Here is a 53,922-nt window from a genome sequence, read left to right as displayed (position 1 = left end):
TTTATAGGTTTTAGGATACTATTTACCTATTCTCTACTACTCTATGACTGCCACAGTTGGGCAAGAGAGGTTGGAAGGCATATATGCAGAGTTTTGAGGACCCGGGTATACTTTTGAAGGCCTTGGGACAAAAGAAGATTTGAAGATTTGGCGTTTGAAGCCAAGAAATGAAGAAAAGAAAACTCGTTTCATCCAATAGGGGGACTTGAGCCCGATCGGACGACCGCATTTGACAAAAATAATTTTTGTTGCGGGACCGATCTGGCGCTCCTTGCCTAGTCGTAATTCGTTGAAGTAGCCCGATCGGGAGAGTAAACCTGATGCCATTTGGCGTTGGTTCTTTCTGCTGCACAAAGGAATCTAAGACGAAAATGATTTGCCAGATCCTATCGGGAGGGTTTGGCCCGATCGGGCGTCGACCCCGGCTTTCCCATCTTTTCTAGGGTTAGTATAAATAGGTAAAGTAGAATATTGCAGGATACGTTTTATTTTCCTAGTTTTCTCTTTAGTTTCAAGAATCCTATTATTTACTTTTCTTTTTCAACCAGGATTTTGTATTTGGATTATTTGCAAGTTCTGAATAAAGTTCTTCCTTTTAGACTTTGATTTGGTAATTCTTTTTATTGTTTTCTTAAATCTTGTTAGATTTATTTAAATAGTTATTTAAAATACTTCCAAGTATGAATCTTTATCTTGAATTTGTTATTGCTTTCATAGCTATGAGTGAGTAGTTACCTTTCTAGGGTTGTGGGGATCTATTAATAGGGGTTGATAGATTAGTTAAATTGCGTTTTATTTCAATTGCTTCCTATGATTGAATTGTTCATGCTAGATTCATAAATTAGGGCTGATTTGTATTTCTACTATCACAATAGTGAATCTGCTTCAAGGGGAGAGATACCCCATAGGCTTTTAATCATTAGGCAAAGTAACCCTTGACCATGCGAGAGCGGCTATGTAATCTTTACGGAGGCAATGTTCTAGAGAAATTGCATGGGCCTTAGATAGAATGACTTATTAGGTAGTTGTTATTCGTATATGATTTCTTGAACTGTATGCGTAGTGATCCATGATAGTAGTTCTTTATTAATTGATTTATTCCCTAATATTTAATTCTGTTAGTAGTTTAAGTTAGATCTTAAAAATCCAAAATGTTGATAATTAGTATAGTAAAATAGTTCAGTGTAACTAGTAACGCCATCTCCATGCGGATTCGATCCTACTTCCCTTACTAGATTGGTAGAGAGACCTGTAGGTTTATTTTTTTGTAGTACACGACTGATCTGTCAAATTTTGGCATCGTTGCCGGGGAGACGACAATTATGTAGTTATCGTCTAAATTATCCTATTGCACTGACCACATTCCGAGGAACTTTAGGTTCTTAGAATATATAATGTCTGCTACAATTCATTGTTTTATGAGCAGGAAGGATAAATCTACGAAGTTATTCTTTGATCTAGAGATGAAAAGACTGCCCGTAAGAATAAGAAACATACTCAGCAGGAAAAGTTGTATGTGGAATCAGTTACTCCGCAGACACCTACTCCAAACCCTACACCACACTCACCTAAAAAATCACCACCAAAAAAATCCCCTACATCAACCCCACTTCCAAACTCATCAGCCTCCTGAGTCGTTAACTTCTCCAAAGGTACCTCATCGGGAAGCACAGGGCTCATTAACCTCCTCGAGTTGAGAACATCTCCTAAAGACAGTTACCCCACTACTAGAATAATTGCTTATTGCTGCGCCTGAATCGCTACGGTTTTACCCATATGCAGCAATAAATCACGTAAAAAAAAGTAAAATCGAAAATTAACCTATTGCTACGGCTCTGGGCGAAAACTGCAACAATAGATGTCAACGAGAAATTTTCAAAATTATTTAACCAAATATATTGTTGAAAAAACCGCAGCAATATAAACCAAACCTTAATAAATCTAACATAAGGCGTGCTCCCTCACTCCTGCGCTTCTCTCACTCATAAAATCCAAACCCTAAACCAAACCTTACTCTCACTTCTCACTCACTCCTGCGCCTCCCTCACTCTCACTCTTGCGCCTCCCTCATGCGATCTCTCTCTTCTCTCCTCTCTCCTCAATCATTGCTCTCTCCTCTCTCATCAATCGTTGCTCTCTCACTCATGCGCCTCCCTCACGCGATCTCTCTCCTCTCTCCTCTTCGTCAGCCGTTCTATCATTATCATAAGCTCAAAGATTTCATGAAGACTCAAAGATTTCTTCATTTTGTCATTATCATGAGCTTGAAGATTTCAGATCGAAGACTTGAAGATCGAAGACTCGAAGACTCCTTTCATTTTTTTAATCTTCTCGTTCTTTTTTTCATTTCGATCTTTTCAGATTTGTGTATTTTTTCATTTTTTTGATTATTTCAAATCGATTTTTTCAGATTTCCGCTTGTTGTCTAACCATTTCCTACAGATCTCGGCCGTGGCTCGTCGTTCGACCACCCGAAGCCTAGCCTCATCCCGCCGCCGCTCGTGGTCTCGCCCTTTTGCCGTCGCCTTTTGTTGAATCTCCCACAGAAAAAGTCGCCCTTCGCTGTCGAAGCCTCAGTATCACAACATTCAGTTTTCAGTTCTCGTTGTCGTTCCAGTTCTACTCGTCGTCGCCGGTGTTCTCCGTCGTCTGTTGTTCGTCGTTGCCCATTGTTCGTCGTCGACAATTCGTTGTCGTTTCAGTTGTCGTTCCAGTTTTCAGCATATTGTTATTTTTGTTTTATTTTTGTAATTATTGTTATTTTTTGTAATTGTTGTTGTTATAATATTTTTGTAATTATTTGTGCACGAAATTACTACTTATGAGTTATATGATTTTGGTTTTTTATACTCTGTCTTAGATTTTTTTCGCTGTTTTTTTGTTACTAGAATTTTGGTTTTTTATACTCTGCCTTAAGAATATTGTAATAATATATTTCAATTAGTAGTGTTTCATTTTCTTTAAGCCTTTTTGTCTTTCAAATTTGATGGCAAAATGTAAATTTTTTTTTTACCTGTACCAGTACCTATTATTGCTGCGGTTTTTCCAAGAAACCGCAACAATATGCCTATTTTTTTATTATTAAATACAGCATATTTTTGCGATTTTCCCTAGAAATCGCAGCAATATGCTTTATAAAACAATATGTTCAAATATTGCCGTGGTTTAAAACTGGAGCAATATATTAATAACCTATTATTGCTGCCCCCTTAAGTGTTGCGCGGCCAAAACCGTTGTAATAGGCCACTTAATGACCGCAACAATAAGCATTTATTCTACTAGTGCCCTCTCATTCTCTCAACCTCACCAGAAGGCTCAACACTTAGCTAATATAGCTAAGTACATCCTACATATCCAACTCGGGGAATTAGACACCTCATTAGCCCCCCCCCCCCGAGTCGGGAAGACAGTGACCATATCGGTCTCATTAGATAACTCACCATTGAGCAACATTAATCAGGTACCACCCACCAACTTTCCAAAAAGATAGGGGGCATCCCCTTCCCCTCTTGTGAATGTGAGGTGATCATTCAGGCAATAGCCGAAACGGGAAGATACTTCGACTTGGGAAAATAGGTGGCTCATTAGCCCCCTGAGTTAGGAGACTATGTAACCCTCTCAATCTCACCAGGGAGCTCGTCATTTAGCGAAATTTGGCTAAGTTTTCTCCATACACCCATCTTAGGATTATAGGTGAGGTCATGCGCTCTTCAAGCCCCCACATTCATAACCCTCGGGCACTCGAGAACTTATTCTTCCCAACTTGAGAAAGGAAGAAGACCGACTTGGGAAAACACAACTCGATCCCCCTCCTAGCCAATCTATTCCCTAACTTGGCTTAGTAGCCACACATGTATACCCCTTGGGAAATATGGGGCTTCTCCCCAACTCGAGGATTGAGTATGTTCCCAACTGGAGAATTTTATCTAGGTTCCCCCATGAGGCTCACCTAGCTCGGCATCGGAGAGCAAAACATTTGGGGCTCCCGCCATCAGGGCACCTAGATGTAAGGCGCAGTCTTGAACCCTCCCCCCCTCCCGGGACAGACATGGTAGTCCATACCAAGATACTTTCTCCGATTCCGCTAGACGATCGTTTCGGGAAGGAATGAGTCTTCCCTATCCGTTCATCCAGCATGGGGCTAATTCCTTGAACCCATCAGTTGGTCCAATAAATAACTAGATGGAGGTATTATGATGTTCGTCAGTTCCCCGAGTCAAGAACTTCTGTAATGGCATCCACTTTATCACGGAGGAGCTTCCCGACCGACTTTGCGAAAAAATGGCTAAGTATCCTTTGCGGTTACTCAGGATCCAAGTGCCATTGTCCAAACAAATCAACCTCCTTGGCTTAACATTTAGTTAATTAGCCCCCCCGAGTCGAGAATATCTCCCACGGTACCTTCTCGGCCATGCCAAGACTACCCTATCACTTAGCAAAAATAGCTAAGTGCAAACAAATGAACCTCCTCGGCCTAGCATGGGGATCATTACCCCCCCCCCCAAGTCGACCATATCTCCCACGATACCTTCTCGACCATGCCAGGAGTGACCTGTCACTTAGCAAAAATAGCTAAGTGCAAACAAATCAACCTCCTTGGCCTAGCATGGGGCTCATTATCCCACCGAGTCGAGCACATCTCCCACGGTACCTTCTCGACCATGCCAGGAGTACCCTATCACTTAGCAAAAATAGTTAAGTGCAAACAAATCAACCTCCTCGGCCTAGCATGAGGCTCATTAGACCCCCCGAGTCGAGCACGTCTCTCGCGGTACCTCCTCGATCATGTCAGGAGTACCCTATCACTTAGAAAAAATAGATAAGTGCAAACAAATGAACCTCCTCGGGAAATATGAAACTCACTAGCCCGTCCGAGTCTAGAAACTTCTTAATTAGTACCTCCTCGGTCATAAGAGGAGCGTCCTACTTACATGGTAAAAAAATGGCTTAAGTATTGACAATTGGACCTACTCGGCATCCAAGTAGCGTCATGAGACCTCCTTGTGAACCATGAGGCTCAGTAGCTCCCCTAGTATCGAGAATTGGGCCTACTCAAGATCTGAGTTGCGTCGTGAGACCTCTTAGGGAAACATGGGGCTCACAACCCCCCCCCCTCCCGAGTCGAGAAACTCGTTCATTGGCACCACCTCGGTCATAAGAGGAGTGTCCTAGTAACTTATCTGGAAAATGATTTAAGTATCAGTAATTGGACCTACTCGGCATCCGAGTAGTGTCGTGAAACCTTCTCCTGAAACATGGGGCTCATTATTCCCACCGAGTTGAAAAACTCCTTCATTGGCACCTCCTTGGTTATAAGAGTAGCGCCCTAGTAACTTAGCCGAAAAACAATTAAGTATCGTCAAGTGGACCTACTTGGCATCCGAGTGGCGTCATGAGACCTTCTCGGGAAACATGGGGATCACTAACCCCCCCCCCCCCCCCCCCCACCCCCCGAGTCGATAAACTCGTTCATTGATACCTCCTTGGTCATAAGAGGAGTGTCCTACTAACTTAGCTGGAAAATGGCTATATCAGTAGTTGGACCTACCCGAGATCCGAGTAGCGTCGTGAGATCTCCTTGGAGAACATGGGGCTCACTAGCCGAGTCGATAAACTCGTTCATTGGCACCTCCTTGGTTATAAAAGAAGTGTTCTACTAACTTAGACAAAAAACGGCTAAGTATAAACAATTGGACCTACTCGGCATTTGAGTAGCGTAGTGAGCCCTAGTCGAGGAACAGGGGTGAGCCCCCCGAGTCGAAAATTTATTCATTAGCACCTTCTCGGTCATAAGAGAAGTGTCATAGTAACTTAGACGAAAAACGGCTAAGTATAGTTTTTTGGCACCCAACTGGACTCGAGAAATGATCGAGTCCCTCGGTTTAGGAACCAAATCGAGCAAAAAACCCATCGACATGACTCCCTCGGTCAGTAAAAGGAAATATAGGCTAGGCCATGCGGTGCAAGGCGGACGTCGACCCACAATTCGGTCAAGGAGGCCCTCGGGTGTGACCCTTTCGGTGAAGGAAGCCCTAGGGTGCGACCATCTCGGTCAAGGACCCCCTTGGTAATGACCCTCTCGGTCCATGAACTCATCACCACCTCATGCACTCGGGAATCAACCCTTGGTCGATAACTTTTAGTCTCGATTGGGGAATCATCACTCGGCCAATTGCGCTGAGCACACAAGGAATGTGTCGGACGCACTTTGGTGATATGTGCCGGACGCACTCGGGCGATATGTGTCGGACGCACTCGGGGGTGCCTGGAACGAACTCTCGTGACCCGCGCACTTTGTTGTAGGGAATTTAAGTCTCGGCTCGGGACGATCAGCCGCACCGAGCGCACAATATATGTCGTAGTATGGGCTCGTGAATCAACCATCGGCCAAGCAATAATCGGCCAGTGTAGAAGGGGTACCTCTATTTTTCCCGAGGGCATGACCCCACCTCATCCAAAGAATCAACTCTTCCAGCTCAAAAGGGCACCCTCCTCATTTGGGGTTCTATCGTCTCAATAAACTAAGTCCCCCTCGGTCATCAATATACCCTCCTCAGCTCGGGAATGGATCACTCGTCTAAGAACCAACCGAGGATATAGGGGATGAAGCGGTTATGCGCTGCTCGCAAATCGGGTGCGCTGGACACGCTAGAATTGCGTCTGCGGGCAAATGCCGCGCCTCGCGCATTAATCTCGAGTCACTCACATTCGGTCTGTTCTTACCCACTCGGTATTTGGAGTACCCTGCTCGGGATTTTCCTATAATACTACCTCCGTATTCTTTTAGTTGCAATATTTGCTTTTGTGACACTATTCATCAAACAATTTTGTTAAACTATCTCGTATCATTGTATAAGAAAAAACATAGCCAAGTAGGGTCTTATTAGATTCGTCTCAATGCGAAGATTCCAAATACCAAATTTTTATAATTTTTACTCACACCCAATAAGAGATATTGACGTTCAAAGAAGTGTCTCGGCAAACTAAAAGAATAAAAAGGCAGTATGAAAAAAGTCATTCTCGGGATTTTGCAAGCCAAACTTGGGTGTTTGTAGTTATCCTCGGGATTTTTTAAGGCGCTCCAAATTTATTGAAAAAATTCGGGGGCGTTGCCCCCTATCCCCCCCACTAGGGCGTTTCACGCTTGGACCCCGACTTGCTGACCGAGCAACAAGGCCCCCGTGCTTGGTTAATCCTATCGCCAGAAGATTGATTCCACTACAATTCGGCATAAGAGTTCGTGAGTCCCGCTCAACATCGGCAAAAAGTGCAATTACTTTCTTCCGCCAATGTACCTAATATTATGGTTTTATATAGAGTTTTCTCCCCTATTTATGTGCTAAAAGTTATGGTTATGGTGCTTTTAGGAGCCATGTGGTACTAACTCTCTCCATCTAGTTGTGGTTTGCTGTTTTGTATTGGATTGTAGGTTTTAGGGAGCCATTACCTACTTTATATGATTGCACACTGGATTACAGAGGTTGGACGCTGAGTTTCTAGATCCCGAGGATGCTTTCCGGGACTTTGAGCAAAGGAAGAACAAGAAACGAGCTTAAGCTGAACGACCTGACAGGATCGGGCGGACCAGCCCGATCGGGCGAAAAAACAGTCCATGTTTCTGCTGCGGGCCCGATCGGGCGTCGGACGCCCAGTCTAATTCGGTCTTCGGCCCGATCGGGCGACCTGGCCTGACATCGGGCGCTCATGCCAGCTGCTGTACCTACCATATTATCAGACCGCCCGATGTCATCGGGCGGGTCAGCCCGATCACATCGGGCGTCTGGGAATTTTGGCTTTTTTCCTCCGCTTTGGAGCCTGATGTCATCGGGCATCTTTGGCCCGATCGGGTGACTGACGAGACGCGGGTTTTTAATGAATGCGGGCCCTTTTTTCGAGACTTTTGGCTATTGTTTTAGGGATTGTATAAATAGGAAAAATCAGAATTATTAGTCTCCTCCTTGGTTTTTATTATTAGTTTTCTCTAGAGAGTTTTTCAAGAACCTTAATTTAGTGCTTTGTGATTTCAATTCAAGATCAAACCTTTTGCTTATTCATAGTTCAATATAATTGGTAATCTTTCTTCATTATTTCTTTGTATTTCTTCCATTCTTAATTAGATTATTTTCTTAGTTATTTGCTATGTTTCAAAGTATGAGTTTTTATATGATTCTTGTTATTGTTTTCATGATTATGAGTGAGTAATTCTATATCTAGAATTGTGGAGATATATGTATGCAATGAGGGATTGATAGATTAGTTTGATTATCTTGTATTTCAACTATTTCCTTTGATTGATTCTTCATGCTAGGATTATAAGTTAGGCTGATTTATTTTCTATTGTTGCAAACTGAATCTACTTCGAGAGGAGAGATACCGTATAGGTTTTAATTATTAGGCAAAGTGACCCTTGACTATGCGAGAGCGGCTGGGTGATCTTTGAGGGAGGTAATGTTCGAGAGAAATTACATGTGCCCTAGACAGTTGACTTACTAGGTGGTTATTATTTATCCCTGATTTCCCGAATTGTATGCATAGTGATCCATAATTCTAGTACTTTATTAATATATTTACACCTTCATATTTAATTCGCTATCTGTTTAGTTTAGTAACACAACCATTCATCTGATTTCGTTAGTGTAATATTAGAGTTCAGATACGATATATAACTTCTCCCTGTGGATTCGATCCTGACTTCCCTGACTACTAGTTAGTGGACCTTAGGTTATTTTTGATTAGGTGATACGACTTTAGCCTATCAAATTTTGGCGCCTTGCCGGGGAGACGGTTTATTTTATTTTGTCTGAATTATAGTATTAAACTAACCTCTACTCTGAAGAACACCTGTTCTTTGGAGCATCTCACGTTTGTTTTAGTGTTTTTGGTGTATGAGCAGGAAATTGAAATCCAAATCTCATCCCGTTCGATCCGGAGATTGAAAAGACCGCTCGTAGACTCAGAAAGAAAACTAAACAAGCTAAGCTGTCTGCAGGGACACCCTCCCAAAAGACACCTTCTCCACCATCTTCCCCACACCAAGAAACCCCACCTCACCTATTACTCTCAACATGGGTGAGAATGTTACTCGAACCTTCAGAGACTATGCACAACCATCTCCTGATAACGTGCCTACTGGGTACGGATGCCCACTATTGCTGCTACAAATTTTGAGATCAAGTCTCATGTTCTGAATATGGTTCAGAACAATCAGTTCGCTGGGTTACCATCTGAAGACCCAAATCAGCACTGCAGAGTTTTTACAGTGTTGTGCTACTCAGAAGCAAGCTGGTGTTACTCCTGATGAGATGAAACTCCTCCTATTTGGTTTCTCTCTGCGCAATAAAGCTTTGTTCTGGTATAATAAGCTGCCTTCCACCACCACCTGGCCAGAACTTTCCAAGATTTTCTTATCAAAGTGGTACCCTTACCAGAAAACTGCAGATATGAGACATGCTATAGTTACTTTCACCCAAGATCCTGGTGAATCTCTATATGAAGCTTGGGAGCGGTTCAAGGATCTGCAGCGTCTATGTCCTCATCATGGGTTGGACCAGTGGTACTTGTGTCAGATTTTCTACACTAGAGTTGATGCAGTACACGACGGTAATTGATGGAGCATCGGTGGGTTCTTCATGGATAAAGCAATTGAGGAAGGGTATGAACTTTTGGAGAAGCTAGCATCTAATCAAGCATCTACTATTCGTTCCTCTTTGAAAAAGGGAGGTAAACATGATGTTGAAGCCATTTCCTTACTGTCTGGGCAACTAGCTGCTCTAACTCAGAAGATTGATTCCCTGAAGTTAGGTAATGATTCCTCCCACATGAGTGTTAATGCGATGGCTAGTGCTTCTAACTATAATGTGCATATATGTGATGCTTGTGGAATATCTGGGCACAACTCTCAAGAGTGTCCTGCGCTGGGAAATAACTGTGAGGCGTCAATGCTTTCCAGTCACAACCTAGGAACCAGTTCAACCCATATTCCAACACCTAATCCTGGGTTGACACCATCCAAACCTCTCATATAGGAGTACTAATGTGTTGAACCCTCAACCTCAACAACCATATCCCCTCAACAACAGGGTCAACAATACCAACCTCCACAACAAGCTCCACCTGGTTTTCAGAGAAATCAAGCACCTTCACAGCCTGCCCCAACTGCTGACCCAGCCATGACAGAGTTGAAGAATATGATGTTCCCGATGCAGAAAGGGTTCAATGTTTTCAAGCTGACACAAAAGCTCAACTGGAAAATTTGGGCACGCATAACAAGATGTTGGAGACTCAACTAGCTCAGTTGGCTAGTTCTTCTGCTAGTAGGCCACCTGGGGCCTTACCTTCACAATCAATGCAACCAAGGGACACTGCCAATGCCATCACTCTTAGGAGTGGAACACATTATGATGGTCCCCCAATGCCTAAGGATGGTCCGGTTGAGCCAGAAAAAATGCAGAGCAACTGAAACTTCGTCAGCTCCTGAGGCTACCACCAACACAAATGCAGAGAAGCAGAAGTACCTGAAAAAATTCCCACCACTCCTGCGATAAAGGTACCATTCCCCACTCGTCTATCAAAGAATAAGCTGGATCACCAACTTGGTAATTTATGGAGGTAGTGAGAAAATCTTCAGGTAACTGTCCATTTACTGAACTCATTACTCAAGTACCTGCATATGCTAAATTTTTGAAGGAAATTTTGACTAGGAAAAGAGCCTTTAATGCAGTAGAAACTGTTGCCTTTACTGAAGAATGTAGTGCTCTTTTGCAAAATCAATCCCCTCCTAAATTGAAAGATCCGGGGAGTTTCTCCATCCCTTGTAATATTGGCACCATATTTATTGACAAAGCCTTATGTGATTTAGGTGCTAGTGTTAGTGTCATGCCCTTGACTGTTTGTGCAAAAAGCTTGACATGGGAGATTTAAAATGTACCAACATTACTCTTCAAATGGCTGACCGTTCTGTTAAATACCCCCTAGGTATCTTAGAGGACGTTCCTGTGAGGGTAGGTAAATTTTACATTCCTGTGGATTTTGTTGTGCTTGACATGGAAGAGGATACTCAAATCCCAATCATTTTAGGGAGACCATTCCTTCATACTGCTGGAGCTGTCATAGATGTTAAAAATGGGAAATTGACTTTGACTGTGGGGGATGATAAGGTACTTTTAGTTTGACCAATGCTTTGAAAAGTCCCATGCTAGAGGAAGCCTGTTACGAATAGATGTCATTGATGTGCTGGTTAATGATGACATGCCTCAATCCCTTTGCGGGATCCACTGGAGGCTTTGCTTTGTTTTACCTCTTCCACAGGTGATGATATTATCCGGACTACTGAAGTGGATGCTTGGGAAGCAGCTTTTACCTGTGTCGAGCTTGAGGTATACCACTCATGAGGATGAACGGTTAGTATGTGCTACTCCACCGGTAGAGGTAAAGAAACCTGAACTGAAACCCCTTCCCCCTTCTCTGCGATATGCTTTTCTGGATGATTCTGAAAATTGCCCTGTGATTGTTAGTGCTGCATTAAATGATGGTCAAATGTCTCAACTTTTGTCTGTTTTGCGACAACATAAAAAGGCCATTGGATTAATATTGATGATTTGAAAGGCATAAGCCCTGACTTTTGCATGCATAAAATTCATCTTGAGGATGATCATCGTCCTAGTATACAAGGTCAGCGTCGTTTGAACCCGAATATGCAGGAAGTTGTCAAAAAAGAGGTTATGAAATTGCTTGATGCTGGGATTATCTATCCTATTTCTGATTCTAAGTGGGTGAGTCCAGTTCAAGTGGTTCCTAAAAAGGGGGTACTACTGTAGTTAAAAATGAGAAAAATGAATTAATTGCTACAAGAGTAGTTACTGGGTGGCGTATGTGCATTGTATAGGAAATTAAATGTTGCCACTAAGAAAGACCATTTTCCCCTTCCCTTCATTGATCAGATGTTGGAACGTCTAGCTTGTCATTCTCATTTTGTTATCTAGATGGCTATTCTGGTTTCTTTCCAAATCCCTATCCACCCAGATGACCAGGAGAAGACCACCTTTACATGTCCTTAGGTACCTTTGATATGAAGGATGCCCTTTGGCCTATGTAATGCCCTGCTACTTTCCAACGTTGTATGATGGCCATATTTTCTGAATTTATTGAGTCCATCATGGAAGTATTTATGGATGACTTTAGTGTGTATGGCATTGATTTTGATGCATGTTTGCTGAATTTGCTAAAGTACTGAAAAGATGTGAGGATGTCCACCTTGTCTTGAACTGGGAGAAGTGCCACTTCATGGTTACTGAAGGAGTGGTACTTGGTCATATTATTTCTGAACGAGGCATCCAGGTGGACAAAGCAAAAATTCAAGTGATTGAGCAATTACCCCATCTTGTGAATGTTAAGGGTGTTAGAGGTTTTCTTGGTCATGCGGGATTTTATCGCCGCTTTATCAAGGACTTCTCTAAAATTGCTAAACCACTTACTCAGTTGCTCCTCAAGGATGCCCCGTTCCTGTTTACTGATGAGTGTCTAGTGTCTTTTAACAGGATAAGCAAGCTCTGATTACTGCTCCTATCATCCGATCTCCAGATTGGACCCTCCCATTTGAGATTATGTGTGATGCCAGTGATTATGCTGTGGGAGCTGTCCTTGGTCAGAGAAAGAAACATCCTCCATGCCATCTACTATGCTAGCAAGACACTCGATGAAGCTCAAGTTAATTATGCCACACAGAGAAAGATCTAGCTGTGGTCTATGCACTTGGACAAGTTCAGGACCTATCTGCTTGGGTCTAAAGTCATTGTCTACACTGATCATGCTGCATTGAAGTACCTCCTCGCCAAAAAGGAGGCCAAGCCTCGACTCATTCGGTGGATTTTGCTGCTCCAAGAATTCGACTTGGAGATCAGAGATAAAAAGGGTGCAGAAAATGTAGTGGCTGACCATTTCCCGATTGCAGTATGAAGATATGGAAGAAGGTCTACCCATTGAGACTCCTTTCCTGATGATAAGCTCCTGGCAGTCACTTCTGTTACCCCGTGGTATGCGGACTTCGCCAACTTTTGTGTGAGTGGACAAACCCCTCCAGAGCTGAGCTACCAGCAGAGAAAGAAATTTTCATGATGCCAAACAGTATTTTTGGGATGACCCTTTGCTTTACAAACTCTGTGTTGACACCATCTATAGGCGATGTATCCCAGAGTGGGAGGTGCATGACATTCTGAAGCACTCTCACTCCCTTCCATGTGGAGGCCATGCTAGGCCCTTCAAAACAGTAGCAAAGGTACTTCAATCTGGTTTTTATTGGCCAACACTTTTTCATGATGCTAGTACTTTTGTTAAGTCTTGTGATGCATGCCAACGAACAGGAAATATTTCCCGTAGACATGAGATGCCCCAAACCCCCATCCTAGAAGTTGAACTATTTGATGTGTGGGGGATTGATTTTATGGGTCCTTTTCCCTTTTCCTCAAACAACAATTTCATACTTGTTGCTGTTGACTATGTCTCTAAGTGGGTAGAAGCTATTGCATCACCGACCAATGACTCTAAGGTTGTCATGAAAATGTTCAAAAAGATTATCTTTCCACGGTTTGGGGTACCAAGAGTTGTCATTAGTGATGGGGGATCCCACTTTCACAAAAGAACCTTTGAAGCCCTACTCAAAAAGTATGGTGTCTCCATAGGACTGGCCTAGCATACCACCTCAGACAAGTGGGCAAGTAGAAGTGTCTAAGTGAAATAAAGTCTATTTTGGAAAAGTGGTAGCTAAATCGAGAAAAGATTGGAGTGATAAGTTAGATGACACCTTATGGGCTTATAGAACTGCTTTTAAGACCCCTATTGGTACCACCCCTTATCGACTAGTCTATGGAAAAGCATGCCACCTACCTGTCGAACTAGAGTATAAGGCTTTTTGGGCGGTTAAAGAGTTGAACCTTAATGCTAAATTAATTAGCAGGAGAAAAACGTTTATTGCAAATCAATGAGCTTGATGAACTTAAGTTAAATGCTTATGATAGTTCGCATCTCTACAAAGAGCGCACTAAGAGATGGCATGATAAGAAAATTCTGAGCAGGGAGTTCAATATTGGTGATAAGGTTTTATTGTACAACTCTAGACTAAAGCTTTTTCCTGGTAAGCTGAAGTCTAGATGGTCTGGTTTTTCTGTCACTAACACTAACAAGTTTGGTTCTATTGAGGTGATGAATGCAACAGGTCAGAAGTTCAAAGTTAATGGACAACGTCTGAAGTTGTACTATACCGGAATCCCTGTTGGATCTGTGGAGGAGTTATACCTTCAACCCCCATACCCTTCTGTTTGAGGGATGAAGCATTATGGTCGTGCGGGACCTTTATAAACCAGCGCTAATCGGGAGGCAACCCGATTTCTTTCCTTTTCTTTCGTAGTTTTTTCTAGATTTTTATTTTCTTTTACTTTGCTAATTTTTGTAGTTTGGTGAGAGAGTGAGAGGGTACTGATATTTCTCTTCAAGTTACATGTGTGCAGAATTGCTTACCAACAGGAAAAGTTCCTTCACAAATCCGAGCCATTGCTTACTGGGCATAGCCCGAGGCCATCGGGCGAGGCTGCCCGATCGGGCGCGCAACAAAAACATGAAACGCATGAAAAAGTGCAACGCCCGATGGCATCGGGCAAGGACGCCCGATCGGACTGAACTCCGTCTAATCCAACTACGACAAAATCAAGGAATTGAGAGACGCCCGATAGGGTCGGGCGACTACGCCCGATCGGGCCCGCAACCAAAATTGGGACGACGGAAAAAGACACCCGATCGGGAATTGGCACCCAATCGGGCCCGCAACGAATTATGTTTTAGAGAAGTTATTGACAGACGCTCGATGTGATCGGGCGAGGTTGCCCGATCGGGTGCGCAACGGATTTCAGAAGGTTTAAAAAAAAACATCTCGCCCGATGAGCCCGGGCATGGACGCCCGATCGGGTTCGGGGTTCGGCTGCGAAATTAAAGGGGTTTTCCCCCTTCTTTTCACTCACTTCCTCTCACACTTTCTCTCTCCTCCAAACCCTAACCCCCAAATTCTCTCATCTTCTTCTTCAAACCCCCTTTCCACCATTGAAGACCCTCACTCAAACCTTCAAATTCTTACCAATTTTTCTCTCCCATCACTTTCTACTCATCTCTCACTCCATTTTCTTCACTTTTCTCCCACTCTATCTCTCCCCTTCTTCTTCTTCTTCTTCTTCATCTTTTCCACCATTGAGGATTTGAGTGCTACAAGTTTTTTCCCCTCTTTTCCCCATTAGAAAGTGAGTTGAAGGTTTGAAATTTTTGCACATTCAAGAACCATGTTCACAAGGCGACGAAAATCTACAACGGGTTCACAACCACCACCACCACCACCACCACCCGAAATTCCCTGCGATGTGACCTTGCCGGACGTCATCTTCTCCACAGAGTAACAAATTAAAGAGAACGATTTCAGCGCGTCAAGGGGCGCGAGGTAAGTCCTACAACGTTCCTTGATATTGAATTTTTGGATAAATTGGGAATTGCTAATGAATTTAGAGATTTTATGAAAATAATTGGTATGGAATTCCTTTTTCCTGTTCATGTCAACACATATCCAGTGTTTGTGTATGAATTCTACAGTAGCTTAAAAGTGACCCACCCTCGCTCAGGACCAATTTCGCATGTTTCCTATCGGCTCTTAAATAGGGACTTCACCCTCACCCTCCCGAAGTTTGCTCGCATACTCCGTGTCCTCAACCGGGGGGAGATTGGGCACCCCCCTGACTATCATCACAGGGACATTTACTATGCCATAACAGGGGACAAAACTGATTTTATCCTGCAACATTGTCATGCTACGTACATACACCAACCCATTTTTAAAATTTGGGTTCGTTTTATGTCAAAGACTTTGTTTGGGAGGGTTGAAGGGCAACTCATTCGAGGGGATGATGTAATATCCAAAAAACTTAATCATGTTTAAGTAATTAATTAAATATAGTTATCACTAATTTGCCTAAGATTTAGATTTTCTTTTATTATGTAAAACATAAATTACTAGACTTTGTAAAAAGGGGTAATCCTATTCTTTTGTTTAACCAGAAAATATTAGACTTATATTTAACCATCACCCAACTAGGTGGTTGAAAGTTGAAAAAAAATGACTATTTTCTGATTTCATAAATTAAAAGAAAAATAAAGAAAGTATTATATAAAACTGAGAAAGTTGACTGCCTTCTTCCTCCTCCTTCAATTCCTTCATTTTCATGGCAAACACATGGCACACATGCAATCACCCTCTCTCTTCTTCTTCAGTCAAAACCTGTCACCAATCCCTCACCATTGCTTCTTCAAGTTAACAAATTCAGATTATTTACTCCAACCTCTCCCTTCCAACCACTGATTTTTACTCCAAAATTCCCTATAAATAGTCATGGATTCAATACCAAGAACACACCAACAACAACCTTTCATCATCTTTTCTCTCACTAATCATAAAGTTCTGTCAACTAATTACCGGAAAATTGAAATTGTGACTAAAGGAAACCCAAAAGAAAACCCCAAATTTGTTCTCTCTCTCCTCCGTTTCGACCCCCACAACCGACCATCGTCGGCCACCGCGCGTGCCACCTGCGCCGCGCCAGTTCCGTCCCCCCCGCTGTCGTTCGTCGACCACCGCGCAGCTCGCCGGAGACCCGCGCCAGCACCCTCACGTTCTTTCTCTCTCTCTCCTCGCGCGGTCTCTCACACCCCTCTTCTTCTCCGACGCTGCTGCACGCGCAGCACTGCGGACGACCCGCGTGCGCTGAACCGCCGGAGACCGTCGCCGGAGATGGTCGTTGCTGCTCGTCGGCGTCCCTTCCTCAGGCGTGATTTCGTTCTTCCCTGCTCTTAGAAGCAGAGGTGATGTCTTATTCTCTTAAAATTCTGATTTCTTATAATCAAGCCCAAAGATATAACCTTTAACCTTTACTATTTTATTTGGGCCTAGAATCTTGAACTCATAAGTAAGCTTAATTTTAATCTGAATTTTACTATGGGCTATAAACTTGTTGCATGTACAATAGTTAGGCTCAAATCTGACCTCTTTATAGTATTAGCTAAGCTACTTATTATTAAATGGGCTAATTGAGTTAAACTAAAGCTGATTTAGTATTTTATTAAGTTATGTTAGTTTAATTATTAAGTTAAGTATAATGTTGGGCTTATAATCTGATTTATTTAGCTAAGTCACTTAAGTTAATATTGTTGCTTTAATATATTGAGCTTTAGTGGACTGATTTAGTTAGTTTACTAAACCACCTAACTTATTTACTAAAATATATTATTGGGTTATAATTCATGATTTCTAAACTAGTTGAGCTGTAAATTCATTAAGTTTATAATTGAGTCTAAGTTATGAGTACTTCACTAATCCTTAGGTTCACTTATAATAATGAGTTACTTGACTTGTTAGTTTTAAATGACTAAATAATGTTAATGGCCCTATTATAGTTTAATTAAGTTGTTAACTATGAACTAGAATAATGATACGTTTTCGAAAGGTTATATAATATGTAGAAATATAACTTTAATGTTTCTATTCTAAAAATATAGCTAAATGAGTTATTTCATTAAGTGGTTGTTAAAGATCACCTTAATTGAACAAAGTTATTAACGATTAAGAAATAATGACCTTTAAGGAGACCTTTACGACGTTATAATGACCGCTATGACCTTAATAAGCGCTAACTAATATTTAGGCTTAAAAGCTAAATAACGAAACGTTCATTAATAAAATTATTCTTGAATAGATTAAAGAAGATAAAGGATATTACAAGCCTCCCCGGCTATCATGGTTGGTAAGCAGGAATTCAGGTAACGTCTACTGCTAACACCCGCATTCCCCTTCAAAGTATGTTTTATGATCATGATTAATATTATGTTTTATATATGGATTGCGGGATCGAAATGAAATGTTTTATGATGGTTATGATGATATGATGCTATGAAATGATGATGATGATGTTATGATATGAAATGAAGAATATAATTATTCACGATGATGATGATATGCTTAAAAGAAAATGAAACATGATAAATTCAAGTGAAAGACGGTTCTTGGCAAGTATTCTGTTATCCCGGGTCGTGCACGTACCTTCCGGCCGGTTAACCACCTTCCGTTTAGTGAGGGCTATTGTCCTCGGGTGGCACCGCGCATTCTGGGCAAATAACGCCACCTTCCGTTTAGTGAGGGCTTTTGTCCTCGGGTGGCTGCCTTCCGTTTATGATGTTATGATTTTTGGGGAGACGTCCCTTCCGTTGTACTAGCCAAGTTACCAAAGTAAAAGATATATGATGATGAACATGATAAAGAAGATAATGTAACATGTATGATTGTTTGTGAAAGGTTTTACTTATTCTCTTCTCCCTGTTTTAAAAAATGATGTGAAATGAATTTACGATGTTAGAGTAGTATGTTACTGAGCCTCGGCTCACGACGTTTTGTTTTATGTTTTAGGTATGGAAGAACAGATTGGATCACTATTATACTGATTATGGAGATTATGTATGATTTATGAGGTTTTAGGATATTTTGTATGATGGATAAACAAGTATTATTATACGATGAGTATTTGTATAGTGAATTTTCAATTTTAGGCATATTTTTATTTGTGGGCCATAACCCACATGATTAGGTTATGCTTCCGCTGACGATTAAGGTTATGTAAATTTGTCGGGGCGTTACAGAGTGGTATCAGAGCCGAAACCTAGCCGGAAGTGCGGAGTAATAGACTTTGCACCGCCTAGGAGTGGTCCTTTGGGAAATTAGATATTAGGAAAACTCGAGTTAGTAAATGACCATTTGGGTTGATATAAGATGAGATATAAGACAATGGATGAAAAATATGAGGTTTACTTCCATGAATGAGTTATTAGGAGTTGAGGATTATTTGGGTTATTAGAATCTTAAAGAAGTGAGGATTTGAACTAATTATGATCTTTGAGTATTATTGAAATTAGAATAACTAAAGCTTTGGGGTTACTAGAGTGTAAGATGTTAAATGGAAAATTTTGCGATTTAAACTTGGCATGAATTATCTCAAAGATTGATGTTGAATAACTTGAGGATAAAATGATGGTTATATGAGTCATAAGGACTAAGGTGAACGATCTTTTGAGGTATGAGTAGTAATATTTGGCTCGAGGTAATACATGAAATAATATTTAGATATGCTATGATGAGTAGGGTTATATTATTTGTGGGATAAAAAAAGGCTAAGCTATATGAAATCCTGATGGTTATAAGTTGAGATTGAATTTTACTTTATAGGAGTTCATATGACGATTTTGGAGATTCGAAAATTTTGAAGGGATTTAGAAATTCTACTCGAGGAATTAGAAAGCAATTACCATTACTTCAGTTATTAAGGATTTTAGTTTTAATGGTTGAAGCACTTCTAATGTGATGCGAACCACTTTTTGGGATGTTATGGGATTGTAGTGAAAAATAAATTATGACTAAGTAATTGAAGAGTTAGACGAATCAATGTCTTGAAGGAATAGGAATTTGCTACTTGGAGATGTAATAGCCATATGGAATAAATTAAGAAGTAAGCGTTGATGTCGAGACGAAAATTAATGTGCATAAGTGCTTGACTTTTCTATTTTACCAAGATTTGGGACAAAAAATTTCTAAGTTTGAAATGTTGTTAGATAAATGGTTTCTTCGTATATGTTAATGAGATGATCTAGAAATGAATTCAAGTGATCAAATTACCAATAAAAGGGATAATGGAAAAATGTGGAGGAAATTGAAATTGTGATGAGAAGTAAACATTATTTGGATCGGTGAAGCCTTGAATAATTAAGATCTTGAGTATTGATGTTAGCTAGGTAAGGAGTACGTTATGACATTGTCAGATTAGTAAGTGCTTAACGTTGAGGCTATAATAATGATATTGATTTGGTATGATAATGTGATGATTGAAAATTTGGGAATGCACAAATTTTAGGTTTAGGGATCTTTAGTACCTTATTAGATGATACTGTTATTATACAGACATGAACCAAAATGTGATGTTTACGAATGCCTTATTAAGCTTATATTGTGGAATTGATAAGAGAATGTATATTATATACCAAGCAGGATGAGAATCGTCAAATGATAATGAGTAAGAAAAGAATGGGTTGATATATTAAGGGGCATGATTAACATTCGAGTTTAAGATTTCTAAGTAAAATGGCGGGCGTAGTATGAAATTGTGTCATGGATATTTAAATTCACAAGGATTCAACACATATTATGGAAAGTAAAGTTGTCTGAGAAAGTTTGAGGTTAGATTCAGGAACACTATGATCTCCATATCGTAGCGTAAAGGTTTTAAATAGGTTTAATGGGTTGGCTAAAAATTAATAAACCAAGCCTTTGAGCGTTTGCGCTTTTGCTGTGCAATATGAATCTTTATGTAAAGATGTGGTGCATGTGATTATCTGTGTTAGTTACCTCTTAATGCGTACGTAGTATCATGCATTTTTTTTTATGATATGTTGTTACTCTAAGTATGTATCTTGATAATTTGAGAAACCAAAAGAATTTCAAACAAGGTCTCATCAAATGAGTTAGTTGGAATTCATTGCCAACAAGTTTGCCCTTTTTGTTTTCTTTGCTCCTCGATTTCGCGAGTCGAGTTGAAGTAGAGATACAAAAGATGATGGCGGAATGGAGGCTGAATATCTAACGAAGCCATGAAGGCTTGAGATCTTGGTCTTGTTAAATGAATTTAGCTTGTTGTTTTATCAGTTAACTAAATTGCAAGTTTCGAGGACGAAACTTTTTCTAAGGGGGTAAGGATGTAATATCCTAAAAACTTAACCATGTTTAAGTAATTAATTAAATATAGTTATCACTAATTTGACTAAGATTTAGATTTTCTTTTATTATGTTAAACATAAATTACTAGACTTTGTAAAAAGGGGTAATCCTATTCTTTTGTTTAACCAGAAAATATTAGACTTATATTTAACCATCACCCAACTAGGTGGTTGAAAGTTGAAAAAAAAAAGACTATTTTCTAATTTCATAAATTAAAAGAAAAATAAAGAAAGTATTATATAAAACTGAGAAAGTTGACTGCCTTCTTCCTCCCCCTTCAATTCCTTCATTTTCATGGCAAACACATGGCACACATGCAATCACCCTCTCTTCTTCTTCTTCAGTCAAAACCTGTCACCAATCCCTCACCATTGCTTCTTCAAGTTAACAAATTCAGATTATTTACTCCAACCTCTCCCTTCCAACCACTGATTTTTACTCCAAAATTCCCTATAAATAGTCATGGATTCAATACCAAGAACACACCAACAACAACCTTCATCATCTTTTCTCTCACTAATCAGAAAGTTCTGTCAACTAATTACCGGAAAATTGAAATTGTGACTAAAGGAAACCCAAAAGAAAACCCCAAATTTGTTCTCTCTCTCCTCCGTTTCGACCCCCACAACCGACCATCGTCGGCCACCGCGCGCGCCACCTGCGCCGCGCCCAGTTCCGTCCCCACCCCGCTGTCGTTCGTCGACCACCGCGCAGCTCGCCGGAGACCCGCGCCAGCACCCTCACGTTCTCTCTCTCTCTCTCCTCGCGCGGTCTCTCACACCCCTCTTCTTCTCCGACGCTGCTGCACGCGCAGCACTGCGGACGACCCGCGTGCGCTGAACCGCCGGAGACCGTCGCCGGAGATGGTCGTTGCTGCTCGTCGGCGTCCCTTCCTCAGGCGTGATTTCGTTCTTCCCTGCTCTTAGAAGCAGAGGTGATGTCTTATTCTCTTAAAATTCTGATTTCTTATAATCAAGCCCAAAGATATAACCTTTAACCTTTACTATTTTATTTGGGCCTAGAATCTTGAACTCATAAGTAAGCTTAATTTTAATCTGAATTTTACTATGGGCTATAAACTTGTTGCATGTACAATGTTAGGTCAATCTGACCTCTTTAGTATTGCTAAGCTACTTATTATTAAATGGGCTAATTGAGTTAAACTAAAGCTGATTTAGTATTTTATTAAGTTATGTTAGTTTAATTATTAAGTTAAGTATAATGTTGGGCTTATAATCTGATTTATTTAGCTAAGTCACTTAAGTTAATATTGTTGCTTTAATATATTGAGCTTTAGTGGACTGATTTAGTTAGTTTTACTAAACCACCTAACTTATTTACTAAAATATATTATTGGGTTATAATTCATGATTTCTAAACTAGTTGAGCTGTAAATTCATTAAGTTTATAATTGAGTCTAAGTTATGAGTACTTCACTAATCCTTAGGTTCACTTATAATAATGAGTTACTTGACTTGTTAGTTTTAAATGACTAAATAATATTAAAATAATGTTAATGGCCCTATTATAGTTTAATTAAGTTGTTAACTCTGAACTAGAATAATGATACGTTTTCGAAAGGTTATATAATATGTAGTAATATAACTTTAATGTTTCGATAATTCTAAAAATATAGCTAAATGAGTTATTTCATTAAGTGGTTGTTAAAGACTCACCTTAATTGAACAAAGTTATTAACGATTAAGAAATAATGACCTTTAAGGAGACCTTTACGACGTTATAATGACCGCTATGACCTTAATAAGCGCTAACTAATATTTAGGCTTAAAAGCTAAATAACGAAACGTTCATTAATAAAATTATTCTTGAATAGATTAAAGAAGATAAAGATATTACAAGCCTCCCCCGGCTATCATGGTTGGTAAGCAGGAATTCAGGTAACGTCTACTGCTAACACCCGCATTCCCCTTCAAAGTATGTTTTATGATCATGATTAATATTATGTTTTATATATGGATTGCGGGATCGAAATGAAATGTTTTATGATGGTTATGATGATATGATGCTATGAAATGATGATGATGATGTTATGATATGAAATGAAAGAATATAATTATTCACGATGATGATGATATGCTTAAAAGAAATGAAACATGATAAATTCAAGTGAAAGACGGTTCTTGGCAAGTATCTGTTATCCCGGGTCGTGCACGTACCTTCCGGCCGGTTAACCACCTTCCGTTTAGTGAGGGCTATTGTCCTCGGGTGGCACCGCGCATTCTGGGCAAATAACGCCACCTTCCGTTTAGTGAGGGCTTTTGTCCTCGGGTGGCTGCCTTCGTTTATGATGTTATGATGTTTTGGGGAGACGTCCCTTCCGTTGTACTAGCCAAGTTACCAAAGTAAAAGATATATGATGATGAACATGATAAAGAAGATAATGTAACATGTTATGATGTGTTTGTGAAATGGTTTTACTTATTCTCTTCTCCCTGTTTGCAAATAAAATGATGTGAAATGAATTTACGATGTTAGAGTAGTATGTTACTGAGCCTCGGCTCACGACGTTTTGTTTTATGTTTTAGGTATGGAAGAACAGATATGGATCACTATTATACTGCATTATGGAGATTATGTATGATTTTATGAGGTTTTATGATATTTTGTATGATGGATAAACAAGTATTATTATACGATGAGTATTTGTATAGTGAATTTTTAATTTTAGGCCATTATTTTTATTTGTGGGCCATAACCCACATGATTAGGTTATGCTTCCGCTGGCGATTAAGGTTATGTAATTTTGTCGGGGCGTTACAGATGAGCTTTGTCTGATAGGTAGCTACATGTACAGGGGCACTCCGCGCCGCTTCCACTACAACATCCCTCATCATGTTGCGCTCCAAATGGAGTGTATTGCCACCACATACCCTAAGCGGCGCGCCGATGGAACGTTTTCCTCTCGGCCCATCATGAACGGGGGGCTAGTCACTCTTTTTGCTAGGGCCATTCCCGACTTTGACGAGACTCATTATCAGCCGGCCTTAGGACCTACCTTATTGGACTATGCCTATTTGACTCGCCTTCATTGGTTGGACCGGGGTGGGGATACATACCAGTGGCAAGTTAACGGAATGCCTTCCATTGAACTACCCAACCCTTTGGCCAAAATCAAACCTGGCCAACCTCACTATCACCTTCCCATTGCCGGTTCTGACTTTCCCACCCCTCGCCCCCAGATTCCTGAGCGTACCTACTACCGTCGTCCATCCCATGTTGAGGATATCCCCTCATCTTCTGATGCTCCCCCTCCCCCATATTCTAGTGCTCCTCCTTCCTTTGATTTTCAGGAGATGATGACCCTGCTTCAGCGTATGGATACCGGCATTGCAACCAACACAGCGGCCATCCAGGGCATCAGCCAGCAGGTTGATGCCAATGGTGTACTTCTTCAGAATCTCATTCAGCGGGTTGATACATTGGCCAATGATCAGCACCTAGCTTTGTATTCGATGTACGACGAGAACTGCCGACTGCATCGCATTGCTGAGCATGATGCACATCCCTCTTGGTATACTTGGAACTCGAGCTACAGTCAGCCCGGCGGTGAGGTGGATGGAGAGACATGGATATCAGTCATCCATGTGCACGATTTTGGGCTCAGATTTTATATGTTTTTTACCATTTCTAAGGGGTTCGTGAGCTCAGAAGTTGAATTCGTTGAAGTCCGATTTTTCGTGTCTGTTTCATGTTCATCTTGGCCCAACATCGTAATTTGGACCTAACTCCTATCTCGGACATCACAATTGAGCGATTCCAAAGCCTGAAATGTTTTTTTACCATTATAAGTGGTTCGTGAACTCAGAAGCTGAATTCATTGCAGCCTAATTTTTAGCGTATGTGTCCTGCTCATCAGGGCCCAAAATCGTAATTTTGGCCTAACTTCTAGCTCGGAGATCAGAATTGAGCGATTCAAAAGCTTAAATTGTTTTTTTACCTTTTCCAAGGGGTTCGTGAGCTTAGAAGCTGAATTTCTTGATGTCTGATTTTCCGCGTCTTTTTTCTGCTCATCTGAGCCCAAAATCGTGCACATGGATGACTGATATCCATGCCTCTCCTTCCCCTTGTTGCAATGAGGTCATTGCCACGTTCAGCTTGGGGGAGGACTTCTGTAAGTACCACTCTCACTATTATTGCTTTTTAGACAGATTAGTTTTACTGTGTTCTTAGGCTAGTTAAGTTAGTTAATTAGTTAACTGTTTTTTTTCTTTTCTTTTTCATAAAAACAAAAACAACAAAACAATGAAATATTGCTGAAAAAATACCAAAAATATGAGTTGAACATGAATAGTCTAATTGCTTCCCTGTGCCCCAAACTTTGCCTTGAAAAATGCTTTAACTTATTATACTGGATAGTCGGGCATTCGTGATTTGGATGTTGTGATGTGATCTTTGATTGCCTTGGTCTTGAGTAGATTTTGATGATAAAACACCTACTTTAACTGCATGCTTGAACTGGTTACATTGTAAGGATTCATTCGAGCCTTCGGATGCATATTTACGTCCGAATTATCCTTATGTGTTAGTTCCTCATATCATTCTTATCTTGACTTTGGCGTTGTACTCGTTGATTTCTGATGACTTTGGACATTGTGCTGTGATAGAGGCGTTCAATTGTTTGATTTTTGGCCTCAGAATTTTTTAAAAAACGAATCATTTCCCTCCTAGCCCCGCTGAGCCTAATGACTTTTTGGATCTATATCAAGCCACATTACATGCCTTGAGCCTTTTCAATGTTTATTGTCCCAAGCCTAGCTTGGAGGAGCATTCGTTAGGTTAGAACTATGTTGTGTGGTTGATTTTCGGGTTGATTGGAAATAATATATTTATGTTGACATGAGGTGAAGTGAATAAGAGAAAAGAAAACAAAGAAAAAAAAGAAAAGAAAATAACACATGAAAAGAATCAAGAAGTCACGAGTCATGAAAAGAATCAAGAAGTCACGAGTCATGAAAAGAAAAAAAAAGAGTAAAAATCAGAACAATACATTCTGCTGAAAACTATCAAGGAGACAATTGTTGGTTGGTTCAAAGAATCTAAAGTTGGTCATTATTTTGGGCATGTGATTGAGACCATGGAAGTTGTTTTTACCACACCTAGTTCTACTAGTGTTGATTACTCCCCTTTTCTTGGCTTTTCCACCACATTCCCCAAATAATTCCCATACCTTTACCCAAGCCCCATTACAACCCTCAGAAAGACCTTTTGAGCACTTGTTTGAATGTTTATTGGAATGATACAGAGTCAATGTGCCAAAGTTGAAGTTTAAGTTTGTTATTCGAGTCAACTTGAGTAGAATGAGCGATATTTTACCTTTTCTAAACACATGAGAGTGTGAGGGAAGGGATATCATGGTTAGGTTGGTGAGTGTTCGGGCACACTTTATGCTCGCCACAAAAATTGAGAGGAGTGACACCCTGGTGAGTCCCTTTTCAAGATATGCAAGTTATGTATGGCTGCTATTTTGGACAATTTGCTTAAGTGATTGGTAGTCAAAAGTGATCTGATTCAACTGAACTTGAACTTTGCTTGCTTGAAGGTTTTTGAGGTCAAAATGTTTGAGTTTCATATTTTGAGGGGTGAAGCAGATTCTATTCATATTCATGTTGTGCTTTCTTAGGGACAAGCAAAGGTTTAGCTTGGGGGAGTTTGATATTATGGTTTTATATAGAGTTTTCTCCCCTATTTATGTGCTAAAAGTTATGGTTATGGTGCCTTAGGAGCCATTTGGTACTAACTCTCTCCATCTAGTTGTGGTTTGCTGTTTTGTATTGGATTGTAGGTTTTAGGGGCACTACCTACTTTATATGATTGCACACTGGATTAGAGAGGTTGGACGCTGAGTTTCTAGATCCCGAGGATGCTTTCCGGGACTTTGAGCAAAGGAAGAACAAGAAACGAGCTTAAGCTGAACGGCCCGACACGATCGGGCGGACCAGCCCGATCGGGCGAAAAAACAGATTCCATGTTTCTGCTGCGGGCCCGATCGGGCGTTGGACGCCCAGTCGTAATTCGGTCTTCGGCCCGATCGGGCGACCTGGCCCGACGTCGGACGCTCATGCCAGCTGCTGTACCTACCATATTATCAGACCGTCCGATGTCATCGGGCGGGTCAGCCCGATCACATCGGGCGTCTGGGAATTTTGGCTTTTTTCCTCCGCTTTGGAGCCTGATGTCATCGGGCATCTTTGGCCGATCGGCGGCGACTGACGAGACACGGGTTTTTAATGAATGGGCGCCCTTTTTTCGAGACTTTTGGCTATTGTTTTAGGGATTGTATAAATAGGAAAAATCAGAATTATTAGTCTCCTCCTTGGTTTTTATTATTAGTTTTCTCTAGAGAGTTTTTCAAGAACCTTAATTTAGTGCTTTGTGATTTCAATTCAAGATCAAACCTTTTGCTTATTCATAGTTCAATATAACTTGGTAATCTTTCTTCATTATTTCTTTGTCATTTCTTCCATTGTTAATTAGATTATTTTCTTAGTTATTTGCTATGTTTCAAAGTATGAGTTTTTATATGATTCTTGTTATTGTTTTTTCATGATTATGATGAGTAGTTCTATATCTAGAATTGTGGAGATCTATGTATGCAATGAGGGATTGATAGATTAGTTTGATTATCTTGTATTTCAACTGTTTCCTTTGATTGATTCTTCATGCTAGGATTATAAGTTAGGCCTGATTTATATTTCTATTGTTGCAAAACTGAATCTACTTCGAGAGGAGAGATACCGTATAGGCTTTCAATTATTAGGCAAAGTGACCCTTGACTATGTTCGAGAGAAATTACATGTGCCCTAGACAGTTGACTTACTAGGTGGTTATTATTTATCCCTGATTTCCCGAATTGTATGCATAGTGATCCATAATTCTAGTACTTTATTAATATATTTACACCTTCATATTTAATTCTGCTATCTGTTTAGTTTAGTAACACAACCATTCATCTGATTTCGTTAGTGTAATATTAGAGTCCAGATACGATATTATAACTTCTCCTTGTGGATTCGATCATGACTTCCCTGACTACTAGTTAGTGGACCTTAGGTTATTTTTGATTAGGTGATACGACTTTAGCCTATCACTACCGCACTGAAAATGGTGATTTCCACTCAGATTACTTGGCGTGGGGATACATGAACCAGCCCATCTACGGTGAAATTACTAAAAGACTCCTACCTCTAGGGAACACGCACAATCCTCCACCAGATGGAGGTGACTAAAATGCCCTCATTTATTGGAGGTCCCATCCTCTATAAATAAGGTTTTCTTATCAGCCAAAGGTATTCAATTCTCACCTACAAAAACCAGAGCATCTCTCTACATTTACTCACTTTCTCTCTCTACCTCAATCTCAACTCACTTGAGCGTCGGCGGGGCTTTCCCGAGAACACCCTCGGGCCAGTTTTTCGTTATATTTTGTAGGATTGTCGGAGACTTCTTCCTCACCTCTTTAGACCTTCTCGGGATTTCAAGATTCTCAATAATACACTTACCTTTGACGGTTTCTAGGCAGAAACAGTACACAATAACAAAAAACTAATAAACAACATAATTAAGTCTAACATTCAAATGACGGTATTTGTTCTTTGAGTTTGTTCGATGAACAATTATTTTTTCAATCTTCTTCAATCGGGTGAGACGATCAAGATGAGATAATCAAGCAGCCATGAGATTTTTTGATCTATCAATTAAGTATTCAAACCGCCATGAGAGAAGAGAGAAAAATGAAGGGCGAGAGAGGCGGAGGAGCGACGCGGAGGAGAGTTGGGAAATGAGTTAGGGTTTCTTCATAGGAGAGAAAGAATGTGAAACGGCTGATATGAGAGTGCGTTAGGATTTCTTCAAACTCCTTATTAGTTGAAACTTGTAATGGGTTGCGGAGTGAAAATGGGTTGACCTCTCGATATTGATAATTGGCCCCAATAACATATAAACTTCAGTTTGGTTCGTTTAATTGGTTTTCCAAAATTAAAAATCGAACCAAATCGAAAAAAGAAAATTTTTAACTCCAAACCAAATCGATTTTTTTTTTAAAAAAACAAACTAAATTACTAACTTGGTTTGGTTTAGGTCGATTTTCGGTTTTTAACCAAATAACTTACACCCCTACATAGAGACATCCCAAACCCCCTAAACTATAAAGAAAAAAAATGTTCCATAGAAGAATATGGCTTTGTTCTTTTGGACTTATTTCCAGTCCAGTTTAGTTTATTTTAGTTAGTTCAGTTTAGTTCAGTTAATTTCAGTTCAGTTTTGCTAATTTCAATTCAGCTCAATTTCTCTCAATCTAAAAGAACATGGCTTATATCATACATATTCAACAATCAGCACTTCAACAGGGCTTATACCAAGTAGTACTTGGTCTAGTGATTTGGTTTGTATCTCAAAGGTTGTGAGATCAAACCCTACTAGAGGCACTTTGGGAGTGGGGATTTCCCCTTACTATTCCTCGCTACTCTCAAGAGGCCTTGCCTGTAAACTCATACCGGATTGACCTAAATAAAGTTGCGGTTCAGTTAAAGTGCCTTCTCCTTACCTTAACAAAAAAAAAAAAAATTTCAACAAGGCTTATACTTTTGACCGGTGTAAAAAAAAAAGGAAAAATTGTCAAGAATAAGTCAACCTTTGCGTTGACCGCTTTTGACAAGTCAACCTTCATTTATTCCAGTAGCAAGTAAAGCTTGTACATGAATTAGCTTTTGATGAGATTTTTTACTTATGACCTAAACAACCCCTACAATTTTGTTCAGTTTTAAGTTTCTCACGGAACTTTTATAAAATTCAAGCAGTGCAAATATGTTCTAGAGAACAATTTAATGAGTTCTAGAATACACACCTGTTAAAACTGAACAAAATTGTAGGGGTTGTTCAGGTCATAAGTAAAAAACTTGTTAAAAGCTAATTCATGTACAAGCTTTACTTGCTACTAGAATAAATGAAGGTTGACTTGATAAAAGCGGTCAACGCAAAGGTTGACTTATTCTTGACAATTTTTCAAAAAAAAATCCTTTACTATAAAGCCCACTATAAAATTAAGCCCAAAAGCTTCCTTTAGTACGTGTCAAATCATTCCCCTCACCACGAGACCCAAGTCCAAGTGTCAACACATACACAAAAAACAAAAAAAAAAAAAGCAAAATAGAACGCTTTCTTGCAGAGTATCCTAACGTTCAGAAATTCTTAACACTTGAAAAACCTCTCTTTCTTTCTTGTTCATAGTATCAACAATGGCAGAATATGCGGCAGCAGACACAGACCAATTACTCCAAGCAGCTACTGATTTCTCATTCTATCCTGGTTTTTTCCGCTTCTTTTTACATGCTTCTTTTTTTTTAAAATATTTTTTGGTGTTATATAGTAGTATAATATATATACTACTTTGAAATTATGATTGCAGGTGAATATAATGATGCTTCAGTCAAGGAGTTTCTTGATCGATTTCCGCTTCCAGTAATCATTAAGTAATTTTTCGATTTCATTTGCTTCTAATTTTTTCTTCACATTTGAAACTTTTTTTTTTTTTGATGAATTTTGCTGTCATTAGAGAAAATGTTGGTTAATATTTGATGTTAATGATGTCAAAAGAATCATAGAAGCTTTCTTTTGGATTGCAGTGGTAAGTCTTACCCTATGTTTATTGTTTAGCAGGGTTATGATAACGCTTACCTTCATCTATCTCTCTTTTGGTTGTTAAATTAGTAGCAATAAATGATTTTCAGTTACTTTGAAATTCCTATTCTATACTTCTACTGTTTCTTTTTACCTGCAACCGTTTGACGTTCACGCTTGCGGTAACTCTTATTATTAACATCTCTAGTCACTTATAATTAAAAATTATAAGAAGTAGATATCTGAAAACATACATTGAAACGAATCTAACAAGATTCTGCATCAATATGTTTTTCCTTAGCTATAAATCACCAAAGATAAACTAAGTAGAGTTTGTGGATAGTCTAATAGTGTAATTGTTGCGAGTAAAAAGAGATGGAGGAAGTATTAATCTTGGGATCTTTATACTCCCACAGTTTTTTAATATAAGGCATGTAAATTACACATATTAAGAATTAAAGTAATTTTAGATAAATTTGTATTGGTGACAAGAAGTATATAATAACTTTTAGTCTTACCTTTATAGTGTAACATAATTGCATTAAGTATTTCATATGGTGTGGAAGAATATATTTTCAAACAAAGTTGTTTAGCTCAAAAATGTATTTGGCAGGGTTAGGATAATTGCTATACCTTTATCTATCTTCCTTTTGTTGTTAGATGAGTAGAGTAGCTATAAATGATTTCAGTTACTTTGGAATTCCTATTCTATATTAATTTAGGGATCTTTGGTAATCATCCCCCGTTTTCTAAATATAAGGCATGTAAATTACGCATATTAAGAATTAAATTAGTTTTAGATATATTTGTGATGGTGGCAATAATTTCTCCATGCTATGCTTATTATTCTTTCTGTCTTACTGCAGTGCCTTGCAGACCAAAGCTGAGGTGCCTGGATTGGAAAATGCCTTGGTTACTTGCCTAGAAAGAATATTTAAATCAAGATATGGTTGTTCTCTCATCCCACAGTATATGGTATGTCGTCAAATTAGCAGGCGGCATGACTTCCTAACTTGAAGCTTTTTCATGCCACTTTAATTTTCAACCTGTTAGGGCCTTAGGGGATCTTTCAAAATCGCAAGTAATATGCAGATAGTTGGACCTGCTATTGATGGTCAGTCCGTAAGATAATCAACTAGGGCTTCAAGTCTTAATGAGCCACAATGCCACATTGTTTATATGGAGCAGAAAGAGATATACAAGATATTGTGGAAATGTCACAAAGGAAGCAACATGAATATGGTTATTAACCCTTCAAATCTTCGATCTTGTATGCACCAGCTTTACAGATGTGGCTTTGTGCTTCTTTTTTCATTTATTTTGGGGATGGCTTTAATTTAATAGTTCCCTCTCTACACAGCTGTTCTTCCCTGTGGAGGTGGAAGGATCATGCTTTATTTTTGTTGAAGGAGAGGGTTGATTTGTGAGCTTATAAGTAATAAAGCTGTTGGTGATCAGCTAGAAGTGAATAGATTATCATAAGTGAGTGATGAGCTTATAAATAACTAAGCTGTTGGTGATCAGCTAGAACTGAATAGGTTATTATGACCATCTCTTATGCCACTTGTAGTTTTTCATAATTCTTGGAACTCCGTTTGAGTGCTACCAACTTCAGTTTAAGTTGTGCCTTTGCTCTATGAAGTACATGGAGAATGTGCACCTTCATCTAAACAAGATGACTTCTCAGTAATTGTCTCTTGTTAGCACTTAATTGGTTCTGGAACAATAATGTTAGATGAGCTGAATGTTAGCTTCTGGTCTCATGAGGTTACATGATCAATTTGGGACATGATAGCAAAGAGGAACTTAAGAAGTTCTGATTTGGTTTTCTGAGAAATTTGAATGGGTATATGCTGGTGGGTGGGTATGAGATGTGCTCTTCCATATAGGAGAACTATAGCTCACAATATTCTGAACTTGTAATGGGAAAGCCCAAAACAAAGAGGAAGTTGAAGTCATGCAAAGCTAAAGAAAGCGAAAAGGAATCACTTGGTTGGAGTTGTCACACTGCCCACTTGCTAATTAAAGGTCATTCATAGCTCTATACAAAATCAAGTTTATTACCACGAGAGTGTTTTTTTCACATGTGAATAGTGTACCCGGAAATTACTTTATTTCCTGTCAAATATATCACCAGCCACATGATTGGAGTGCAGGTTATTGTCAATAATTTTTCATCGTGAAAGACGCATAGTATGGGGCAAACATCTTCAATGGCCTATGCTCATTATGCATGTTTTTGTACATTGTATGAACTTTGTAACGGGTAGTTAAACACTTAAACCTCCAGAGACAAAAGTGAAGTTATCTTATAAAGGATAAAAGTTGCCTTGTGGTCAAGTAACTTGTAGCTCACCAGTTATTCTGAGTTGTCGGCGGACTAATGTTTCTTTGGGGTAAACCATTATTGGTTAAATTTAAGGCCCCATTGGCATAATTAATTTCCAATTTTTGTTTTCAAATCTTTTACCAACTGATATAGCCTGAAGCCATAGGTGGTATGCGAAACTTGAATTAGCCACGCTCACAGTGTTTATGTCAGTTTTAAAAACTGAGAACAAAATAGTGGAAACTAGTTTTGTCTGATTTTAGTTTTCATAAATACTGAGAAGACATAACGATAACGAACTGCTCTTATATATGAAAATGATTCAAGTTTTTCACTATGTTAGGGTGGCAACATGTGTTTGAATTACGAGTAAGTCTGTTTTTTTCAAAAACTTCGTCTTGATATATGCTTTCACATTTGAAGCACAAGGCGTGTATATTTCCTTCCATCAAAAGCCTGATAGCCATAGGTGGTGTGCGAAACTTGAATTAGCCACGCTCACAGTGTTTATCTCAGCTTTTAAAACTGAGAATAAAACAGTGGAAACTAGTTTTGTCTGATTTTAGTTTTCATAAATACTGAGAAGACATAACGATAACGAACTGCTCTTATATTTGAAAATGATTCAAATTTTTCACTATGTTAGGGTGGCAACATGTGTTTGAATTATGAGTAAGTCTGTTTTTTTCAAAAACTTCGTCTTGATATATGCTTTCACATTTGAAGCACAAGGCGTGTATATTTCCTTCCATCAAAAGCCTGATAGCCATAGGTGGTATGCGAAACTTGAATTAGCCACGCTCACAGTGTTTATCTCAGTTTTTAAAACTGAGAATAAAACAGTGGAAACTAGTTTTGTCTGATTTTAGTTTTCATAAATACTGAGAAGACATAACGATAACGAACTGCTCTTATATTTGAAAATGATTCAAATTTTTCACTATGTTAGGGTGGCAACATGTGTTTGAATTATGAGTAAGTCTGTTTTTGTTAAGAACTTAATCTTGATATATGCTTTCACATTTGAAGCACAAGGCGTGTATATTTTCTTCCATCAAAAGCTTGATATTGTGTAGGTAAAGTTTCTTTAAGCATACTTAGTTCATACTGAATAAGGTTCTATTTCCTGCAGCCTTTCTTGCAAGTTGGTCTACAAGCAAATTCAGATGCAGTCAGATGTCTGGCTTGTAAGATAGTAAGTATAGAATTTCTTATACATATGGCATTTGTTTCTGTTATGACTCTTCTTTATTGTTTTTCTCTTATATGGCATATGTCAAACATTACTCAATAAGTAAGAAGTACATGTCTTCACCAATAACTGATTCTCTGACTGTCATTGGGGGTAGCTGGAGCCTGGATATAATTTTGGATACGCATACATATAAAAACCAGATTAGTATTGTAAAAATTTTGCCCTTATCCATACATATAAATAGGTTGAAGATATGGTTTTGATTTTCTTAGGATATGGTATGATTTATTTTGACAAAAGTTTGTTGTTTCTTGCAAAACAGTCAAAAGAAGAGAGAAATATTTCTTAGGTCCAATTCTCATTCAACATATGCCCCTTTTCCCCTTGTTACTCTCTCTCCCTTTCTAGTGGGGTGAGTAATTGTTGACACATCTTAATTAGGAGGTCGCCTAAATTTAGGCTAACATAAAAAGTTATTGTTTTGGCAGTGCACTGATCTTGATTAGGGATATATGTAATGATGAACCTGCTATGAATTAACATAGCTTGGACAGATTATAGTGCTAAAATGGAGAAATTAAGGGAAGAAGATGAACTTTGATTGAATAATAATAGTAAAAACAGTAAAAGTAACCGATATTCAAGCATTCGAGAGGTTTGATTCTCTCCCAATTGAACTCTTAAAAGCTCACCCAATTTTCTAATCAATTTTCAACATATCTTCTCTCTTCCTACTATGGTCTATTTATAAAGCTTCTACCATAACAAACTATCTCCTTAACTATCTTCTTCTTCAAGCTACTATCAATATAAAGCTATATACTAAAATACCCCCTTTCATAAATTAGTGCAGAACCTTCTAATAAGTGAGTGACTTTATTTATCTTCCCCAAAAGCTTGGATTAGAATATGGTTTACCACACATGTGACTTGTGAGTCCTACTTCTAAAAAAATAAATATCATATGTTTAAGCATCTGTGAATTATTTTCCGTAAATAGGCTTATTAAAAAATTGTCTTCTTGCTTTTGGCTTTTCAATAATTATAAATGACTATTTATTAGAGACTAGCAATTTTATACTACCTCCGTATTTTTTTTACTTGCACCATTTGCTTTTGTGGCATTATTCATTAACGAACTTTGCTAAACTATCTCACATCATTATATAAGAAAAAACATAGTCAAATGGGATCTTGTTAGATTCGTATCAATGCGAGGATTTCAAATATCAAATTTTTATAATTTTTTCTTACACACAGTGAGAGATATTGACGTTCAAAGAAGTGTCTCCACAAATGTGAAAAAGCAAATGGCGCAACTGAAAAAATACAAGGTAGTATACTAATAGTTAACATCGTATTCTACTAAAATCTTTATAAGCAAGTGAAGCAACTGTAACAGCCAAAATGAATAGCTAGTACTACACTAGCCAAAATAGTCAAGTGACGCAGCTAACGACGGTGATCAATTGCCACAACACCATTTGAGTGGATCAATAAGTTGATACGTTTTGCTATCCTTCCTCCTTTTTTAATAGTTGGAACACTTTTATTTTCATGCTTGCCAAAGCTCTAGTTTGAACATTCATATTTTTAATTATCTTTTAGTAAGAAATTAGTAAAAGTTGATTTTGTGGAAATATAAATAGACACTATTCCAACTTCATTGTACATATAATTTCTTTTTATATATACCCCTCTATTCCTTATTGATGTTCGTAGTTTGACTTTCCAGATATGCCAATTCACATCTTTATATATAGATATCTGTAATTATGTAGTTTGTAAAATTTTTTTTAAAATTGATATTAATCAAAGTACTGAGCGAGACGAATCAAACAAGAGCCCACATGACCATGTTTTTTCTTATGCTAAATTTCTTTTAGAAGATTCTATGTTATTCCAAATAGTGCAAAGATTCCAAATAGAAACATCAATAAGGAAGGGAGGGAGTAAGTAATAAGATACGCTCAAAGTTAGTACCTGCAAAGTTAGTACCTGCAAAGTTAGTAGTTATCTTTGTTTTCCTTGGTGCTTTTGAAATTAATTTTAGGAAATAAATCATCATATGAGTAACTTTGCACTTACATATTGTAATGCATAAGGTTCCTTGATTCTGTTGCAGGTCTCTTTCCTTTTTGAGAATTCGAATGACAAAGCTGTGCTCCCATCTCAGTTAATAATTACGTATGACATATATCCATTGCTACTTCATTGCCTTATTAATGGGTAAGCTGTTTATTATGGTTAGTACGATTATTACTGTTGCCTATTTTGCTGCGATAGAAGTTTCAAATATGTATGCTGAGATGCACAAGGAGACTTGTAGCTTTAGATAGAATAAATGTCAGTGAAGTGGTTGCAATTGTTAGCACTACATCATTTCCCCTTTTTCTAAAATTTGATTCCATACAGTTGCATCAAGTTAGCTTGCATATAGCAATTCTGTCAAACAGGTTAGGAATCTATTGATTCGTGACTGAGGATTGCTAACTCTTTTCAGGTAAATAACATACTTTATCTTTGAGCTCTGAAGGGAAACTTATAAATATATGATCAGAATTGAATTAAGAATGCAACTTAAGTTGGTTGGTTGGTATTTCATGTACTGCGGAGCAATTCATGTCTTAGCTTTGTTAAATGTTCATGTAAAACACGCTTCTGGCCCTTTACCTTTTTCAGTTAGAATGTTTATTCTGAAAGTACAGATTTAGCTTTTGTGCAACTGTTCTTCATGCTGTTAAAGCTTTTAGGGCATTATTGCAGGATGAATCTGTTATGTTATTTAATAGCCAAGAGATTCCCCAGCATTATTAGTCCAACTGGCATTGTTGGTCCTGTTTACATAGCAGCTCTGTATCATTCGTGCGTATGTGCCTAAGTTTCAGAAAACACCTCCAGCTTAAAGTTGGCTATTTATGGATACCGAGGAAAAAGTGTTAGACTCATGCTATATGTTGCCACTAGTTATTTATTTGGTGTTTGTGGAGTTATATCAGTGTTGCTCCCTTGTCGAGAAGTCATGTGCCTATGTGATGATAGAGTTTCAGCCTTTTCCAGAATTCTATTTGAATTGTTACTGGACTTACATGCTCTTTAAAATTAATGCTGTAAGTTGTAGGCTATCTTAGGACTATGTCATCAGTTGTTATACTTCATTGTACAACAAATTATGTTGAATTTCATTTGTCCAATGACTCTTGAGGTCGTGATTCATTTTATTCTCTAGAAGTTTTTACACCTTATAATATCAAGTAACTTGAAAGACATATATCTGAGTAAAATTTGTAAAACATATTGATTCACCTGAAATGTGAAGTCAAAATTTAAGTGGTTGGCAGATGGTGTATTTTATTATTGCATTCATGGTTCCTTGAGATGCTATTTTTGAAACTTGTGAATTTTATCATTCTGATTGCTGTTTTGGTCTATCCTGAAATAATACAATACTTGGAAATCAGCTTCTTATTCATGTGCTACGCCAAAATTTTCCTGCAACTATGATTTCAAGTCATATCTTTGTTGGATATTTAGTGAGAGCGAAATGAATTACTTTGGCTCTATTCTTTTGGACTGAATTAATGAAAATTCACTTCAGAGAAATTCAGTTCAGTAAAGACAAATTCTGTTCAGATCAGTTTAGAAAAATTTGTCAAATAGTTTAAGTCCAAAAGAACAGGGCCTTCCTGTAGTTCCTATCTTTAGTCTGCATGTTCTTTGAAGTTTGACCAACAAAATTTCAATTCTTGAAAAAGATATGTTATGTTTGGCTCATATCATGGAAGAGAATTGTTTCCAGCCTTTAGAAGATATGTGCTAGACTCACTGGGAAATAGCCTTAAAACAAGGGCGCATCGTATCGCAACGCTCATGTCGTAAAGGTTTTCAAATTATTGAACCGATATTATCCGCACCGTAAAGGTGTAAAAAATCGCATTTTAGGTGGGTTCTAGGGATATCTCATGGCTTAAGCCGATATTTGGCGGTACGACAACCACATCATCCCCGTTCCCGCATCACCGTGACCGTTACTGACTTACCGCGATCGTGACTGAAACCGCATTTTCAAACTATGATATACACTGTGAGCTTAGCAGTAGTATTCTTAAATTGAGTGATTGCTACCCCCTATTTTAAAATATAGCTTCTACGCACATCTTTATATCATCAATAAATGGGTAAATAAAATGCTGTTATTCTGAATAAATTTTTTTTTTTGGGGTTTAGACTCCAAGATGATTCATACAGAATTTTATGGTCATGTAATCTTTTGCTAGGTAATGCGCCCTGTTTGCCACTTTTAAATATCTCGTCGTCTATTTTGGGCTGTCCTATTTTAAGTATTAAGTCATTGTAGATACAGGATACTTGTTCAAACATGAAAATCTGTTTCTGCTCTACGTTTAAGGCTATTTCCTGAACATGATGCTTGATAAGACTAGATGGAACTGGAACATGTAGAGTAGAAGTTTCTGAAGAAATCATTTGTATGAAGTTGTGCTACTAATACTATTCCCAGCTTGCTTGATAACGTCGATCACATAAGAAGTATAAAATTATATACTTCCCTGTGAGCTGTACGGGATACCATAGCCCATATGTATGTATTACAATTTACAATAGATAAAAGAGTGAGCTTTTTGTTCAGAACTTGAATATTTTTTTTTTTCTGTAACGCCAGGATTTCTCTGGTAAGGGTATCCAGGACACACTAGGTGAAAAGTTTGGCTAAGCCAGAAAGATGAATATAGGGGTTTCTTGTTTAGGGGGTTTTCAAGGAAGAAATGTGATCATGCCTCTTAGGGTGTATAGTTTTCAAAACTTATTGGCACTTATTTGAGCTTATTGGTACTTGTGTGTTAGAGCTTACTTGTTTGAATTTATTTGAACTTATTGGAACTTATCATAACTTGTTGGAACTCTCAACATATTAGATCTAAAACTGATTTAGTTAAGGTGAAGAACCCCCCCCCCCCCTTTATTTTTCTCGGTAGAGGTTTAGTTCAACTAATTACATATCCTTTTCCCACATTGCTTAAGTCTTCCCAGTTTCCTACCCCCTTGTTTAGGGTTTTGGATTTCCCTATTCTCGAGCTATGCATCGTTACCCATCTATTTCACATTTTGACTTTCCGCAACCTACTATAATCCTCCATTTACTCCCTTAAACCATTGTCCTAACTCCTACTCCTCTAACTGTAAATACTTTTGTGCAAAACGGTCAGTCGATACTTCCCATGGTCCACGACCACCAGCTTCACCCCTCTTTGGGCTCCACTGCTATCTCCGGTCTGTATTAACCACTCTTCCATCATTTTGTGATCTATCCTAGCCAAGATCCCCATCCCACCTCCACCTCTACCTCTCTACTCTATGACAGGCCATCTTTCTATAGATCGACATCACCACTGCTCAAGTCGTCTTCGAAGACCATGATTGGCCTTTTTTTCATGTATCTGTCCACTTCAGAAGAGAAGCTAGGTCAATTGGCTTCGATTCTTGTGCTCATATTTCGCTGAATTCTCCGAGAATGTGATCAGATGATCAGATTGTTTGGATGGTCACTGGTATAGCTATACCATCCTGATCAGAACCATAGCACATCAATGGATTCTCTTGTGCCAGAAGTAATAAATGCTAATGTCTTCAATGCCATTTATCGAAATAAGAATGGTGATGAGGAAAAATTGGGTTAACATGCTTCAGATTCATGCCTATGGCCCTACATGACTAGCCTATCTTCTTTTTTGACATGGGTCTCACTACTGGCCAAATAAAATACATAGCTGCAACATTTTAGGAGTTTGATGACAGAGTGTGTTAAACAATATTAGCAAGATAGAATTTTGTGATAGTCCAAAAATATCTGTATTCTGTGGATTAATAATCTACTATTGTGCTTTACCAGACTGATATACATGTATGGTTGAGCTGGAATAAATTGCCTTTTGAGCTGACAGGAATCCTTCTTAATTTGCTCAAATGAAGTTGCTTGGTGAAATTAACTGTTCCTATCTGGGTTTCATGTGTGAGCATTCTATCGTCATATATTGTTGGACATTTGAACTACGGGAGAGATGAAGCGGCGTTGGTGCTGCCATGAAGCAATTTGATGAAACTAATTTGTGCTTTTCCATTGTAATTTCCGTCTATGGTTCTGCTATCTTGCTGTTCTAAAGGCTGTTTGTCACAGGATACTAGTCTCTACCATTTATATCACAAATTACCTCTTTCATGGGATAGGCAAATCAGAATGAATATATTTTTTCTTTTCACATTTTGTGAGTTGGCCTCTTACTTTGTCCTACTCTTTCTCTCCTATCCTCCCCCTTGTTCAAAAGCATCAATTAACTTGATCTGAATCATATTGTAGAAGATTATAAGGGTGGATCCTTTATATGAATGCTAGTTTGAAGTGAGGAATCTCTCAAATACTCTTTTATTTTTCTTCAGAGTTCATGACTCTTATACGTCACAAATACTGACTTACATCGTCTCATTTCTAATGATTTCACTTCTATAATATGCAGTGATGAACGTGTTGCAAATGCTTCAATGGACGCAATTAAGAATTTCGCTAGCTCTCCAGAAGGAATTGTAATAACTTGTGAACTCCATATTATAGCTATAGTGTGTCAAATAGCATTTCTCAGACCAGTTGTATTAACAAAGAGTACCCATGTAGGCCACTATATTTCCAGCTGAGAGCAGTGAAGCAACAGACCTTAGGCATCTGGCTGCAAAATATCCTTCAATGGTAAGTAATTTAATGTCTTTACATTTGTCCTTCCTATAATGATCCAGATCATTCCTTGAAGTGCATTGTTTATGTGAAACTTGTCCTTTTGGCATAACCAAGTTCTCCTTTGTCTATGGAGGTGACAGATAGCAGCACTTTCTAATATTTTATATAAGTATTTCGATTTACGTATTTGTGCATGTATTCTCGGGGTGCTATTGACAATTTGGTGGGTCTTTTGGCAGCATTAAAGCTAAATATTATGGACTTGATGGTCAAGGTGGGTGATGGAGGTCGGTAGTGGTGGATATGGTGGAGGCAGAGACGTGAAATTGTGAGATTGGGGTGGCTAAGTTTATTTGGTTTATTCAAGGGGGTGGTGGGGGTATCCTCCAAACTGCCACCTCCACTGGCGAATTGTTAACTCAATACTTAGAGACCACCTCCCCCCTCCCCCTCCCCCTCTCTGAAGTTTAAGATTTTGCAAATAGTTTAAATTGAACAGCAAGACTATGCTACAAACCCATACATGATACTAATAGAAGCTGTAACTACCAAACACCCCCCAGTTACCATTAAAGGAATCCAAACCATAAAACATATAAATGCACTTATACAGTTATAAATACACCAGCTTGTAAGCATAGAGTTTCACTTGTGTATGATTTACTGTTTCACTCGATCTATTCACTTGCCTTCAGAGGAACCAAAGAATTGGATCAATTGATGGGTACTTCAATGAAAGGCTTTGGACGTGAACTTGCATTTCCAAGAAATATCGCTTTTAGAGATGTCCAGAAACGTGCATGGGATAGTGTTTACAGGGTAAGATAAATCTAGAACTCTTAGATTGAGGTCATCTGGTGAGGGGATAGTTTCAAAGTTTGAAGCAGAGAAGTATGCAAAACTCAATTGTCAACCCAGAATTAATGTAGATAAAAAGTTTCTTGATATGAGAAGGATGGAAAGGACAAATGCATATTCTTCAAACTAAATGTGCTTCTTTTTAACTGACTTTGCATATTTTAGTTTTCGAGCTAAAAATTCTCTCTTGAAAACAGAGATGCACATTCTTTTCAAAAAAAAAAAAATGTGCATGCTTAAAAAGCTGCTCATATAGTGCAAAAATATGCGCATTTAGTTAGAAAATATGCAAAAACGTTCTTGTCATTCTCATAGTAAGAATCCTCTCATTTAACCCTAAATACATACATATATATATAGGGGAAAATTCTTGTGAGAACACATCTCTTATGTAATACTTCTTTATGTGAGAACAAATTTAGGTTTAGAATGTATGTAACATATTTTAGAACATACTTGATTTTTTTAATGAAACATACTTAACTTTTTAGAAAATGTGAAATAGTTTTTAGAAGATATGAAAACACGTTCTAGAACAACATACTTTTCCTTATTTTTTAGGAAATATACTTAACTTACTAGAAAATATACAATATTTTTTAGAACAACATACTTAAATTTTTTTTAGGAAGCATACCTGATTTTTTTAAGGAAACAAACTTAAATATGTAGAACATAAGCAACATTTTTTAAAACAACATACTTGTTCCGTTTTTTTCCTCGCATCACTTTTTTTTTTCATCAACTCCAGTGCAATTTCTAATTTTTGGGTATGAGAGAGGTAGAAAGGAAAAAAAGAGAGGGCCCATGTATTAGAGAGATAGTGAGAAAGGAAAAGCAAAAATAGAAAGTGTTGCAAGTAATTAATTATTTCTCTTTAGGAAAGTGTTGCGGGTGAAAAAAAAAACGGAGGAAGTACTTATTTAACTTCTTTTTTTAGGATACATACTTGAAGTGTATTTTTGAGGAAGTATATACGTAAGAGCATATATTTTATAACATATTTTTCTCTCATGTTATTTTGTTGATAATTAAAAAAGGGATGTTCTACGTGGTTGTTCTTGTGCTCTAAATGTAGTAAAGCATATATTCTAAATAGTTCTTCTAGTGTTCTGAATAGTCCTTGTTGTCTTCTAAATAGTTCTTATTATGTTCCAAATAGTTCTTAATGTATTCTAAATAGTTCTTGTTATGTTCTAAATATTTCTTGTCGTGTTCTAAATAGTCGGACTAGAGTTTTCATGTTCCTAATTTTTAAATTTATGAAAAAATAAATATGAAAAGTATTGTATCCTTTATTTCTGCATTTTTGAAACTAGAAAAAAAAACCAAAATTTACCAAAAAAACACCGAAATTTCTCCAAATTATTTGACAATTACTTACTTTCTTCTTTGGAATATGTTAAAAATAATTTAGAACATACTTGAATAATTTAGGACATAAGCTTGAAAATTTAGAACATGCATATATCAATATATGTATATGTGTTATTTTTTGAGGGGAAAAAATGTGTTCATAAAAAGATGTGTTCATGTTCTAAAGATCATAGCATATGTTCTAAAATGAGTTGAATATGTTCTAAAAAGAAAAACTTAAGTATGTTCTAAAAAGTGTTGCATATGTTCTAAACATAAATCTGTTTTCATATATGATATATGTGTTCACATACGGATCTATTCTCACTGAATCCTGATCCTATATATAAATTTATATTATACTCCTTTCGTTTCATTTTGATTGTTACACTTTGACATTTTACACTATTCACAAATTGCACTTTGATCTTCGTTTGTGATTTATACGTGAATAAAAACATAGTCATGTAAGATCTTGTTAGATTCGTCTTAGTATGTATTTTATTAATATGTACTTTTTATAATTTTTACAAATACAAAACTAGAGATATATATCGTCAAAATTTTGCATTGGCATGCGTGAAAAGTATAAGTGTGTAGATTAAAATGGAACGGAGGGAGTAAAAGTGAAGGGGAGAGGAAGATGGTGTCCCTCTCTATAAAGCCTGATTTACCCTTAATGATTTTAAATGACCATATATATTAAATAATCTTTTCTTCTTCTTACTTGCCATATATATTGAATGAAAAAGTTAACAATGAAATTGAATTTGAAATTTTAAGTAAATATTAAATTAAAGAGAATGATTTCCTCTTCTTACATATATGTGAATAACTCTGATAAAAAATTAAATTGATAATATAATTGATTGACACAATCACAAGAGAAATAAAAAACGTGAATGTCATATTAATAATTATATTGATAATATTTTAAAGCTTAAATGTTGTTTATTATTCGGTAATCTCTATTATATAAATCAAAGTCCTCCACTTATATTCAACGATTGAAACTTGATACACAAATTTTTTGACATTTATTTGAGCACAAGCTCTCTTGTGTTTAACAATGATAAACACATAACTGAAAAGAATCAACGAAACATTGATTTAACATATTAAAAAAATAAAAAATGTGTGTCCCAATCAAAATTTTGCAACACTGATGAATAACTAATTGAGAAAATAATGTTAATATGACTCGCACGCATAGCATGCAAAAAATTCTAGTATATATATATAACGCCCTTCATCTCAGAATACGCATTTTGCCATTTCAGGGGTGTGCCAAAATATAGTTTACCCTTTTTTTTCGGTTTGCGACCACAAGTCAACCTATTTCTACTTTTTCTCTACTTAGTATTATATTACCCAGTATTATATTACCCATTACTATCCATCACATCGACTTTTTCTCGCCTCCACTAAAATATTTCTCAGTATCTCCAATATTATCTATTTTTTCTTTGATAGCACCGTACATTCTTTCCTTGACTTTCGTTACAAAAGAAAATGAGTGATGAATTCTGAGTCGGAGTATAAATGTAAATATTTTGACATGAGCATACTATTTTATTAAAATGTTTCTTGTTTCTTTATCTGAGAATTGACAGTTCCTCTCTTTTCATGTGCATTTCAATATACCCTTTTTTTTCGTGCTACAATTGTATGAGAGTTCTGAGTTGCTAGACTGTTTGCATCATCTTATATCCTATACATGTTCCAGGGACGTGTTCGGATTCTAGCATTAATAGTGAAGCTGTTCTCGGTCTCCCACGCTGTTGCAGCAGCGATCTCCAGCTCTAATTTGCTTGGTTTACTAGAAGCTGAAGTGAGGAAGACAGATGACACGCTTGCAACACTTAATATTCTGGAGCTCCTGTTTGAGGTAAGCAAGTGCCATCTATACTTCCACGGCTCTCCTTTTCCTGTGTGTTATGCTTGCTTCTGTGATTTTGCACTTGCACAGGCGTATGCACCCATGACAACAAACTGATTCATAATATAAAAATGATGCACACTGCACAGATAAATTGATTCTGAACTTGTTTTGTGCTACCTATATGCTGTAGATTTTTCTACTTTTTTTTGTATTGTCTACTGATGGAAACATGAGTGGCAGAGCACAATTTAAGAAAGTGCTGCTTTAGAACTTGTAATCGTTTTCTGAAGCAGCAGCATAATTGACTAATTTTTTCAAATTATTTGTGAGGAGATTATATTTACTCTTCAAATTACTTCTTCTGTTTTTTTATGGCTGTACCATATTGACTTTTGACCCTCTTGTAGTCTTGTATTATGTGGACGTGAGGAAAAATATAGTCATGTAGGATATTTTTAATTTCGTCTCAGTATGTAATTTCATTATATCAACTTTTTGAAGTTTTTACTTATACATAATTAAAGTTGTTAATATTGAATATTGTGCATTGGCAAACGTGTCAAGACCTTTGTGTACAACTATTAGAAAACAGAGGAAGTATCTCTTATTTATAGTGATTCAGGAACTAGATCGAAAGGCAAGGGGCCCAATATTGAGATTGATCTAGATGGAAAAATTGTTGAAATGTTTTTGGAACCTCACACAACCGTACCTCAATTGTGTATGTCATGCTCCTGTCACTGAAAGTACAGTGAAATCTGAACTCTTCGCTGAGCAGCAAGGTTTCTCCATTCATTTTTCTTCATAGTCTTGCAACATGCGAATAGTAGAGACGTAAAAGACACACTTAATCCTATTCTTTTCTATCACGTGCCTTATCGTCTGTAAGTAACTTGCTTCATCTGGCATATAAGATTCAATAACTCTCTCTAAATCTTGAAACTACAGTTTTGCTGCTGTAAATTGCACCTATTTCTGCACGGAACTTTTCTCATATAAGACTTATTAATTTTATTTATTTCTAATGGTTTTTTCAAATACTTTGATGTTCGAAGATGGCAGAAACTGAATACGCAACAGAATTCTTGCCAAAAACAAGTCTTTTTCAACTCCTGGCGAGTATTATAAGGTATACCATAAGAAATTTATTTGCTTTACTTTCGCAAGCAACTTTTGAGAGCTCTTCAGCTTTGTAGAGCTCTGCGTAATGCACATTATCAATTGTGTTTGTTGAATATTTGAAATGATGTTTTGTTTTTCTAATTTTTTTTATATAGCAACTCTTCTTTGAAGCCGATAATAAGATCAAGAGCAATGATGATAAGTGGAAGAATACTTTCCAGGGAAAACATTTTTATGTTCGTCGATGAAACCAGTAAGACTTTTACTCTTTCCCTATGTATGAATAAGTTGTGATGCTTGCTGTTTTGTTGAAATGGCAACTAGTTGTTCTAGATGTGAATAAACACAACATAGCTGGTGCACATTTTTAGAACTTTCTCAGGCATGTGTAGATAACACATGGCCCAGTGAAATTTCAAATTTGTGATCCAAATTCCAAAAGGAGGAAGGGAGAGAATGCAGGCTGTTTTTCTTCAAGCATCTTTTCCCTACTGATTCTGTTTTATATCTTTTAGGTGTACTTGCAATTTTGTCGGAAATTGGAGGAAGGCTTGGGTCACCTGAAACTATAGACGACAATGAGTGTGAATCAGCAATTGAGGTAGTTGGTGAAATAGGTTCATGTAAGTATGCTGCCGATATTGTGTGGTTTACTTCAAGATGCCGAAATCATGTTCTCGGCATTTATTCTTGCTACTTTTTGCAATGGGCTAGTAAGCAACTCGGAACACACCAGTTATTGCCGACCTGTTTATTCTGTATAGTAAATTACCTTCTTTCATATGTTGTATCTGTTATCTGTAGTAGGTGAACAACCCTGAAAATTAATGGTCTATTGACTTCAGGTCCCTTGGGAAGAGCTTGGGTTTGTGTACTTATTGACTGTAGAACTTAATAGTGACACGCAGTTGGTAAAAATAGCCAGATCCATCTTGCAGGATCAATGTAGAGTGTGGAAATTGAATCTCTGCTACAAATTTCAATTTCATACAATTGAAACTTACTTCCTATAAGTATGTACATTTAATTATCTAGGTTAGCAAACTGTGATTCTATGTATCTTGATACTGTTGCTGAGGTTATTAATCTGGCTGATAGGATACGGATTTGGTGATCATTTAAAACGACCACTTTTTCATGTGCTAGACTAGTTATCAGTTTGTTAGGAAAAAGTATGCTAGTTGCTGAAGCTAGGATGGTAATCTTGGTGATCAACACTCTATATTGACCATCCTTTTCATTTATATTCTTTACTTTTTATTATATGTAATTGGTGTTTAGGAAAGTGAATGGCAAGGATGTGCATATCCTATTATCTTCCTTTATTACATAGTTCGAGAATCCGAATGTTTTAAATGATGAGCTTTGAAAGTTGATTTCTCCCAAATTATGCTGCTGGAATTGACAAAAAAAGATATCTGTTGTCAGATTTTTTTTTCTGAAAAATACGCCATGATATGAGTTCTTTTAATTTCTCCAACATCTTTTTTGAGAGAAGTCTACGGTCAAAGTTTGACCTTGAAAAACGTATGCATCTTATATTCTGAAGCAGAGGGTCTGTTTGTTTGAAGGGCTATGCTGTAGTATAAGGTGGTTTGTTCTTTCTGTGTTCTTTTTGTGCATATATGACCACTCTAGCATCTCGTTATGTTAGCTAGGTTAAAAATCTTGTCATTGTTGTTTAAAGAATTATCGACCCACTTTTTCCCCTCACTTCATTTGTGCATCTGCTTGTGGAATTTTTCTTGCTAAAAGATGATAGTCTGCGCAGTTTTATTATGGTTTCGACGACCTTGTTACATGGGCCTTATCTTTCTTGCTTTCAGCAACATCTGGAGCCGAGTTGTTAATCTCAAAATCACTGGAACTTGTAAGATTTTTGAGCAATACCGCTTTTGACAGGCAAAGACATGGTAAACAGCTGGTGAGCACTTCCTTGCCACAATGTTATTTTATGTTGTTGGCGTATCTTAAGCCCTTCGTTTTGCGTCACGATTGCTTCATCTCGATCTTGAGGTTGAATACTTGAATTGCTGTGGAGTCATGTGCTCTTGTTATTTATTTGTACTTACAATTTTGATGCTGCTAGTTAACTTTAGGAGGTGGAGACAGTAAAACTGTAAAATATAAAGAATTATCTTGATCAGGAAAAAATAAAAAAATAAAAATGTCCTGCTGTAGGCGTTAAAATAAAAAGCTTTTGGTGGTGCTTGCTTGATTGAGTCAATGTTTTTAGAAGTTCAAGGCGCTGTAGGATAGGGTTCCTTGATCTTAGGACAAGCATGAGGCTTGCTTCTTGAACTTATATGTGCGTGTAAAACTAAAGAAGTAATGATAGGTCTTCATATCTCAGAGTGCCTCGTCGAAGTCTCCTCACCCAGGTCTTTGTTTGGCAGCAGCTCCTTTGGCAAAGCGCCTCTTTCCAAAAACTGCTTTTGTCAAGATACCGTTCGCGGCATACCTCTAAATGTAGACTAAAGATATTTCCTGCTCCCTTCACAGGTGGACGGATGTTCGTGGTTGAAATTAATTTTCTATATGATCCTTTCTTGGTCTTGACATCCTGATGTTGAGTAATCTCTCAGTTATTTTGGCAAGAAAAAATGGTTATGAAATTTTGTTGTCCAACACAGGCTGCACTCCATGCTCTTGGAAACATTGCTGGAGCTAATCGATCCGAAAAAAGCATATTGCTAAAAAGGGAAGCTGAAGAAATTCTTCAACGGTTGATCTATGAAATTGCGTCCAAGACTTCGAAACTGACACCATCAGTGAGTAACCTCTTTGCCTTTCGTATGGGAAGTAAGTTTTTTATATTCCTTATAGATGTTGGTGATGGAAGAAAGCAGTGAACATGTGAACTCTTTTTGTTGATTTATCATTCAATATTCTATGTTCATGTTAGGCTGTGTATTGGTTATTGTATAGTTGTTTAACTGGGGATTTTTCTTGTTTCTGGCAGGGGTTGTTCTTGTCAGTTCTCCAGCAAGATTCAGAAAATCGCATGGCAGTGAGTGTCGAATCTTATCATTAGCAACTTTAAGTTGTATTGCTTCTTAAACTATTCAAAATTTTACATTATACCTTTTTTTGCAAGTTGAAACAAAAAATCTACTCTACTATGATTTTCCTCATAGTCCTCTCAATTAGTGAAGGATCTGTTTCTTCCTAAAGATGCAACTGAACCGTGTTGAGAACCAGGAATAGTTTTTCCCAAATTTCAATGCCAAGTACATCAACCTGATGGTTCAGCTACACATTTAAACAAAGGAAGACATGTACGGCTTGATAAATTTATGATTGCCTATTTCTTGATTTAAAGCTGCACCTTCTTGATCTACTATTGTTGGAAGGTCCAGTTCCAGTTTTCCTTGTAAGTAAAAGAATGATAGAAACACTTCTTGAAAGTTAATATAGACATGCTGGATGCTGGATGCTGGCTGAAGCTGCTTGTTTCTCTTAAGCCAATTGTAATAGAGAAAATTTGGTGGTAAAGTCCAGAAGCTGTTTGGTGGTGTAGGAAAACTAGACCTAAAGGTGAAGGTGGAGCTCTAATTTAGAAGAGAATTCAACCTGGTTGAGGTTGCTAGCTCTCTGAAGTCTGAACAGTGCTGAGCAGTGTTACCTATTTCACCCCTGTCCGCCGCAAACCACGTTCCAATTCTCTCGTTCTACATCGCTAGCGCACCACTTCACTCTGGTGCCATTTGGAATGCTTAAATTAGCGTACCCAATCCCCTAATATCAGATGTTACGCACATCTTGTAGACCCGCCTGAATTAAGGGATTTTTGAGATCTAGAGTTAGAATTGTTAAATCGTGGATCTATAGATATGAAATCTTGTTGATTCAGATGCGAGATATTGGGGGGTTTTCTACCTGGAGTTAGAGCAATCAGACTGGTCATGTCTCCATCGATTATTGTTCCGGTGATGGTATCCGGCGAGCATGTTTGCTCTTCTATCTTTTGGCTCTTCTAGTGGATAGCATGCTTCCCTTTTTGTACTTTCTTTGTTGTTTTTGGTGGGTGGGGATGTAGAAATTCACATGGGCGTTTAAGTTTTTCCCTGATGCACTGCTCTAATTCCTTTGACTTCACCCCCCACCCCTCCCCCCCCACCCCCCACCCCCACACACACACACAACAAAAAAAAAAAAAAAAAAAAAAAAAAAAAAAAAAAAAACATTCTTCCCTGTGATACTTAAATAGTCATATCATGACTACAGAAAATGTCTTTAATCTGACTTTATAATTGAAAATGCAACTTGATTATATAGGTTAAAGAAAAAGTATCCAAACAGATTTATAGAATTTCCCCAAGTTATATTATCATTAATCACAGATTTTTGTTCCAATTTCGTACCAAATAAAATCCCCAAACCGTCAAAAATCTTCCAACTAGAGAATTGTATTACCGTACCCCATTCGATGGTTCAGATTTTTTTCACGTATTAGGGTACACGATGCAATTTATGAGAGCTACTTTTTTCAAGGTTTCCCTGTTCAACCACATTTTTCTCTTGCATATCGTACTAACCGGTTCCTATTGTACATTATGCCTGTATTTTTTAGATTTGAACACATTGCCTTCTTTATAGGGCTATAGGTTGATATCTAGGTTGGTGGCTCGGCCATGGTGCTTGATGGAAGTCTGCTCAAGACAAGAGATTATAAGTATGGTTACTCATGCTTATACGGAAACCACTAAAATAGGTATTTCCAGACTTTGCATATCATCTTTTATTTTCAGCTCATAGCAGTTCGGGAACCTATCAGTCTCCTTAAGGCTGGATTGCGTGCATCTAAGCTCTTGTGATGCAGAGTGATATTCGCTAAAATTCCTTCAGAACTTGATGTGTCCACTTTACGGAGTATATACTTAGGTCTTTTGAATTTACTACAAGTATTCTTAGGTTCTTTTTTTTTGTTGTGATATGAGGTTAGCATCATTATCAGTATTGTTATCATCATTGTCTGATTTCTTTTTTGCAGGCATGGAAGCTAGATATAATTGTTGTTTCTCGATTCACAAGGCTTTGGCAATAACAAACCCCAAGAGTGATTCTGCTCTTGCTGGAGTATTGGAGAAGGTACTATTTCTGAAGTCTCAGTTGAATTCTATCTACGTGCTGGCTTTCATTTCCCGCACTTTGTTTTAAGATATCTCTATATTACCAACCAAACCTCCCCTCTGTGTGTTTATCCCCAGCCTTCCTGTTATTACTACGCATAACACATACCTTGATCTGAACCTGCCATTCTACATTTCCCCCTCTCCATTTCAATACATCAATGGTCAGGTGTCAACTGATTATGACTTCTTTCAACAGTCCCATATTATGAGCAAAAGACTGCAATTGTTTGGCAAAAGCAGTTTCTAGCTATTGTAATTGTTGTTAGGTGTTTGAGGTTAGAGATAGTTTTAGAGTAATTTTGAAGGTGAAATATACTTGACTTTTTATTCTTTTACTAATCCAACAGCTGGTTTCACCGAAAATTAATTGTTTTGAAGATTTTGAGGAAAGGGTAAGGAATCAAATAGGTTGATCCCCTTGATGTTTCTTTACACATAATGAATCCCTTTACCCTCCCCTTTCCCCCAAAGTCCTCTACGCTCATTACCCACCTACTCCTAAGGTTTCACTTACCCTTCCCCTCTACCTTAACCAAAAATTACCACCACTAGAACCACCACCCCAACCACCGACCCACTACCCTAGGCACCACCAACACACCCTCCCCCATAACGACCAACTAACCACCACTGCACCGTACAGAAACCACCACGGCACCACCTCATCCACATAACTCATCCCATAAGGCACCACCAACTCAAAAAAAGCACCCTTGAAAACCCCCACTTCCAACCCACCAGAGAAAACCCCCAACCACCCATAAATCCATCATTACTTCCTCCAAAACAATAAAACCACCCAATTCCACCAACACCACTTGAAAAATTATAACACGAAAAGTTTGAAAAAAGAAAATCAAGAACTAGAAAGGAGGAACCTTTTCTCATCATTTATTAAGGATTTAGATGGTCAAAGTCGACCATGAGAAATCTAGATCTAGTGTTTTTATGGTTGAATTTGACCTATTAATACCTTACCATTAATGGTGGTAGAGAAGAAAAAGAAAGAAGAAGGTGGTGGCTAGGGGCAGCGGCGGGGCGCAATGTGGCAAAGGGGATCAGGGAGACGGTGCGGCGAGGGGCAGCGTGCGGTGAGCGGGAGGCGGTGCTGCGAAGGGGCGGCACTGTGGTGGTGAAGAGAGAGTAGTTGGGACTTGGGAGAGAGGAGAATATGGTGGAGCTATGGTGGAGCTATGGTGAAGAGAGGAAGAGGAATTCTCTACCCAAAAACATTTTTAATCAAAGGGTTTTGCTTTCCGATTCCCTTGTTTCTCTTTCTTAAACCCTCTCCTTTCTCATCCACAAACCAAACGCCCCTTAACATTTAATAATAGTTTTGCGACATCTAAGAGCTTCCGCAAGTCAACATAGTTACTTTTGCCAAACAGGTCAGAAGCTACCTTCAAACTCTCCTGCACCAAACACCACTTCCCACCTATAATAGAGTTTTGACTTGGTCGAATACTGAAATGTCTGAAAGCTATTGGCATATCATGACAAAGAATATAGTAATTAGCAGTCTATATTATACCATGATGCTAGAGATATTCATCAGCTAGGTCATCCTTTCTGCCATTCCATGGAACCATGCAAAACAAACCTACTCTAGTGATACTAAAATTTCTTTTCTTTCTGCGAACATAAAACTTCTTCATTGAACTCTTCAGTTGTGAGACAATGATCTAACCGAATCCAATCTAGCAAGTATTTATTACTCGTAAACTAATATCTACATTTCTTCTCTAAAGCTGTTGAAGATTTATATGTTGCAGAACAACAAATCAATATCGGCATTTGCAATATATAAATACTCTTTAATTGATTACATTTGCGGAACATGCTGAGGTTTTGCATAAATATTAAAGCAATTGACACATGAGATTCCTCTCCAAGATCCAACAACCCATCTATACTCTCCTTTGCAGCAAAGAGAACCCTGAGAAATACCCAATAGTTTGTTGATAAAGTTTTTAACTGTCTGTAGTACAATAACACTGCATGAATTATAAAATATGTTATGTTACTTTAGCCGTGTGGTAAGTGCTTTTATAAAACATTGATGCCCGTGTATCAATATTTTCTTAGTACAAATTTCCGGGGTGGACGTGTATTTGATTGAGGATAAACTAGCTTAGAGTTTTGTTGAAAACTAGTCACAAATTTGAAGATATGATTGTGAATGGGAAAATACTTGACAATTTTCTCATGCCTGCCACATTTTGTGTTCTCCAGTTGCAGGAAGCTGTTAAACGGGGGCCCTTTCTTGCAGAAAGGAATCGTGATGCACAGCCAACTATTACGACTGACCAAAGGTTTTAGATCTTCTGTTGCTTCTTGCTAAAAGTGCTTCATATAAACTTTGTAAGGAGAGGTTTTGTAATAAAATGCATTTACTTTTGTACAAACTAGTGGAATTTGGTCTCCTTTCAAAAAAAAATTGGTATGTGCTGCTAGTTGCTCTGTTGTGGAGAACCTATATGACATTTTGTATCTTTCAGGCGTTAAAACACACAGAATGAGACCTTTACTTTTATTGGATTTACTTTGGTTTATGGGTGATTTATCTTGTAAGTCGTGTTCTATGATTTAAAGTCTTGAATAAAGAATCACAAAGAAGCAGTTGCACTTTCTTTCCTTGAATGTCACTAGTCAGTAGCGATGTGTTAATTCAATCCGAATTTGATTCGAATCTGACAAGACTCTAAGAAAAAAAATCTGATAAAAAAATCTGATTCAAACCCGAAAATATAAAGGTTCAATGTGGATCCTACAGGTGGAGTTTAGTTTAATCTGATAAGTTCAACATGTGTCTTATCATTATTGTC

General features: G+C 37.9%; 1 protein-coding gene and 1 non-coding gene across 2 annotated transcripts; one reads left to right on the top strand and one right to left on the bottom strand.

The window, feature by feature from the left end:
- Positions 1 to 9,437: 9,437 nt before the first annotated feature.
- Positions 9,438 to 9,544, bottom strand: LOC125497134 (small nucleolar RNA R71). The gene has a single exon (XR_007273778.2). It is a non-coding gene; the product is annotated as a small nucleolar RNA R71 (small nucleolar RNA).
- Positions 9,545 to 29,994: 20,450 nt separating this feature from the next.
- Positions 29,995 to 53,649, top strand: LOC104891477 (hypothetical protein). Its single transcript, XM_010677173.4, has 17 exons — positions 29,995 to 30,163; positions 30,264 to 30,327; positions 31,342 to 31,450; positions 33,937 to 33,999; positions 36,125 to 36,228; positions 40,530 to 40,596; positions 40,685 to 40,756; positions 44,685 to 44,846; positions 45,896 to 45,969; positions 46,118 to 46,215; positions 46,478 to 46,585; positions 47,789 to 47,886; positions 48,596 to 48,733; positions 48,925 to 48,972; positions 50,562 to 50,676; positions 50,956 to 51,053; positions 53,330 to 53,649. Exons 1-17 carry the CDS (start codon positions 30,094 to 30,096, stop codon positions 53,414 to 53,416), a joined length of 1,575 nt encoding a protein of 524 aa, XP_010675475.2. The 5' UTR covers positions 29,995 to 30,093; the 3' UTR covers positions 53,417 to 53,649.
- The last annotated feature ends 273 nt before the right edge of the window (positions 53,650 to 53,922 follow it).

The sequence above is a fragment of the Beta vulgaris genome, chromosome 4, assembly GCF_026745355.1.
Source record: "Beta vulgaris subsp. vulgaris cultivar EL10 chromosome 4, EL10.2, whole genome shotgun sequence".
NCBI classification, from domain to species: Eukaryota; Viridiplantae; Streptophyta; class Magnoliopsida; order Caryophyllales; family Amaranthaceae; genus Beta; species Beta vulgaris.
The sequence above is the reverse complement of the archived record's forward strand: the minus strand, read 5'-3'. Positions and strand labels throughout refer to the sequence as shown.

What these genes read in the sequence shown, in the direction of transcription:
- LOC104891477 (XM_010677173.4), top strand. Translation starts at nt 30,094, where the DNA reads ATGGCAGAATATGCGGCAGCAGACACAGACCAATTACTCCAAGCAGCT. An exon ending in TACGGAAACCACTAAAATAG is followed by an intron (nt 50,677 to 50,955) that starts GTATTTCCAGAC and finishes TCTTTTTTGCAG; the next exon opens with GCATGGAAGCTAGATATAAT. An exon ending in TTGCTGGAGTATTGGAGAAG is followed by an intron (nt 51,054 to 53,329) that starts GTACTATTTCTG and finishes TGTGTTCTCCAG; the next exon opens with TTGCAGGAAGCTGTTAAACG.